The following is a 70,738-nucleotide window of genomic DNA, read 5'->3' on the forward strand; positions in this document are numbered from 1 at the left end:
GACGAAGAGGCAAACTGGGAAGCCATGCGCCTGGCATTAGACTCACTTCCTGAAAAGAGGGGCAATGCTGTCTTGCGCCATGAGATCTATCGCCTGAGAATGACTAGATCATACAACAAAAAAGTACACAGGCGTCCACTCAAAGTAGGGGACTTTGTACTTAGAAAAATGGAAGCAGTTGGTAGGGCTAATGAGTCTGGAAAACTAACTCCCAACTGGGAAGGACCCTACCGAATCTATGAGGAAGTCAGGGACGGTACCTACCGTCTGGAAACACCAGACGGACAACCGTTGCCTCAAACTTGGAATGTAGATAATCTTAAGAAATATTTCTTTTGAATGATGTAAAGTAAAGAGCTACTTAATAAAAGTTTGCACTTACTATTCAATTTTGTACTACGAGGGGCATGTCGTCTGTACCTTTACAGTCGGCTACTCTCCATTGAGTTTTTCACTCTATCTTCAGAGGGGCATGCCGTCTGTACCTTTACAGTCGGCTACTCTCCATTGAGTTTTTCACTCTATCTTCAGAGGGGCATGCCGTCTGTACCTTTACAGTCGGCTACTCTCCATTGAGTTTTTCACTCTATCTTCAGAGGGGCATGCCGTCTGTACCTTTACAGTCGGCTACTCTCCATTGAGTATTTCACTCACAATAGGGGCATGTCGTCTGGGCATATAGTCGGCTACTCTCCATAAGAAGATGGCCGACTGGTTCCAAACACATAGCCACCCCCCTAATACTTAGCTAAAAAGATTAGGGCCTGGCCGACCCTGTGCCTAACAGGCGGCTACCCTCCTTTTACTTAGCACCTACGTTCACCAAGAACTTACCAAGGCCACAGGCCGAATGATCAGACCAGGCGCCAAGCCAACTGATCAAATCTACAAAACTAATACGACCTGTCCCAACATCATAGCAGGCGTCCGACGGCATCCCTCCGGATGAAATTCGTCGCAGAGAGCAGCTCCCTTTTGGGTGGAACATTGTTCTATAAACTAATTACACGACACCTATACGACTGTCCCCAAGGGCAACCACATAGTCGTTTTTGAGACAAGGATAACTCTATCACTAACCAAACCAGTGGTAGCAGTTGACATCTGAGTCAGATGACTGCCTGTATTACTTGGGATAAATGCAGGGGGTACCTATTGAGTTAATAGCCAACAAACATTGGCGAATCAAGGGGTCTAGCCGGCCTACGCCGCCTGGTACCTCTACTTCTCAAGCAAAAGTGACGGCGACTGAGTAACTCCAACGTTAACTCATAGTCACTCCCTCAAATTTGGTATGGAACCTAAAAGGTTTGAGTAGACCACCTGTTTTTGGCTAACAGGGGCACTCAAACCCCTATTCCTACTAGGTAACCTTTTGAGTTAATAGCCAACAAACATTGGCAAATCAAGGGGATCAGCCGGCCTCCGCCGCCTGGTACCTCTACTACTCAATCTAGATTGTGACGAAGACTAAGTAACTCCTATGTTAACTTAATAGTCACTCAAACTTAGTATGGAGCCTAAAAGGTATGAGTCGTCCGCCTGTTTTTAACAAACAGGGGCTCTCAACCACTACTCCTGCTAGGTTAACAAATTATGAGTTAAAAGCCAACAAACATTGTCATTAAAGGGAAACAACCGGTACCCGCCGCTTGTTATCTCTACTACTCAGTTCCTTGGCGACTAGGTAATACTCTATTTACTTGGTCAGACCACTTTCCTACTTGGTTAAATTTACAAATGACAGGACCGCCTGCCTAAAAAGGATCCAGACAAAATAGTTCGAATACTGATTGGATAAATGGCCGACTGATCGTCTATCCTGGAAACAGACAACCAGTCGTCCAGGGGCATAGGCGACGTACTAACTATCCGTACCTGTCTGCAACGTTCGGCCATGTAAAACAGTCGGTCTAGTGAACAATTGGATATTAGATATGGAATACTTAGACAAATTTGAAGCAAAACAAAAATTCATTAAAAATAAGCCGGTCATTAAAGACCAGCAAAATATTCAAAGCCCCGGCCCCCTGGCCGGGTAAATACAAAGCAAACGGCACGCAGGCCGTGGAAAGAATACATAAAGCTTAAGAAGGGGGCAGTTCAGTATTAGCAGTTGCCGCCTGGTCAGCACTCTTCTTGCTGGACTCGGCTTCAGCTGCATCCTTTTTTGATGCCTTACCCCCAAGCGGCACAAGCGCCACTACCGGCTCCTCCTCCTCCTCCAACGCTTCCCCCAACGCCTCTTCTTCAGCAGCCGCCAGGATCTCTTGATTATATGTATCCGAACACTGGCGGTACGTTCTTTCCCAAGAGGCAAAGTCGGCACTGGGGAAGAGGCGGCCCCAGGTCATGCGCTGGATTTGAGCGGAGTCTTCCATCATCTCCCGGACCAGCTCTTTCTTCTCTTGCTCGGCCTTTTCCGAGAGCTCTTGGGTAAGACTCTTCTCCTGGGTCACCAGGCGTTCCTTTACGCTGGCCAAGGATTTCTCCATGGCTTCGTAAGAGTACATTTTCAGGCGATGAGGTTTCAGCTCGGCCTTGAGATTTGTGATGGTCGCCTCCAGCTCGTCATTCTTCTTCTGGGCCACCTCTAACTGAGCCCGAACAGCGGTGGTAGCCTGCGCCTGATAATAAAGAATATCAATGGTCAGTACTTCATTTTGGGCAATTTGAAACATTGCCTTATCACAGTCAGAGGCGGCCATAGCTTTTGCAGCCTTTACCTCTTTGTTCTTCCGATCAAGCGGCTTGCGAAGGCCGTTAACTCGGAGCAGGGCCTAAGTACAAAAAAACAGGCGTCAGTTTCCAAAAAAAAAAGAAAACAGGCGTCCAGAAATTCAAATACTCAAAAATATGCTAAGTATACCTCAGCAAGGACCCCTGCAATCCCGTCAAGGTCAAGGGTGCCGACACCCCTGACCGCCTCCCTTTCAGCTGGAGGAACTGCCCTGATCATAGACTTGGCCATCTCTACCAAGTCAGGCTCCTGGGGGCCGGCTGCATCAAGCATAAACAAACGGATTAGACTTAGTAACAAAGGGAGCAAGTCTAAAATTTACAAGGACAACTTCATACCTCTAGGCGGCCCAGTTGGAGTTTTAGAAGAAGTGGCCGGCTGTTTCTCAGCCGCCACCTGTTTCCTGGCAGAACCAGGAGAGCTCCCAACAGTCGTCTTCCGGGCCTTGGGGTCCGGCTGTTGGGAAGATGAAGCTCTTGGAGCACCCGTCTAAAAAAGAAGAAAAAAGTCAGTATATGCATAAACACTCCAAAAAGAGGGTGAAAGGTTCGGAGCTCACCAAGGGTGCCCCCTTCTTGGGGGAATCGGTTGAAGCTTGTTACATAATAGAGGCCCGCAACATGGCCGCCGCAGTCTTGGAGGCGGTGATTTTGCTCATGGCGTCAGCTGCAAAAACAAACAACAAAGTTAATAAAAGATAAACAACAAATGTATGGAACAACAGAGTATTCGACAGGCCGACTACCTCTTGAGCACCGACTGCTGAGGCCGCAGGCGGCCAAAAAGTACTCGTCATAGAGCCACTTGAAGCTCGGGACGCAGTGCAGGGGTACTTGCTCTCGTACCCCTGAAGTAGAGTCGACCCTCGACTCTACTTTAAAGAGTCCTTTATCAAGGATCTCTTTCTTAGCCTTGGGGGGAACAGGCGGCATGCTACGGCCGCCTGCAAGAAGGGGCGGATTCCTGTTCCACCTATTGAAGCGCTTGTTCTGCTCAATGTCTGAACTCTCAATGATGAGGAAGGTGCTCCGCCAGTCCTTCCACTTGTTTGCTTTACCTCTTGTCATGAGGTAGCCCCTGTGGCTTGTCAATTGATACCAGCCGGTACCGCCTGTCATAGGGGTCCGGCTGAGATAGTTCATATGGGCGAAAGCCTCGAAGCTCGGCTCCACCCCGTGCAGTTCGCACCCGGCCACATAGCCGAGTACGTTGACCCAGGAGTTTGGGGCTAACTGTCATAACCCCAACTCATACCCATCCAAAATTCGCTGAACAGCCGGATGTAATGGGAAGCGAAGCCCTGCCTTGATGGCCGCCTCGTAGCAGCCAAAGCAGGCGCTTTCATAACTGGAACCAGCCGGCCAGACGACTGTGTCTTCGGCACAAACACTAGAAAGTCGGGGCCCATGGTGTGGTTTGCAATAAAGCTCTCCACTTTCTCTTGCATGGCTGTGATTCGGCCCCGAGGTACCGTGCAGTAGTAGGGGGTATTTAGCTCTCGGTAAGAGGCGGATGGTTCCGCCCAATTGTCCCCCTTCTCAACTGCGTGAGAAAGTCTCGCCTCTTGCAGGCGGCTGTTTTTCTCTTCTGTACCCAAAGAAGCATGGCCAGAAGAGCTTGACTCGGAATCGTCCTCCGACGAGTCCGAAGAGGACGACTCCTCCCCTCTCCCGGAGGGGCCCGCCTCCTCTCTTTGAAGAGGAGCAGATTTGTTAACTGTTAAATGGGAAGGGGTCACTATGAATCCCCCCACAAAATTGCCGGCATCCAGGCCGCCTTGTTTCACTTCCACATCTGGCGCCTGGTCAAATGTTTCACTAAGCGGCACCCTGTGGGAGGAGCCGTCTGAATTTGAGATCCTAGCTGTCTTTTTCGTTCTGGCCATCCTGCTCTGCATAGACACAGATACAGTCGGACTTTGTATAAAGGGCAAAGATGGGTCCGGAAAAGGGCAGGCGGCACTCCTAGTCCTAGATTCAGCCGTCCCCGGTGACCGGCTGATCACTAACCTAGGTCGTGTCGTGTGCTTCCGTGGTGCCATTTCAGAAAATAAAAAGAAAATTAAGAGTAAGAGAACTGAGTTACCTGAACGAGTGACGGTTGATGAAGTTCTGGAAATCCGGTGCAGTCGGCTTGTCAGAACAGGCGGTAGGCAGAAAAGGCCCAAAATGTCAGAGCAAGTTCAGGGGTCCGAATGTTCTCAAAAAGTTCTCAAAGTGTGAAAATGACTCAAGACAACTCTCCCTTATATAGGCGAAGTGAGAAGGCGAAGGGTCACTTTCAGAATTCAAAATTTGGGCGGGAAAATCTCTCGTCCTTTCACCGACTGACACCTGTAGCAGGCCGTCGCCTGTTACAGTGCGACACCTGTCACAGGTAACACGTGACCAATCACGTGCCACCTGTGAGGGGCAAATGATTAGGGGATTTTGCTCCCACCAATCGGAATGCGCCACGTGGACCAATCAGGTCCTGCCAAGTGTCCCCCAGTTGGAACAGTCAGGGCTTCCCACGTGGCACGCGCTTATTCGTCCACCTTGGACCTGTTATGTCAAGACATGTGGCATACTCCATGCCTAATGGAGAAACCGGCCACCCAGGCCCAACTTCCGAGGGAAGCCCAATCGGCCCTAGGTTTACCTAAACCTAGGATGGGCACGTTTCCCAAGGTTATAAATACCTCCCTTAATCCTCATTAAGGGAATTACAAAAAGAGAACAGAAACGTTACGGAAAAAAACACATTAATTACACACAGTAATAACCGGCTGATCTCGCTAACAAAGCAGATTACCTACATTAAACACTCTCACCTAGAGAGACCAAATCACTTTAATTTCCGCATTAATTACTCCTTAATCAGGTACTAACTTGACCGTTGGAGGCGGAGCTCACAGGAGTCTCCGTTATTTTGCAGGTACAGGCGTCCGGTTCCAGTCTCGGAATTGTAACTCTCCCGCAGGACATCAGAAAACCCCGAAACAATCTTGATTTCTTGGTGCAAATTAAATTAACTTCTTGAGACTTGAGAGTGAGTCAAATGTGTATTTCTTCTTTCATCTTTGATTCTTTGAATGAATGATAAAGTACTCAAAGAGACCAAGATCCAAGAAACGTTAAATTCCCGCCCATTTGAATCCCAAATAAATTCAAATTCAAACCCATCACAACTGAATGAAACTCCAAACGTCTCAAAAAATCAAATTTCAGGAGCCTGTTCTCCATTTTCTCTCTCCTCCTCTACTCAACAATGGCTCCTTCCTTCATCTTCCCCCCAAATCTCCACTCCCTCGAAGAAGAAAACGAACACAATCATCTCTCCGTTCAAAACCCTACCAACATCGCTTCACTCCGTTCTTCCGATCTCGAAGAATTCGTCAAAGGTGATTTTCTCTCTCTAAAACCCCCAATTTCCAAACCCTAATTTCACATTTCACTCATGAAATTCCCCCTCAATCTTGCTGTTTCAGGTGTTTCGTTTGATCTATCAGATAAGGAGTTATTCTGTATTGAAGATCAAGATGTTTTTGATCGAGTTTATTCTTTGGTGAAGTGTTTTTCTTCTCTTACTCCGCCGTGTAAGCTCATTATCGTCGAAGATCTTCGGTCGAATTTCACTGTTCTTCTTCCGAACATCGATTCTCTCTCTAGAGTGTCGCATTCTCCTCAGAATGATGATGATGATGAAGATGGAGATGGCGAGGATGGTTCTGTGGTGCACGAGCGAATTGCTTCGCATCGAAATGCTTTCAAAATCTATACATTCTTCCTTGTTCAAATTATTCATGCCGAGGAATCGAGTAATGCTTCTTGTAATACCTCCAAAGTAAGTCTTTTATTCAGAATTTAGCTGTCTGTGTTTGCCTCCTTTTAGCTTGATGTGTGAATTTTGGTTAATTTAGGGAATGCTAAATTTAGTATGAATTTTGCGCTTTTTGGGTAGATAGTCCCTTTTACTCTTTTAGCTTGATGTATTAATTTTGCTTGATGCTAAATACTTTGAAATATAGTTTATTGAAGTAGTAATTTCCCCAATTTATACAAGTATTATCTGATTATTGTATTCCAAATTACGAAGTACCTAATTTTTAAAATTCTAAAGATCTAATGCACTATTGTATGTCAATATTAATACTAATGCAACAACTAACCCCTGTATAGAAAACTTGTGTATAATCTTAGGTTCCATTTGTTTTGATGGAAAACACTTTTCGTGGAAACTCATTTTCTAAAGAAAACAATATTCAATGGAAACATGATTGTGAAAACAGTGTTCCTTCGTTTGTTAGATTAAAGGTAAACTTATGGAAAAAGTAAAAGGGGGAGGACAAAGGAGAGAAAATATAAAAGTGAGGAGTAAGGAGGAAAGCGTGGTATACCTTCTTTGCAAAAGAAAGTGGTTTTCTTGCTTTCCACCTATGGAAATATTGGTTTCCACCCTTTAACAAAACAAACAAAGGAAAATGGAGAATTGGAGGAATATCATATTCCAAGAAAATGTTTTCCACCAAAACAAATGGAGCCTTAAAGATGGTTATTATGATATGATGGGATTACATTGTTGTTCTTGCTGACTTATCATGTATATTGAAGGAGGGAAAATTCTTAAAAAGAATAAGGTTAGTGAAATAGTGCAATAAATGCATAACAAGAATTAGTAACCGTGACACCAATTAATTCAAAACATCTGATATGCAAAATGTTTGGATAGGGTGCCAAACCTTACGTGAGAGATAAAGAGAAAAGGAAAACAAATGCAACAGAAAAGAAGAGCGATAGGAGGAACTTTACCGATAAATATTGGGAGCGCGAGCATAGTCTTCATTGTATGTACTTCATCGTCAGTAAATCGAGTTAGTAGAATTGTAGAACACTCATAACTATCATGGTGAGTAGTCCACAATGTGGAGGAGGTGGGCCAAAAGCAATTTGCAAGCCACAAGAATTAGCTTTCCTTTGTGTCTGTGATTGTTTGATTACTTATATTTTTCAAAATAAGTCGGACATATATGCTCCTCACCCGTTAAAGCAATATCGTTAATAGATTTCTTTCTAATCGGTTAGTCATTTCATGTTGATGATTTTCATTTTGTTTTGTGTGTGTGTGTGTGTGGTTTTAGACAGCAGCAAGCAGCCGGAAGAAATTGCCAATCAATGCATGGAAGTGGGAAGGACAACGAGGGCGGATACTAACTTTGATTGCCAATTCACTTGAGATTAACCTATCGATGCTCTTTGGATCCTCAGATCCTGATGAGAATTACCTTTCGTTCATTGCAAAGTAAGTTGCTGTTGAAACTTTTGTTGAACTTGGTATTATAATTTCTAATTAAACGATGACTTTGTTCAATTTTCTAGGAATGCATTTCTTTTGTTTGAGAACCCTCTATTGCTGAAGGATTCTGACGCTAAAGATGCTCTGTGTCGCATTATTGGGAGCTGTGCTACCAAGTACCACTACTTGGCACAAATATCTGCCTCTATTATTCATTTGCTACACAAGTATGATTTTGTTGTCACTGCAATGGCTGATGCTGTGGCAGGGGCTGAAAAGAAGTATGTTGATGGAAGCTTGGCTACCTCTATTATTAGAGAAATTGGTAGGACAAACCCAAAGAATTTTGCCAAGGATACTGCTGGTGCAGAAAATATTGGTCGCTATCTTGTTGAGCTCTCTGAGAGATTGCCAAAATTGGTGTCAACTAATATTGGCATTTTAGTCCCACATTTTGGTGGAGAATCTTATAAGATCAGGAATGCACTTGTAGGAGTGCTTGGAAAGTTGGTTTCTAAAGCTTTTAAAGACGACGAAGGTGAGGTTAGCTCAAAGTCAGTCCGGTTACGAACTAAGCAGGCTATGTTAGAAATTTTGCTAGAGCGATGTCGTGATGTTTCAGCCTATACTAGAAGCAGGGTGCTTCAAGTTTGGTCTGAACTGTGTGAAGAACATTCTGTTTCAATTGGTCTATGGAATGAGGTGGCCACAGTGGCTGCTGGCAGATTGGAAGACAAAAGTGCAATTGTAAGAAAATCTGCTTTAAATTTACTCATTGTAATGCTGCAGCATAATCCATTTGGGCCTCAACTTCGCATATCATCTTTTGAAGCAACTCTGGACAAATACAATAATAAATTAAGTGCTCTTCAGCCAGAGGCGAATGAAAAAACTGATATTGACGGAGCGCCGTCTGATAAAGATGACTGTAACGAGGATGGTGATATTGATAATGTTAACGCTGAACCCAGATCTGATGAGCTGCCTAGTAGTGTAACAGATAGCTATTTGTCCCAAGTTGAAGAACAGACTGTTCTGAAAGACAATTCTGTTCCTGATGTTGGAAATGTGGAGCAGACCAGGGCTCTGGTTGCTTCTCTTGAGGCTGGCCTGAGTTTTTCGAAGTGTCTATCTGCTACAATGCCAACCCTTGTTCAACTGATGGCTTCATCCTCTGCCACAGATGTGGAGAACACTATACTCTTGCTCATGAGGTGTAGACAATTTCAGATTGATGGATCAGAAGACTGCCTTCGCAAGATGTTGCCTCTGGTACTGATTTGTCTTTTCTCACCTCAACTGCTGCACTTTCTTAGTACGATTATGCTTAGCACTCACAAGGTTATCAATCTCATAATATACACTAAGTGTCTTTGCTCCTGCTTTTTTTTTATTTTTTTATTTTTTTTTTATCCTATAGGTTTTTTCTCAGGACAAAGCCATATGTGAGGCTGTTGAGAATGCTTTCATCACCATATATATTACAAAGAACTCACTGGAAACTGCTAAAAATCTTCTAAATCTTGCAATAGATTCAAATATTGGAGATCTTGCGGCTCTGGAGTTCATGATTAGTGCTTTAGTGTTTAAAGGGGATATATCTTCTGGAACGGTAAATAAGTTTTTTGTCTTCTAACTTATTTTTGTATACTAATGATTCCTTTTGAAGCTCTTTACTTGATGGTTATGTGATTACAATTATTGTTGTAGAGAAAATTTATTGAGGTCTATTTTGAGCTTATAATATGATGACTTAAAAGCTTGATGCTTCCTTTAATGTATGGCATGTAAATATGACAAGGTGATGGCAAGGTCCATCCTTGGTTCTGCAACAAATTACTTTACCTCTCTCACCCTATAATCTTTTGATTTAGTATTATTCTCCTGGTTTGCGACTATGTTTGGTGAAATCTCTGATCCCCTGTTTTCTGTTTCTAAATGGAATTCTACTTGAAAAACTGTTTTTCCAGATTTCTGCTTTGTGGGACTTCTTTTGCTTTAATTTACCAAGAACTACCGCAGAGCAGTGTCGTGGTGCCTTAACTGTTCTCTGTATGGCTGCAAAATCATCAAGCGAAATTCTAGGTTCTCACTTACAGGACATTGTTGATATTGGATTTGGCCAATGGGCAAAGGTGGATCCCTTGCTTGCAAGAACTGCTTGTAATACTCTTCAAAGGTTATCTGAAGAAGACAGGAAAAAGCTTCTGGCAAATAACGGGGGTCGTATCTTTGGTACACTAGAGAGTCTAGTAACTGGTTCTTGGCTTCCAGAAAACATCTGGTACAGCGCTGCAGATAAAGCAATAGGTGCAATATATGCACTTCATCCTGCTCCAGATATTATCGCTGCCAGGCTGGTGAAAAAATCTCAGACTTCTGTGTTCAATTTTGGTGATCCTGGTCCTTTGCAGCATGTTACAGAGAATGAGAATGGAACTGTTAATGGCCCCATCACTGTTCAGGCTGGAAAACTCAGTAGATTTTTGTTTGTTATAAGCCACATTGCCATGCATCAGTTAATGTTTATAGAATCTTGTGTTAGAAAGATTCAGAAACAGAAGGCAAAGAACGAGAGGCAGAATGTTGATGGTAGCGGTTTAACACCTGATGCTTCCAAGGTGACTTGGCTAGTTTTGGATCTAAACTAACACTTAAAACTCATTTCTTTATGTCAAGCTGATGACATTTTGAATTTTTTTGCAAATTATTGAATGTTCTGCTGGTAATTTACAGGAGAGTGGTATAAATGCTGAATTAGGTGTTGCAGCCTCTGATGATGCAATACTTGACTCGTTAGCTGACAAGGCAGAGAGAGAAATCATATCTGGTGGTTCAACTGAAAAGAACTTGCTTGGATACTGTGCACTTTTTCTGTCAAAGCTCTGCAGAAACTTGAGTTTGATGCAGAAGGCAAGTTCTTTAATTTTGTGGTCTGTTCTCAGAGCTAAAAATCTTCAAGTAAAAATAAAATAATACCCCAAATAGCAAACAATTCTGAACAATATTGTTTTGTTTAGATCTAGAAGATGTTGCTCTTTATTTTTTGTTCTTTGGCTCTTTTTGGAATTAAATACTGATGATTTGAAGTAGGAATACTAAGCTAAGCCTTTTATGATCTTCATAATCATATATGTTTTGGTTTTCTGTTCTTTCTAGAATCCGGAGCTGCAAGCAGCTGCTATGCTTGCTCTGTGTCGTTTTATGATCACCGATGCAGCTTTTTGGTGAGAATATTCCCTTCTCATCTCTCTTGGCGTAACTTATGACCGAGTTGACAGTTCTAAGTGAATTTTAATTTCAATGAAATCCAGTGAAGCAAATCTCCGGTTACTGTTCACAGTTGTGGATAGTACATCATCAGAAATTGTCCGATCAAATTGCACCATAGCTCTTGGTGATCTGGCTGTCCGTTTTCCTAATTTACTTGAACCTTGGACTGAGCTCATGTATGCCAGGTTGCGTGATAAGTCAGTTTCTGTCAGGAAAAATGCTGTTTTGGTGCTTTCACATCTTATCTTGAACGAAATGATGAAGGTATGGGCGAGCGACTACTTGTTTTACTTTCATGTATCAAATTGATTCTGATAATGGCCAGTGTGTAATTAGGTCAAGGGCTACATATATGAAATGGCTGTGAGATTGGAGGATGAAGATGAAAGAATTGCAAACCTGGCCAAACTCTTCTTTACTGAGTTAGCAAAGAAAGGTACATACAAGTGATTACATTTGCACTAAGGAAATACTAATGAAATTGCTCAAATGTAGGATAGTCTTTCTATATGATTTCTTGATCTGAAAGTAGCCTGAAAGAGTTGGTTTTTTTTTTTTTTTTTGTGTGGCAATTCCTCAGGATCAAATCCAATATATAATCTACTTCCTGATATACTTGGCAAGCTTTCCAAACAGAATCTAAAGACAGAATCATTCTGTAACATTATGCAATTCTTGATTGCTTCCATTAAAAAGGTAAAAGATACCTCTTATTGAATCTTACATATTGTTTATTTGTTTGAATCATGTTTTTATGTTCTTCCTCGAATTCTCTAGGATAAACAAATGGAAGGCTTAATCGAGAAGCTTTGCAACCGCTTTAATGGGGTTACAGGTATGGAGTGAATAATGTTGGCTCATTCTGGTACCTTTATTTTACATATATTCTTATAGCAATTTGCTGATTGCAGTGTTGCACTGTCATTTTGTCAGCTGTTAATAATTAGAGCTTTGAGAGAAAGTTGAAAAGTTCTGCTATAAATGTCATTGGTGAAGCTTTAATGTTGTAGTCCTATGTTTCTTACTTCATTGGAAAACTTCCTTGATTATTTACAAAATTTGAATAAGTGCTTTTCAGTTGAGCACTTTTCAAATAATCCCATTAGTGTTTGTTTCCTTTCAATTATTTTGCATCATTTTTATTTTTTTTTGGGCAGATGGTAGTCACTTGGAATGCCTTGCGTATTGCCTTTCTCAGTTGAACTTCACTGATAAGGGAATGAAAAAGCTTATAGAGTCCTTTAAGACATATGAACATGCATTATCTGAGGATTCTGTTATGGGCCATTTCAGAAGCATAATAAACAAGGTAACATCATTGTTGAACATTGTTGAACCTTTATTTGCTGTGTTTCTAAGTTTTACTAATGTCATGGTAACTTTTTATTGTATAATTCAGGGGAAGAAATTTGCAAAACCAGAATTGAAATCATCTATTGATGAGTTTGAAGAAAAGCTCAACAAGTTTCATTTAGAGAAGAAGGAGCAGGAGGTCACAGCACGAAATGCAAAAGCCCACAAAGATAGGATTGACAACTTTGAAAGCTTTACAGTTGCTAGTAAGGCCAAACAAGAAAATGAAGATGCTTCTGTAACTGAAGGTAGATGTTTTCATATGTACTCCATGCTTTTCTGTTTGTGCCTGTTCAAATCTGCTATAATCCTGCTCATTATGTTCAACAATTTGGCTATGTTAACGATGATATGAACATAAGCTTCCCTGTAGAATAAAATTGCCGTTGCCAACGATGTAAGAGTGATTGTGATGCAACATTGTGCTTATGTGATTATAACTTATAAGCAATGGTTTCATGCCTTACTTATGTTGTTCTGAACCATATGGCTCAGCAAATCTGTAACCACCTAAGGTGTATCTTTTGTTCCCATAATGTAAATTGGAATGCATGCTCAATTCTTTTCTGAGGAGCAAAGATCACAGGGATATTGGACTTGGTTTTGTTGTGTTATAACTGAAACCTCTTTATTTTTGTAATCTGCTTTGAACAATATATTTGGATGAGAGAAATTAGAAGGGGGGGATGACGATAGTGAAAGGAGGGTGATAAATCCATTAACCCGTATTTGGATACCAAATAAGGGTTAGAAGGAATGTGGATGGATAGGTTCCATTTTCTATCTCCTTCTAGTAAAACAATATCGTTCTAATGTTCAAAAGATTTGGAAAAATTGCAAGTTGATAGCTCCCTTTTTTTCTCCTCCTTTACCCTCCCATCTCCTTTCCTTTATGTTTTATAACCATTACAACTAAAAACTATGTAAAAGGACACTGTATAAATTGATGGCCAGTTATCTCTCTGTATCAATTATTATGTATGGTTGGATGTCAACAAGGGTGGGTGTTAGGTGGCCAAAGATGGATGCAACCTTACCCTTGACAAGTAGATTATCAGTTCATCATTTTAAATCACGTTTTTTGTTTTTTTTTTTTTTTTTTCATATATATATAGTCTGATGATGAAATGAAAATTTTGTTAAATTCTAAGGGCACGTTTGAGTTAAGCGTAATGAGTTAAAGGAATTTTGATAGTCTGTTGATGTTGGAAACTGCTAAACTTAAGGTTGGTCTTCTTGATGGTGGGAGTTTTTAGAGTCTGTTGATGTTTGTGATCTGTACATGCCTGACTTTATCCACAGTAGAAAATGACTAACTTGTCTGTTGAATTTATCAGCATCTTAATGAGTCACAGGGAAATGACTTTGATCTATGTTTGGTTTACAGTATCTTGCGTGCTTTTACTTCTTTATACTTGTCCCTAATTGGTGTTGCTCTCTAACATTTCTTTTTTCTAGTAGATGGAACGGACGATGAGATCATTGATCCTTCTACAGGGCCCTATTCTAATGATGTTACAACAAACACTGATGGACTAGAAGAAGTTTGTTCCACTGCTGCCAATGAAGCAACAGACACAAAGGCTTCTGCAGGATCATTTTTGAATGATATTGTAACATCAGATGCTAATGGACTAGAAGAAGATTGTTCTGCTATTACCAGTGAACCAACAGAGGCGAAGGATAGTGGTGAAGAAGTACTGTCTCCGATAGTTAATCAAAGAGGTATATCTCTATAGGAATATAGGATTGAATATTATATCCTTTCTGGCAGCAACAGTTTTCTCTAAACTGCCGGTCACACTGCGTGCTTCATACAATTGTAACAGTTTTGTTATGTTCAGGTGTGTCGAATTCTAGAGCTCGTAAATCAAAGTCAAAAGATCAGAAGGTTTTAAGCAACGCATCAGTTAGGACTAGGAGCACAAGATCAAAGCAAAGGTAACCTATTCATCTTAATACAGATGTATGTTTCTTTTGCCTTGCTCTTGGACAGTTGGATGCTGTTTAAGTAAAGTGATTGAGAAGAATTTCTGTTCCTCTTCTAGTATCTTCCGTTACTTTATAATTCTTTCTGTTATTTGTCTTTCATATTGTTAATCAAATTTATAAAATACCACTTAAGAGTTTATGACTTGAGAACCTGAAGAAACACATCCAATTGCCTGTTTCTAATCATAGAAATAAGTGATTGTGTCAAATTACATCTTACGCAAGGGATTTATGATGGGCATCTTAAAATGAAAGCTATGTTGCTGCAGGTGAGGAATCAGACGATTTACTGTCTTCCTAGTTGACTACTAATTGGAAACCTCTTTTAGCTAATAGAAGGAAGAGGACCTGCTTAGATATGTCCATCTGCTGCTGTTGGCTTACATTTTGTTGTAAATAGTTCATTTAGCAAGTAACTTGTAACAATTCTAGGATGCTTGAGGTTGGAGATCTCCTTCACTGGTCCATTATTCAATATAAGGGGTGGAATAGGGGACTAAAATGCAAAGGGGGGAAATAATTTTTTTATTTTTATTATGTATATGTACATTGAAATGTAATCCAAATATCAATACTACTAGGGAAAATTCTCATATATGGAACAGGTTCATGTGGGGTGTTTCGTGTCGCATAATCTTTTGTTGAAATTATAAATTAAGTACGATGCACGTGTATTATTTGAAATTTAAATTTATATAAATTCTTTTTTTTTTTTTTGAAAAAGGTGCACGGGTCTAATGATCCCCTTAACTCATGGATAGACCATAAGAAAGAAAGGAAAAAGAAAAAGAAAAGAAAAATACGTACATATAATAAAATCTCTCTTTTACTCCATATATAGACATAGTTTACCATGTGTTGATGTGTAATGAATATCTAGGGCCAAATTTCATCAAGATATATAAAGTACATGGATATAATGATCTCCTTATCTCATGAATAGACCATAAGATGACATGTAATGTTAATTAAAAATAATGATAGAATATACGATAGATATTCTGTTATAAAAGGATATATTTTGTGAACATTGTACAATTATCTTTTGAGATCTCCTAACGTGATTAGGACTCATATTTATAACCTTATATATATGATTCAATGAAAGCCACTTTAATCTAAAGAGTTTGATATCATCTAACATGGTATCACAGCTTTAGATCTATGATCTAAGCTTCCGCAATTTTTATTCTTGCCGGCACCCTCTTCACTGTATTCCAGTGCGCCTAACTTGTTTTGTTAGTGCGCCTATTTGTTCCCAGCTTCCAATTTCTTTTGCTAATCCTTTGTTAGTGCGCCTATTTTGTTTTGTTAATCACTATGGGTAAAGATGATGATTCATCTCCACCTAGTACTACCGAATTTCATCCGGCTCTCGGAGTGAATAACATTAAAAATGTTGTACCACTTATTCTTGATCGTGAAAAAGTCCAATATTCTAATTGGGTTAAACTTTTTGAATGTCATGCTCATGTCTTCGATGTTCTTATCATATTGACCCGAAAACTTCGAAACCTTAGGGTTTATCGGATGCTATATGGAAAAGACTTGATTTCGTCGTCAAGAATTGGATTTATGGTACGATTTCTACGGATCTGCTGGAAACAATCTTGTGCAAAGGGGATACGGCTCAACAAGTGTGGAACAAAATTAAAGAAATTTTTCAAGATAACAAGGCTACTAGGGTGGTTCATCTTGAAAATCAATTTAATCAATTACATTTATCTAAATTTTCTAACATCTCTTTGTATTGTCGTGAATTAAAGAACTTGAAGGATCAACTTGCCAACGTTGATCAACCTGTGTCAGAACAAAAATTGGTGATTCGGCTAATGTCCGGCCTCGTGAACATCGATTTTGGTATTGTAGCTGCTATGATTCAACAGACGGAGCTCTTAGTGTTGTTTGAAAATGCGAGATCACGACTCCTTGAAGAATCTCGCAGGGCTAATGATCAAAGTGAGTCGGCATCCTCATTTGTCGCACAAACCGGCTCAACATCACAACCTGGATCTGCCACACCTACTGCATAGTCACAGCAGCCACACCCTGCTGGCCGGGGCAGCCCTCCTGGTGGTCGTGGGCGAGGACGTGGCAAGGGTTGTGGAAAGGGTAGGGGCAGAGGCCCTGGGCCGCAACAAAAGCAGCAGTTAGGCGCCCCTCAGGGGGGGCAGCAAGCTTGGGCCACCAGCCAACCCTAACAGCAGGTAGGCCCAACCACAACAACAATGGGCTCAAGCTAACCTTGACCTGCTTTCATGCCTTCACAAGCTACTCGCCCACCAATGGCCAATTAAGTTGGGCCAAGTCAGTGGGCCAGCCTAAACCAGCAAGGGTATGTGACTCAATGCCAGGACCAAGGCTCACAACTCACACCAACGGAGCTTGGTAATGCTTTTGCAATGATGGGATTTCAAAACTATGACCCAGCTTGGTGTATGGATTCCAAGGCAACTTCATTCTCACATGACGAATAACGCTTGTAATCTCTTGCCTCTTTTTAATTTAAGCACTAATAATTATATTCAAGTGGGTAACGGTCACCGCATTCCAATTATGGGTTATGGTAATTCTAGCATTACTAATCAATCCCTCTCCCTTCGTGATGTTTATTTAGCTCCCCAAATCATCAAAACTTTAATCTCTGTTTGTAAATTCACCACTGATAATTCCGTGTCTATAGAATTTGATCCTAGTGGTTTTTCTGTGAAGGATCTTTGAATGGGGAAAATTCTAACCAAATGTAATAGCTCAAGAGACCTCTATCCAGTCACAAAGCCACCATCAACTTGCCTTGCTACTTCTCTCACGGCTTTGTCTCCTTCGACATGGCACAACCGACTAGGACATCCCGAAATTCCCACTTTAAGCTTTCTTAGGAAGAACAATATGATTGATTGTAATAAGGAGCAAGACTCCAATTTTTGCGTAGGTTGTCAATTAGAAAAACATGTTCGTTTGCCTTTCCATAATTCTAATAGTATCACTTTTTCTGCTTTTGACATTATTAATGCTGATTTGTGGACTTCTCCCATTCGTAGTGAAAAAGGTCATAAATACTATTTGGTTTTACTTGATGATTTTACTCATTATGTGTGGACTATTCCTCTTGTTTACAAGTCTCATGCCTATCAAACTTTTCTCCACTTTCGACAATATGTTCTCACTCAATTTGAACGTCCCGTCAAGTCATTTCAAAGTGACCATGGTCGGGAATTTGACAATGACCCATTCAAATTATTCTGTGTCAAAAATGGGATGGTTTTTCGCTTCTCTTGTCCACACACATCTTCATAGAATGGCAAAGCCGAATGCATGATCTGTACTCTTAACAATGTTAAGTGTACTCTCTTGTTTCATGCTTCTCTTCCCCCTTCTTTTTGGTACCATGCCTTAGAAACAGTAACCTACTTGTCTTATTTGTTACCCACAAAAACTCTCAATCATACCACTCTCGCACAAGCTCTATTTGGGGTCACTCCTTCCTACACTTATCTTCGGACTTTCAGATGTCTTTGTTTTCCCAATCCTTCCTCAACTGCCATCCACAAGCTAGCAACAAGATCGACACCATGTGACTTCTTAGGTTATCCGTCCGAAGATCGAGGGTTCTTAGGTTATCCGTCCGAAGATCGAGGATATAAGTGCTTAGATCTCTCTACCCGCAAAATCATAATTTCCCGACATGTCACCTTCGATGAGCACACTTTTCCCTTATCGAAATTTGACTCTTTTTCTATCAATGGACTATGATTTTGTAGGAAGTGATGACCCATCCCCTTTGGTTCAATACCAAAATTCATTGCACTGCCCTCAACCAAATCCCATGACCCCAAACTTAGCTAATTCTCCAAGGTAGCCCACTCCACAGGAGTCTTGCGGTCCATCCACTTCATCCGCAGCTGGGCCACGGTCCACACTAACCTCCACAGTCAGCCTAGCGAGCGCTGGTATAACTGCGGGCCAAGCAGAAGCAGGGCACCCACCTTCTCCTTCTGGGCCAGTGCCGCTCTCACCCCTGCGGCCCAACTCACCCCCCTTCCATTTTCTTCTGGGCTAGTTTATGATGACAACCCATCTCACCAATTGCACTCCCCATCTAACCCAAATACCTACACACCACGTCCTCTACGAGGCCACATTCCTATCACACCTACTAGACCTCCACCCTTATCACCCAAATGCAAACTCGTGCCAAACATGGAATTTTCAAACCAAATCCAAAGTTTGGTTTATCCGCCATAATTCGTTCCTCGCTTCCAAAAAATCACAAACAAGCCCTTTCCGACCCAAATTGGAATGCCGCAATGCATGATGAATATAGTGCTTTAATTGAAACAAGGACATGAGATTTGATACCTGGGCCTACGAGGGTGAATATTGTCAATTGTATGTGTTATATCGTCATAAAGACACAAAGCTCCTTTATTTTGTGATGGCAGGTCTGAGGTTGAAGTTGTAGATTGTGATGAAACATTTAGCCCGGTTGTTAAACCGATAACTATTTGAACGGTGTTGAGTTTGGCTATGGCTCGTAAGTGGTCTATTCATCAACTTGATGTGAAAAATGCTTTTTTGCATGGTGATTTGAATGAGTGTGTGTATATGCATCAACCCCCTGGGTTTGTTGACAAGAGATTTCTAGGTTATGTTTGCAGACTTCGCAAGGCTCTTTATGGCCTAAAACAAGCTCCACGAGCTTAGTATCAGCGATTTGCTAACTATCTTTTGCATATGGGGTTTATCATTGGTAAGAGTGACACTTCTGTATTCATTTTCCGACATGGGAATGATATGGCATATTTGCTACTATATGTTGACGATATTGTGTTGGTTACATCCTTAGATCACCTACGTGAAAGTATTATTTCTCACTTGCGAAAAGGCTTTCCGATGACTCACTTAGGTCCTTTGAATTTTTTTCTGGGTATTGCTGTTACTTGTACTCCATCTTACATGTTTTTATCTCAGCAAAAATATGCATAGGAAATTCTTGAGCGTGCAGGTATGTGCAGTTGTAAACCTGCGGCAACTCCAGTGGATACACAATCCAAGCTTAGTGCAGACTCTGGACCTAAGTTTCATGATCCAACACTTTATCGCAGTCTTGCAGGTGCATTACAGTACTTCACTTTTACTCGCCTTGATATAGCTTATGCAGTTCAGCAGGTCTGTTTATTCATGCATGATCCCAGAGAGGCTCATTATGATGCATTAAAACGCATCCTGCGAGATATTCAGGGTACCATTGATCACGGGTTACATTTATATCCTTCACCTCCTACAAACTTGATTACATATACAAATGTAGATTGTGGCGGGTGTCCGGACACTCGTTGCTCGACCTCGGGTTATTGTTGCTTTTTAGGGGACAATCTTATTTCCTGGTCTTCAAAGCGCCAGCTTACTCTTTCTAAATCAAGTGTAGAGGCGGAATACAGAGGCGTCGCAAACGTTGTTGCTGAGGCTTGTTGGCTTCGTAATCTTCTTCTGGAGTTACATTGTCCTCTTCGGTAGGCTACTGTTGTTTATTGTGATAATGTCAGTGCAATATATTTGTCTCATAATCCCGTACAACACCAACGCACCAAGCACGTCGAAATGGATATTCATTTCGTCCGAGAAAAGGTGGCGTTGCATGTATGGGTCCTTCATGTTCCATCTCGGTATCAGTTTGCAGACATCTTCACGAAAGGCCTACCTCGACAACTATTTTTGGAGTTTAGATCCAATCTTAGCTTACGTCCTCCTCCTGCTATGACTTGGAGGGGGGGGGTGTGATAGAATATACGATAGATATTCTGTTATTAGAAGGATATATTTTGTGAATATTGTACAATTATCTTTTGAGATCTCCTAACGTGATTAGGACTCATGTTTGTAACCCTATATATATGATTCAATGGAAGTCACTTCAATCTAAGGAGTTTGATATTATCTGACAAATAATTTTTATTTAATTGAGTAATTATAAACTATGTTTGCATTTGATACATCACTTAAGAGAATATTCACTACATGCCTATATAATTAATATATGTTCATGTTATAAGCCTATTACTCGTACATGGATATGAAGTAGGTATGTAAATGTGAAGACAAATATTCACTACACAATCTGATTATCCACTAAAATCATACTCACATACTACTATTTAAGAAAGATAAAACATTGAACTTATTAAAATGCCTTTCAGATACACTCTTGCTTTTTTTTTGAATAATAAAAAAAAAAAAATTAAATACTCTCCTGCTAGAACCATATTATCCAGTATCATAAATTTGTCATTACAAAAAGTACATTAATACGACGAGTACTAATTACGTGAGATGTAATTGTGATGAATGTTGTAATAAAATGTTGACAAGGATGAATATGAAAAATAAAAAAGTAAAATATCGCGTTGTTCGTTGATGTCATTAATCTCATTATGTAGTGTTAGTTGAATTCACCGAATTAGTTGATAACTAATGAATGACATAACACTATAACAGAGAGAAAGACAATGGAAGGTACATTGTGTTGTTTGGCTACAAGTGTCCCATTGAGTTGCTTGCTTCATCTATGATTGCATAAGCATAAGCGGTTGCTTGTTGAATTGTTATTAATTCAATGATAAGATTGGCCTTTCATTTCACCCAAATTCTTAAAAATGGACTATGAAGCATATTAATATTCTCCTTAGCTTCGTTTAAATAGTGGAATAATACTCCTTGATTAATTTTTTTTTTTTTTATAGCAATTTTGACATCTAGTTAGTTTTCTATAGTTTAATTTAAATAATATCAACTGTATAGACATACATAAAAGAGAAAGACTGCTACCGAACAAGCTTAATACTCCATCTATATTTTATTACTTGTTCCATTTTTCTTTTACGGTAGTATTTTATTACTTGCTTCATTTTCTTTTTTAGAAACTTTAAACAATTTCTTACTATTTTTCTCCTCACAGTGGTCCCCACAAATATTATTTTAATAATTATCATATTTTCTCTCCTTTTCACTTATACTCGTTTTTGCTTTTTTATTTTTTATTCAACCAACCTCACTTCATCATATTTTATTGCTTTTCACTATTCCTTCTAAAATTTCGCGCATAGAGAAATGAAACAAGTAATAAAATACGAAGGGAGTAATAAACAAGATAAGCGAAAAAAAAGAAAATGAAAATTACTAAAATATCCCTTATCTTAAAATTGCCTCCAAACTATTGGATAAATACCTAATTTAACCTACAAGGCTACAACAACTTAAAATTCAATCATCTTTCATACAATGTTCGTTTGTGATCTATATAAATTCTCTCAAACGAATATCAAAATCGAAGTTGTAAAATCAAACTTATATCATAAGAAAATGATAAATTCATGTCGGTCATGTAGTTGGTTTTGTCGTTTAAGTGGGTATGATATGCCCTATTGGCATTGCCCTTGCCTTACACGAGCTTGCTCATGTGCTTAAAGGGAAGAACCACTCACTAGAGTCACTACAAATTAGGAGGTCTATTTTCGTAATTTCACATTTTGTTTTGTTTTTCCACCTACTAAAAATGTGTTTTTATTAGAATTTATTGGAATTTGGATCTCACTATTTTTAGATATTTGGAAATTATTTTCTTCATTTTCAGACAACTTTTCCATATTTATAGTAGCAGCACACTGCTAGTGAGTGAGTCAAATCTTTTTAGTATAGCACCCAATTTGAACTAATTAAACCCAGATTTTACAAAAATTCTTGATTAAACCCAGATTTAGCAAATCAATTTTGACTTCAGTTTTGTTTACACTCAGATTTTGCAAAAATTCTTGATTTTTTTAAACTGTAGAATTAATTAAAAAAAAATCAGAAAAAATGCAGGGTGGTCAAATGATGCTTGAAGAGCCTGTTCGTCTCTCCTCTGTTCTTACTCCCACTAAATCGGTACTCCTTTTTATTTCATCTTTTAATACTCTTGAATTAATATCTAATGTAAATTTATAATTAATTAATTAATTAATTATGTGGTTAATTGGCTGCACTTGAGTTGGTGTTTTTGTTGAGATGGGTAATATCTGCAATCTGTATTATTCCCTCTATTTTCTTGATCTACCCACTTATTGTAGATTCTTGTTTTTAAAAACTTTGATAAAGTAGGTAAATATAATAAAAATATGATGAATTTATAAAAAATGTGAGAGAAAATGTGTAATTATTGTAAGATGAGATTTATGAGAAAAGAGAAAAGTTGTTGATAAGAGAAAAGTTGTAACTTTTAAGTGTTAGCTTCATTCATTTGCACCAAAAAAGAATAAAATAATTTTATTGTGAGCAAATAATTGGAATAATAACAATTTTGTAAAAAAAAAAAATAAATAAATAAAAAGTCATTGAAATTGTAGTTTGATGAGTGGATTAATTTTGGCAATTCAATCCTAATGTATTAGTGAAAGTGACTGTTTTCAGAAAATGTGATTATTTGGGTGAATGGCTGAGGCTTTAGGGCCTCATCTGTTCAGCTTAATTTCAGTTCCGTTCAACTCGACTCAGCTCCAATCAGTTCAGTTCTTAATTTTCTTCTCTCATAAACAATTCATTTCAGCTCTTTCAATTCAGCTAAGTTCAGCCCCAATCAATTCAGTTCAGTTGTTTTCAGTAAATCGGAACAGGCCCTTAATCCCTTCAAAAAAATCTATTTGATTAACCAAGCTTATTATTGCTGAAGTTAATTTAGACCTGTTATTTGTTATAAGTCTTACAACTAGCAATTTAGACCTGTAATTTATAATATTACTCCGTTTAGAATTGCATAGTTGTTTTTCTTTGGTGTTCTATTAAGAAAATATTGATTTTACATGCACTTCAAGTCTGATTTGCACTTTATTTTGACTTTAAGGTCCTTATCCTGTCAGTCTTGTTTGATTGATGTATTTTTTATGGAAAATGCTTAATTGGATTAATCATTAAGAATGGAGCAATGGTGCCTCTCCATTAAAAAAGGTTAGATTACAAATGTGTAGGAGAGTTCTTGGATGATAGTCTGGTTTTACTTGTTTATTGAACTTTAATTCTGACATAAGTTAGGAATAGTGCCTGCTCCATTTTTAACATAATGTGCCAAAACATAATTAACTGGTGGTCTCTATGAAAAATTTATTGAACTGATCGTAGTCAAAAGCTAACTTGTATAACTGTCTGGCTGATCATCTACAGACCCTATTCTCACAGGAAAAGAAGGGGCGGAGGGATTAGGGAGGCCTAAAAATTGTTAATGATGCTGATCAATGTATATGTATAGTTAAGTAAACTTAGGTGGATAAATGTAGTCGATATTACTTTTGTTTCTAATGTTTTTCTACTGTTAAGTTTCCGTCATTCTGTGAGATTGTTGATCACTTAACAGGAGGGTAAATCATTGGTGAATATGCTTCTAACAAGATTTTATGCAGTAGTTTATGCTCCATCAATCTGTTATTTTTCTTAATTCTTGTATGCTTGATGCTCTCTCAATTATTCTCATCTCAAGCAATGAATAGGAATGTATTATCTAATGATCTTCAATAAATTTGTGTGCAGGATTTTTCTCCATCGTTGACAAAAATTATGGTAACTTTAGGACCAAAGTCTCGTTCTGTCGAGACTATTGAGGCTTGTCTAACAGCAGGAATGTCAGGTAAAGTTTGATGTGGTAGTTCTGTATGCTTCAAACATGTTAGCAGAGCATTTTGTAAAGTTAGTTCTGTTTACCATCTTCTTTTCTATCCCTGCAGTTGCACGATTTGACTTCTCTTGCTTTGACTCTGATTACCATCAAGAGACCATTGACAATTTGAGGGCTGGTGCTAGAAAAGCTAAAAAGCTGTGTGCTGTAAGTTAATCTTCAATTGTAGTTCATGATACTGGATAGATATACTTGGCTAAGTGATTTTCGTACTGGAATGACACTAAAAAATGCCTTGTAGGTTATGCTAGATACCGTGGGTCCTGAAATCCTAGTTTCTAATAAAACTGGTAATCCTATTGAGCTGAAAGCTGATAATTTTGTGACGATCACTCCGGATACCACTAAAGAGCCATCATCAGAAGTTTTGCCAATCAACTATGTGGGATTTGCAAAGGTATGACATTTTTTATTTCCTTGGCTGTGCATATATTTCCACGAGGCAATTCCCTTTGCTGTAATTAACAATTTAACTAGCTACCAGGTTTTCCTGTATCCTATGTATTATGTAAGCTTTGCACTCTTTCATATATGCCTATGTTTTCAATATAGCTGTTCTCATTTTCTGTTTCTTTTGGATTATCTTTTCAAAAACAATTTTTCCCCTGAAAGGATGTTTATTTTTTTATTTTTACTATCAAAGATTAATTTAAGAAAATGATGGGGTTATTACAGTGCCTGCAAAAAATATTGTTGACTGGATGCCTTTTGTGTACTAAAAGGATCTGAACTAATATATAAAACCTATCACAATAGCTGCTGCTTCTGTTTCTAAACGATCCCTGAACAATTTTCTCTGATCGCAGGAAGTGAAGAAAGGTGATACTGTTTTTCTTGGGCAATATCTCTTCACGGGAAGTGAAACCTCATCCGTATGGCTAGAGGTGAACACTGCATCCAGGCATTCTTTTGACTCTTTCTCTAATGCACTCCTTGTAATTCTTCTGTATCTTTATTATTTATATTAGGTATCAGAGACAAAGGGTGCAGATATCATCTGTCAAATAAAAAATAGTGCAACATTGACAGGATTAAACTTCAATTTGCACATTTCGGGTGTTCAGGCCGATTCATCTACTCTAACTGATATTGATAAACAGGTAATCATCTCTTTTCATGAATGCTTACATTGAGCTCAATTTTATCCCAGTTGCGGAGCTATCAATATTAATGTGTGGGTTCGTATGTGGATTCATTTCCACCATTGTTGTCTTTGTTGAGGTAGGAACTACGGAAGCATATTTTTTTATTGAAGAAGGATTTACTCCTAATAACATCGTTGTATTCTGCCCCTATCTCATCCTCAAACTTATTTACACAACATATCCTCAAGGATCAATATTTAATGTGCATTTTATGTAAAGTTGAGTCAATTTTGCATACATTTACTGAAAAGTTGAAGGATCAAGCTTGATGCATATTTTTATTTTCATCAGAAACTAAATTGGCTGGAATATCACTCTCTGTGTTGCTTTCACTTCATGAGTTCTTGTGGACATTTTTTTAAAAAAATATGTTATTTCTATTGCTTTAATTCATTGGGACATTATTTTTTTAACAGATTATTTCCACTTGGGGCTCTCACAATAAGGTTGATATTATTTCCTTGCACTACACCCGCCATGCGGATGATGTCCGAGAGGTCAGTTTCTTTTTCAATTCTCTACTGCTGTGTTTTATTGATTACTCTTCCTGTGTCTCATATTGTCATCTTACATAGTGATGGTGAATTTTGAGATGCTGAAGATAAAGAAATTTACTTGAGCAGAAAACGCCTAATTGTTAGAAATCACTAATATAAGGCGTGTCTTAAAAACTGAAAAATAGTGATATATAGGAGATACAGTAAATATAAAAGCTGAGATATGCTCATACACTTTTTATATTTAAGATCCTATTTTGTAAGGCTCTAAGTGCTTTTAGTATTCCCCCCACCCTCCCCTTCATTGCTGATGTAATCAAGCTGCACCTTGTTAACAATATTATGGGTCCTCATCATATTTATATTCTTCTGCCTGTCTCTGTCAGGTCAGAGCATTCCTTGCAGCTCATAATCTCCAAGATACCCAAATATATGCTAAAGTTGAAACAGTGGAGGTGAGCTTCTATGAACTGTATGCAATGACCATTTAGAAGGATTGATATCAGAAGGATCGATAACGTATCAATCCTGTCTGTGATTAAATATATAAATTTAATCCTCCAGTAGTTTAGTCCTATTTATTTTTCTTATGTGCAATATATTACAGGGATTGAAGCATTTCGATGAGATCCTAAAAGAATCAGATGGTGTGATCCTTGCTCGGGGAAATTTAGGAGTTGACCTTCCTCCAGAGAAGGTCAGTTTATTTTTCTCTGTGCCATTGAAAAAATTCAATAAGTTCTGGTTTACTTGTGTACCTTTTCCCTGAAATTTGCTTATCTGAGCTAACTAGAACTTATCAATACTTATTATAACATGCTGTTGTGAATTGAATTTGAGTTAACCTTGTTTGGAACTTATCTGGACCATTTATGTTAGGGTGAGCAGAACATGACCTAGTGGTCAAATCTGCCACGAGAACTCTAATTTGTTTGCTTAGCTGGGATAGAGAAAAAGGTAAAATGAATAAATGATCTAAGCTAGTATAGAGAATCTTCATTTTTACATATTCTATTCAAAAGAATTGTAAGCTGCACAAATGAGTGCACAATTAGCTTGATTATGCATATATATGCATCAGAATGGCATGTATAAATTTTATCTTTAGCCTCACTCACTCTAACACAGAAGATTATAAGAAGATAAATATATCATTAAAAGAAATTGCTCATTAATTTGGGGAAATTGGCAAGATATAATTGTATTTGGCAACAATCAGGGTGAGAATCGCCAAAAAAACCCAAGCTAACTTTTGAGAGGCTGGCACTGTCTCAAGCTCCATTACTTACTACTTTTCTAAATAATCCTGTACTGATCAATTGTTTTCCTCTCATGACAACCTCCTGCCTTGCACAATACTCAAGGGCTAACTAACTACAAAAATGCCACTACTTTCCCGATAATCTTTCTCACCCCAACTATAATCTACTCTGCTTGGTGATTACATTCTTCCCTTAATCCTTTATTCTTGAACAATTTTAGCATTACAGCGGGTCTAGGATGGTTCTCTGCTAAAAAAAACTAATCTCTTGTTTATTTCAATATACTTCTGCCGTCCCCATCTACTTGTCCATTAGTCATTTGCACAAGATTTATACTATTATGCAAGTGAAGTAGAGAGAAAAATATGGTTAGAAAAGTGCGGGACCCAATTCAAGAGATAAAGTAGAGAAAGAAAGTTTCATGAAATGAAAATGGGGCAAATAAGTTGGAAGACCCCATAAAAGAAAATGAAACAAGCAAAAAGGGACTGATGGAGCATTGCTATTATGTTGTGTAAGAATTGCCATTCTTTGTTTTTTTTCCTCCTTGCTTGGAAATCAGCCACCTCAGGGGTCAAGCATTACTTTCCCCTTTGTTTCCCTCTCTCCTTTTCTTGGAAGCCAAATAAGTTGAATCTAAGTATATCCTGATGGTACATCTTAAGTATCCTAGTTGTGTCTGTCATTTTTGTACAACTGCATATTTCTTGGGGTGGTTTCATACGTTATAGAAAGGATTTGTTCCACAGTTTATTTTGATAAATACTGATTAATGCTTGGGTTTTTTTCTCTAGGTTTTCTTGTTTCAAAAATCTGCTGCATATAGGTGTAACATGGCTGGGAAGCCTCTTATTATCACCAGAGTAGTGGATAGTATGTTCGGAAATCTGAGACCAACTCGAGCAGAAGCAACAGATGTTGCCAATGCTGTGTTAGATGGTTTGTAAACTCTTCTTGTTTAAAGCTGTTTCCTGACATAGTTACTTCAGAAATTTCATTTTTTTTCATTTTCTGGGTGTTGTCTACAGGTGCTGATGGCATTTTGTTAGGTGGAGAGACTTTTGGTGGCTTATATCCCATTGAAGCTATAAAAACTGTTAGGAAAATTTGTTCTGAAGTGAGTCTTCTATCAACTAAAACTGTTAGGTTTCATTGTTTCTGTTTCATGAGTTTATGAAAAGCAGGAACTGAGCTACCCCTCTATGAAAAGTAAGCAAATAATGACTACTAAGTACAACATTTTACTTAAGTCTATTCTCTTCACTTTATTTAAATAATATTTAGTAAAAAGAATTTCAGTTCAGTAAAAATTAGTAACTTTCAGGAAGAAAAAAATAATAGAAAATCAGTAAAATTAATTTTTAATTAGTAAAAAATAATTTAAGCTAAGCGATAAATAATTTCTGTGTAGCAGAAAGAAGGTGAAGAGAACAGGGCTTTACTATTGTTTCAGTCCACTATAATAAAAAGCTGAAAAATTACTGACTATTGACTTGGGATGCTGCTTCGTGTAGGCTGAATATGTATACAACCAAGAATTAAATTTCAAGCGTATTGTCAACTACGCTGGAGAACCTCTGTCTCATGCTGAATCTGTTGCTTCATCAGCGGTACTATATCTGGCCACTCTATTTATTATAAGTCACTTGTGCTGTATGTTAGATGCATATGCAATATATATATATATATATATATATATATATATATATATATATATATATATATATATATATATATATATATATATATATATATATATATACTTAGTAGTTAGTAATGAAGTTTCAACCTTCTCTCCTTGATCAGTAATCTATTGGTCACTTAAGTTTTCTGAATATCTCATGGTAAAATAACATATTGAGGCTACCCATTATATAGGTACGGGTTGCTATCAAAGTACATGCAGCTATGATTGCTGTGTTCACCTCATCTGGGGCAGCAGCAAGGTGTATTTTCATTTATATGATATTGAAAGTTTTACAGTTGAATGCTTTTTTTATTACTATTTGTATATTTTGTTATAAATTTCTGTTGACAATACATTTTTAGCTCAATTTAATCTCATTTTTTTCTTTGAATAGGTTGATTTCTAAATATAGACCATCTATTCCTATCTTTGCAATTGTCACTCCTCTTGTGAAGTCAAATACTATAAAATGGAGTGTCACTGGTTCAATGCAGGTAGCATTTCTTCTCATAGATTATATACACAAGACTACTCCGTATCCTTTTTGGCCTTTTTATCAGGGTTATTATTTTTCAGTTTGCTTCCTGTCTTCCTGATTCCTAAATGTTTATTTTTATTGTTCAGGCACGACAGTTGCTTGGTGTACGTGGAGTTTTTCCTCTCCTAGCAAGCGCTGAAGCTGTAAGAAATTTTCAACTTATCTCTTTCCAAGTAATTGTATTAAATCATTTCCCAAAAATAAAAAATATAGTATATTTGTGAAAAGGATGTCATCAATACTCTATGTTGGACTCAGATAATCTGTGGAAATAAATTGGCAACTGAAGTTAGCTAGATAAGATCGAAGTTTGAAGTTTGATCTCATCACATTCTAATCTTCTTCTAGTTTTTCTGCATTAAACTCTGCAGCTTGCTACTTATTGCGCAGAAGCATATAAAATAGTTAAAAAAATAGGACTTGAATCCAAGGATTTTTTTCTGAATATTCTGATAATTTTGGTCTTTAATTTGTTCAAAAACTTAAATAGTTGCTCATATGTTGTTTCTCATAAGCTATTTGTTATGTATCTCTAAATTTCTTGACAGTATAACAATTTTGTTAGACTTCATTTTTTTTTCCGGTGAGTATTTTGTCCGACCAAAGTTGATTTATAGACAATTAGACATATTGACTCGTTTTTTTTCATTGATATATGCTTTGTATGTTATTTTCTCCAGGCCAACATAGGGGTTGTCAATGCAGAGTCAGTGATGAAGCTCGTTTTTCATCACGGCAAAACCATGGGACTACTGAGACCCAAGGACAAAGTGGTTGTCTTTCAGAAGATTGGGGATTCGTCAGTTGTTGAGATTGTCGAGTTTGATGACTAATAGCAACAACCTTATGCCGCGCTGTTCTTAGATTTCAGTTTTCATCTTGTGATTGCTTGGATTGTTCATTAGACACACTACAACCCAAGCATTTGAATTTAAATTTTAAGGTTGATAGCTTGTGCTTTGACATTCAAGTATAGGAATAATCAAGCTTAGATTGTTAGGAAAAGAACGTGTTTGTTTAAAATGTAAAGCTACCACATTGTTTAGCTTATATATATACGTGTTCTTTTCACAATCAATAAAAAGGAATTGGTATCTTTGACTCAATACACTTGAGATGGCTCTATGACTTCTGTTTACAAAATTTCATGCTTTTAAAATTAGAGAAATGGATCAAATCTGTTAGGATTTAAGCTGCTGTTTCCTATTTGTTTTGTTTTGTTTTGCTGTTTGTTCTAGTTGGTCTGTGTTGTTGGTGTAATATTTTTGCAGCTTATTTAATATTTTATTAAAATGAAATAATTTTTGCTATACTTAAATTATTTATACGGATTAAAACTTTGTTTCTACCTATTTCCTATTATATTGACGGATGAATTGTTTATTTTGTCATATTCTCAGCACTTCGTGTAAAAATATTGGTGTTGGCTAGGAAATTGGAACTTGTTCGTTTGTGAGATGTGAATGAAACAATTTTTAGCGTAGATGCATAATGAGACTTGTGTTGGCATTTTCAAATGTGCTAATCATAGGAGTGAATGTTTGCTTTTGTTAATTTTTGTGAAAGTTTGATCGGGCTTCTAGATTGAGCCGTACTTTTTATGCATTGTTAGAGAGAAGCAAATTGATGCATGGTTGCGTCATGAAGTCATTGAGAAAGCAATAAAGCAAAATCATAATTGTTTTCGTTTTTAAATACTCGCAACACTTGAGTTTGCAAGTGGTTTTAGTTGTGGCCTTGTGGGTAGTACATAAAAACAAATGAACAAATAAGTAAGAGAATTAAAGATGTACAAATACAAAGCACATTGTATTACGGAGTACTTTATTATATAAACAACAAGGTACAGTGATATCATTTAAAAAAAAGTTAATGCTGTAAAATTGTAGATGCAAACAAAAAAAAGTAAGTGTTGCAAATGCAAATATTTGAAAATGACTATTGTAATATGTTAGTGGCTAATTCAATCTACCATTAAATTATTTTAATGATACATAATTTTTTAATTCTTTTATCTGATTAAACAAATTTTATTTTATTTATTATTATTTTTTTTTACCTTAGAATGCGCATCATAATCTTGCGTGTAAAAATCTTTATAATGTTGATGACTTGATGTTGATACCCACTTTCAGATTCTGTAATAGTAACCAGATATTCTTATTAATCAGCGTTGTTCTTGAATCCGACTGCATTTCTCGCTTACATTCTTTCTCTCTCCTCGAAAAATCTAGCAGTTGAACTTTAACTGTAATTTTCTTCAAGATTTTACTTAATTTAGCTCATTAACCCTCTTATAAACCCTACATTTTTTTTTCCACACCTTCAAAAATGGCGGCTTCTCTTTCTATCCCACCTTCATCTCCTTCTATTTCCTCTGATTTTAACTCTCATGTATGACTTTTTTTCTTCCCCAATTTCCATTTTGTTTGCCCTAATTAGATTAATTTGTACTCTAATTGTATTGATTTCAGTGGATTTTTTATATGATTTTTTGATTTTTTTTTTCAGAAATACGCATTTGGGGTTTATCCGGTGAGAATCGGATTCAATTCGCCGATTTTCGGGGCGAAAAATCGCACATTTGAGCTCAATTGTATGAAAGATAAATCCATGGATGTTAAAACTGGAGCTTTGGTTGATGCAGAGTGTTTCAATGGTGAGTTACTTTTATACTTTATCCCCTCCATTCATTGAGCTATTTTTATACTCCCTCCGTTTCTAAATGTTGATCTGACTTTGACCGTCTCACGAATTAAGTTGTATTTTTGTATCAATGATTAGTATTTTAGTTGCAAATTGATATATGCACTCCTAAAGTAAGAAACATTAAGCATATTCCGAGTATTAATAATCGACGAGTGGTTTTTAGTATTGTTGATATAAATTAAGTAATCTATTCATTTTTATGATTGGGGTTTGAATATAAACTGTAGAAATGGAGGTTAAGGAGCCAAGTGTTGCGACAATGTTAATGAATTTCGACAGCAGTTTTGATCCTTATGGTTCGATGAGCACACCATTGTATCAGACAGCCACTTTTAAGCAGGCAAGCTATTAATTACTCACATTTATCCATTCTATTTGATGATTTAGGATGATGTATAGTGTAAGAAAGTATGTGATATTTAAAAATTAAAAAAAAAATGCTTAGAGACAATTATTTTGGTGACTGGGGGTTTATTCCGCAGATATAGATAAGCAATGTGATTGTTATTATAGATCATCTCCAATGGTGCGTCATTTCGAGTTTCATTACCTTTTTTTTTTTTTAGAGCTGTGAGTTTCATTACCTTATGTAACGCATAACTACTCGTATTTATTGATCTCCAATTTGGAGGTCTCTAATTTTATTTGATATTTAAAGACTTGTATATCCGTTGGTGAGACCCATCAAATGAGTCTCGAATATAAATACCTTCTATTTATTAGTGCATTGCGGGCTTTTTATTTATTTATTTTTTAAACTGAAATTTTTTCAAAAATGAGTTGCTGGAAGAAGTTTCAATTTTGCTAACCTGTCCAATGGGGATCCCTCTTTTATATCTCTTATTTTAGCCCCTCATTGGCTGTTGGAGATGCGCTTGCTCCAATTATAATGATCATTGTGTACTTATTATGGAGTATAAATTTGAAAATGCATGGATTAGAATCTAAGCATTAATGGTTGGAGTATGTAATTGTGGGCATGTATAGATCTCTATATATTTCTACTGTATTAAGCGGAGTTTAAACATATATGTAACTTTTATTTGTTTTGATATACTGTGCCTTGCTACATGAAATTAACTATCTCAGCTATCCTATCAGTTCTGACTTGGATGACTTCCATTGTCATTATCAGTTTCTGCTACATTAATCTGATATTATTGCATGCTTAATCTTCTCATATCTAGCCATCAGCAACAGATAATGGTCCTTACGATTATACAAGGAGTGGGAATCCTACACGTGATGTCCTAGAAAGGTAATATTTCACTAGTCCAACATTTCATTTAACATTGGCTCGTATCTTTTGTTTTCACGTACAAACCATAATCTTTGTGAAAATTTACATTAATTTCCCCCCTTTTTACTATCTGTATGTTGCAGACTCCTGGCACAGCTGGATAAGGCTGATCGAGCGTTCTGCTTTACTAGTGGAATGGCTGCTCTTGCTGCTGTCACTCGTCTTATTGGAACTGGTATTGCTATCTTTTGTCTCTTCAGATTCATATTCTTCTTGTCAGGAATGAAATCTTTGTACAGTATGCACTGTTACTTATGAACAATTCGTGGTCAGGATTTACTAGCCAAACTGTTATGACCTCTAATTTTTTTTATTTGTACAATATAATAATGTTTTTGTATGATTACATGTGCTGCTGGTAGCTTGTTCATTACTCTGCCCCTGGTGATAGGTTGATTCTACTTGTGTTAATGCTTCCACACTCTTATTTTCTATTCTGATCTAGGCCAGGAAATTGTTGCCGGAGATGATATATATGGTGGATCTGATCGATTACTATCACAAGTTCTTCCAAAAACAGGAATTGTGGTGAAGTTAGTGATTCTTCCTGTTCTTGTCATGTTTAGTGTATTAATGTTATGTGACATTCTGATGATCTAAAGATTTGCAGACGAGTGAACACATCTGATTTAGAGGAAGTAGCATCAGCAATTGGACCTTGGACAAAGCTTGTCTGGCTTGAGAGTCCAACCAATCCTCGACAACAAATATGTGATATTCGTGTAAGTTACATGGCTTTAAAAGTGTCTCTTTCCTTTTGTAAGAAATCATGGAAATGTTTGGGGATGAGATATGCTTGTCTTAAAGATGGGTTTATATATTAGTGTGATAATAGAATTGTGATGAGCATATTTCAGATTTTGTTGAGAAACATTTGAATGTTTTTCTTCTTTACTCCAATTTAGAAAATTTCAGAGTTAGCTCATGCACATGGTGCTCTTGTACTGGTTGATAACAGCATCATGTCTCCGGTTTTATCCCAGCCATTGGAACTTGGTGCAGGTACTCTCTAAAGTGATGATAGTTGACTTTTCCTATAATGTCTGTAAGGTAGAATTTTTAGAGCTATTTCTTTTCTACCTTTTTTTATATACTTTTGCTTGGTGATGGCAGATATTGTGATGCATTCAGCTACTAAATTTATAGCTGGGCACAGTGATATTATGGCTGGCGTTCTTGCTGTGAAAAGGGAAAGGTAATGTAACCTGTGAGCCTATACACCATCCCTGTTGTCTGAATCCGAAAGATGCTTCTCTTTCTGGTTTTGCAATTAATGTGCCCCGTGTCCCACTCAGTGTCACTATAAAAGTTCTGTAAGATTTTAGTTGGGAGATGATGAAAAATGATTTGAGCATTTTACATATTTGATCTTATTACTTCCTCCATTTTTTATTATTTGCATCACTTTGACTAGCACATTTGCCGAGATGTAATTTTGACCATTAATATCTTTTATTGTCTATTAGTAAATATTGTAAAAAAAAATAAAAAAATTATGAAAATAGACATTGTTACTAATCTAATGATATATTACATAATAACATTTATTCATTTTAAAATAGTAAAAAAATTAAGTCAAAGAGAGTATGTGATTAGTGCTTAAGTCAAAATGATGCAAATAATAAAAAACCAAGGGAGTATTATTGAAGATGCTTGGATGTAGTCATGTAGAAGTAAATTTGTCCTTAACATATTTTTGATGCATCTCTTATCAAGGGGCTACATGCTGGGTTATTAGTAAAAAATGAAGTTGAGTAATGGTGCCTTTTTACAGTTTGTAACAATACTTCTAACTATGTATTTATGTCTCATATTCTTGATTTCTGACACATACATTGTAAAACCATGTAGCTTCATTATGCTTATTTATTTATGGATAATTAGCTGTCTATAATAAGTTATTCAGTAATCAGTATTTAAATACTTAAGCTAAATGTCATATTTTTTTTCCTGGAGCAGTCTGGCAAAAGAAGTGTATTTCCTACAAAATTCTGAAGGCTCTGGATTGGCTCCATTTGACTGTTGGGTTTGTTTGCGAGGCATCAAGACCATGGCCCTCCGTGTTGAAAAGCAACAGGTGCTTCAATATATTTATATTATCGCCTGAAAAGTTACATGTGCAATTAACTCTTAATTTTTTTTTAAATTCTTCAAGCTATATCTTTTTTTTTAAAATGAATATGCAGTTGACAGCATTGTGTATTTGTGAGCATTGCTGTTCTGTTATCATGATAGATGCTCCTAGGTCGAAACTTGAGGTGGATGTGCACAAATGATGTGGACTTGATGGCTGAACCATTACACATATCTAATTTCTTATTACCTGATTAATAGAGATATAGTATCCTGGTTTTCTTGCCGTGAAATTGGCTTGATATGAATTTAGTATATGTTCTACTTCTCTATCATCATGGATTTTGTTAAAGTAATGTTCATTAATTTTTAACTATGTTGGATATGGGCAATGTGTCACAGTTGGATTTTAACACAAAGTCATCTATCCCAATCCTTGGTGAGTCTTGGTGAGTCTGCAGACTCTGCACATATAGGTCACGTCAATGCTGTTTGATAGAAAAAAACATAAGAAAAACTTCCGCACTTGATTTCAGCTGATGGAATGAAAAATGCTGCTAACTTGCTAAGCACACAAGATTGCTTTACCTTCTAATTGCTTGGTACTCAATAGTAATTATGTAGTTAGATAAGATCCATTTTCTTATTATGTTTTCCAATCATCTTTTATGTGGAACCACCGTTACCTAAATCTCCTATTTTTGTAGTTGGAGAAGATTTATCAACGTGTTCTTCTTGTAATCATCTTTCATTCAGAATAGCATATATCTTTGCTTGCTTGTGGATCTCTTACAGCTTGTGTATGGACTGAAAGATGGACAACCTACCTATGCAAGTGTTTGCTTGTGACAATCTATTCTTGGATTAAAACTGTTTACTTTCAACTCACGCTCTTGTGGATCAGCATATTTGTTGAATTGTTGGTTTGAAGAAATTATTTTTCCTCGTTACACTCATATGCGCTACTTCATACTTGCGACAGGATAATGCACAGAGGATTGCTGAATTTCTCTCTTCTCATCCAAGAGTTAAGAAGGTCAACTATGCTGGACTTCCTGATCATCCTGGACGGTCTTTGCATTATTCTCAGGTGATTTTTACTTATTACTCCTTAAATTATATTATGTGCATATCTTTTGAATATTTCCTTCTGGCAACACAATACTTGCCGGCAATTTATATTTCTGCCTCCAAATAAAAAGATTGCGTACTTGTTGCAGGCCAAAGGTGCAGGATCTGTGCTTAGTTTCCTTACTGGTTCTGTTGCTCTCTCAAAACATATTGTGGAGACAACCAAGTATTTTAGCATTACTGTCAGTTTTGGTAAATATTCTCACTCTTACAATCACCAAGTATTCTAAAAGTGCTTTAACCTTCTTGAATCCCTCTGTGTATTTAAGCATCTTTGGGTTGAGATGTTCGTAAATGAGGACTATATATGCACAATAGATTTCAGCTCATCTATCATTTGTTTGTTTGCCCACACTACACTTGCATTTTATTTATTTTTTTTCCTTTTTCTATTTGTTTTTATAATCCAGTTGCATGTGTAAAAAAGATTTATGTTTTCTATTAATGGGAGTTATATGCCATGGTTTGTACCTAGTAGAGAATAAATAATGCTTGAGGAGATGGAAATGATTAAGCTAATTTATGTTGGTTCCTGAACTTTGAATGTTTTTTGGTTTTCCAGGGAGTGTGAAATCACTTATAAGTTTGCCGTGCTTCATGTCACATGCCTCCATACCAGCTGAAGTTCGTGAAGCCAGAGGTTTAACTGAAGATCTTGTCCGCATTTCAGTGGGCATCGAGGATGTGAATGATCTAATTGCTGATCTGGATCATGCCTTTAAAACAGGACCTGTTTAGCAAAACAATTTTTTTTTATTAAAAAAAAAATCTTAATTGTGAATATTTAAATTTAATTATAAACTTCTCCATTGATTATGAAGTTAATACGAAGTAAGATTTTAATTTTTCAGTCCCAGTTTGTTGGAGTTTAAAACTGGCCTGGCAGTGAAAATCCATTGGGCCATTTCTGCCTCCCTAGATTATTGCTTATACTAGGAAAACAGTGACTTCCTCCTATTAGCTCAAATGGACAGAGATGGGATGCAGGAGCCTGGAGCCGGCTGGGTGGTCTTTGAACATGGGAGCAAGGTCTTGCAGGGAAGCGAGCCTATCTTTGCTGTATCTCCTCTCCAGGCAGAAGCAACAGCTGAACTTTTGGCTCTCAAAAGTTAAAACCTCAAGGGGAAAAATGTTGCCATCTTCCCTGATTCAACTAATTTAATCCACACCTCCATAAGAGTGGGTGAAGTAGAGCGGGAGATCAAGAAGATTATTACAGACATCAAACTATTCTTTTATTTTTTTTGATAGTTTACAGACATCAACTTTAGAGCTGATAATATAATAGAAATGTAATATTTGCCCACATCCTGGCCACCAAACTCCAACATAAAGATAACTAGCATCAATATGTTTTAATAAAAATATCAATAACAAGCTATAAAAAGTTCGATATAAAAGGTTACTCCGTAAACCTTTTTGTGATTGTATATGGTCGATATAAAAAGTTACTCCGTAAACCTTTTTGTGATTGTTACATTTTTCCCAAAAAAAGGAGGCCTTTTATCCAAATGACATGGTTCATGCATCATTTGGGAAAAAAAAAAAAAAAAACATTTGTTCGTAGCTTTATGAATCTTCAAACAACAAAATATACATAGAGAATCCAAGTTTGCATCAATATAAACTGATTCTAGGAGTTGAGCACTGTAGAAATTAAGGGGTTATAAACTGCATTAATTTACTTTCTCAGGTGAGGAAAAAAATCTTTTTTTGGATAGGGAAAATGTACGTTTTATGAGTTAAAAAAAACTAGGTGCAATAAATCGAAAATAAATCATTACCAAGAAATTGCAAAAGGATTTCGGTTTGAAGGTGATACCACGATCACTGGGCTTTTGAGCACATTGCATTTTCACATGTCCCGTTCAGTAAGCTCATCTTAATAATTCTTAAGTTTCTGTATATACCTAATTACCTATGTAGCTGAGAAAAGGATTCTTAAGATTTCAGGCAAAGAATTAATAGGAAAAAAGCCATCTCAGAAGAAGTTAAGCCTAAGCTTACAAATAGAGGTAAACTGTAGCAAAATTCTGGTAGTTGCAGAACATCATAAACCACATACAGAGTAACAACCTAATTCTGTATACCGCCTCCTCTCCCCCCAAATCATAAAACATTATAGCATGAAGGGAACTGTAGCCTAAAATCACGACCTACATCATGAATAAAGTTCCAGTTTTCAATCAAACACAAAAAAAAGAAAAGGCTATGTTTATCAATTTCATCTTACAAAATCCTGATTAGAAGTCACAATAAGACGTTCATTACTCGCCCATTCAGCTTTTCCTAAAATTATACTTTGTATGACTAACCAAACACTAAACCAAAAGTCATTACACATCTCCACAACACTTTGTCTTCTAGACTTGAACTGCCACCCTTCTCATCATGGAAGCATTAACAAATGTTGCAGTACGCACACCAATTTATGTACCTCTGCGAAAAAGTATTTAACTCTACAAAGACTCAGTCTGTCCCTAAAATCATATGTACATATAAATGTTGCCTTGAGTGACAAACTAACCTGCCCACAGAAGAAAAAAGAAGTTAAATACATAGCAGAATTAGCAGTACATACCCTATTCACAGAAGAATCTTTAACACTTAAATCAACTAAACTACTTGGTATGCTAAAATCCTTTCTCCCAGCTCTCCCCCACCCCCACCCCCAACAAAAACAAAAACACACAAAAAAAAAAAAAGTTTTGCTCTTGCACATTGTTTCGACTTTCAACTAGTAACATTTTCTTTTTCATCCGTTTTTAAATTGCAATTCTTCTATATTTAGTAACAGCTCACTATTATTTATTATTCCTCTCTCCCTCTAACCCCACTTACACTACTTTTATAGTTTTATACTATTTCTCTCCCTACCGACTAAATATATTCAAACCAGCTATACTTCACATTATAAAATCCTCACTTTGGTCTCCAGTCCCCACCCTATATTTTTTTTCTTAAACTATGTGCCAAACCTAGTGTAGCGATCAATGTGAAACAAAGGGAGGACTCACAAGAAATTTTTTACATCTTAACTAGTTGTACAACACCCAATGTAATGTCTTCATTACAACAAAGTATCTTTTGTAACCGGCAACATGCTCACTTCTCATTAATCGCTATTATCACAATCCTCCCATTTTACACACCAAGTATTAATGCATCCCAGTATTGATGATTCCCCCCACCCCCCAACAAAGAGCGCACATCTCATGCATATCATCTGACTATCAATTGCTTCCCGACTCCCTACATATCCCATTGCTACTTGTTAAAATATGCCTTGAATCGGGTTTAGGAAGCATTTGGAGTTGCGATGGATTGGAGCTATAGCTCCTAGGCGAGTGAGCTATAGCTCTAGAGATCTCGAGCAAGAGCTTGGTCGCACGCAACAAGCGTGCACAAGCCTGGAAGTTGCGTGCGAGGGCGCGTGGTTTGAGGCGGTTAGCGTGTTTATTTTGGATAGCTATATATAAGTCTAGTTAGGGTTTATTCATATCAACACACGATTGGTGAACCACTTAAATTTGTGTGTCAATTATTGTTTTGCATTCGTTAATTTGTTCTTTCTCACATCCGTTATAACACTACTCATGCAAACCAATTAGCGACCCTTGGCACTCTTAACACCAAAGTGCAGCACAACCTCTGAATCTTGCCATCGACTTGAGTGATTTCTCAGCCACTATCCCCAACAATAGACCTTACAGTGCCAATTGTAAGCATGTCCCCCCCCCCCCCTAAAAAAAAAAAAAAACAAAAGAAAAGACAAAAAAACAGAGAAATGCAAATCCTATAAAGATTAACAAAATGGTAATGTTGAGATTGTTGGCAGTCATTTTTTATATAAGATCAGCTTAATCCATTAAGGTTGCAGCATTCCCAAGCCATCTGTCAATAGTGAATCACAAGGGCAATACACAACAAACCAACCCTACCCTTCACAGAAGCTAAGTTGTCATACAACTGACCCTGCTTGACCTGTATTTCACTTAGCTCTTCTTTTGTAAAATCAGGAAGAATAAAAAAAGCAGCCAAAAAACTAAGCTCTTCCCAGAAATTGAAAATAGAACCCTATGAACATACAAATGACAGTTAAATCACTGATCACCTAAATCAATCAATCAAAGCCTTAATCCCATAAGTGGGGTCGGCTACATGAACCAAATTTGATTATTCCGTGTGGTCATCTACAAAAATCTTCCTCTTCCAACCCTTACGATCCAAAACCCCATCCTCATGCTAGTCTATATACTTCATATCCTTCCTAACTCCTTCCAACCAAGTCATTTTCGGTCTCCCTCTCCCTCGTTTAACCCCTCCATGTTCCCACTCTTCGTACCGGTGCACCCTTGGGTCTCCGTCTTACATGCCCAAACCAACGCAAGCGATTTTCCCTTAGTTTGTCTGCAATGTCTGCCACACTACTTTCGGTAGGGCAGTGATAACCAGTGTAAAACTTTGTCACATCCCATGACATGAGACAAACTAAAATCACTAATCACCTAAGCCATTAAAAATTAAGGAGAAAATCTCATGACAACACTAAGCGAATCACTCATTTTTGGCTATCTCATTAGTTCATGCCTTCTTCTTTGTGAACCTCAAAGTAACACGAAAAAGTTCTAAAGGTCAAATCTTATTCCATCATACATAATGTAGTAGCATCAAAATGGTGAAGTTCAGTTGGGAAGCCGATCTTGACATACACTCATCCACTATGTAGGGTGAGCCAAGAATTTAACCAAAATTGGGAACAAAGACCAGCCAGCAAATATATAGGGCTCTCAAGCCTACCAACATGAATCCTTGGTTTTAGGTTCACTATACTTGAGTTGCAGTATCATGATTAAATAATAATGTAAGCAACCGTTCGACTGATGGGGAACTTCTAACGTTATTTAAAAAAAAAAAAAAAAAAAAAATAAATAAATAAATAAAAAAAAAAAAAAAAAAAAAAAAAAAAACTCACTGCCATTTTGGGCCCCAATAATCACAAAGGTCTTGCCTCCTTAGTTTAATTCATGGACATCACCCTGTATGTTAGTCCAAGTACAGCCCCAAAAAGTCCTTAGTAATGTATATGAAGATTACTAAATTAACAAAAAATCAACAACCCCCCTCCCCCTCAAGTAAACCATAAAGCCGGTTCCCTCATTAGATACTCACTGACCACCATGTTCAGGCTTTGTTCTTCAGGAAAACAATAAAAAGTGATAGGTGAAGAAAGTTCAAAACAATAAAACGCTATCTCAGTTTTAACTAGCGTTCAAAATAAGTAAACTTCAAGCCTAAAAAAGTTCAAAATAAGTAAACTCAATAACAGCCTAACGGGCTACCCTCATCATCCAAACATATGATATCATAGATCTAAAATATCCATAAAGTGCATGGATTTATTAGTCTTCTCACACTTCTCACATCCAAACAATATATCCCAGGAACAATGCACAATCAGGATATTGGTGTAAGAATACGACATATAACATATGTCATATGACATGCAGCAGCAACAACATTAAGGTTCATAACCATTGAATTACAGTTAATCAAACCTGGCTGACAGTATATAACTATATACAGCCAAAGTAAGTTCTGGACAATGATATCTTCCATTAAGTAGATATCTAGACGCCAACTTACATGTGCTTTAGAGCGTAAAAACCAATTTAATAAACACTTTTATCCAATTACTACATGTCTTATAAAAAAAGTGTTTAAGACTACCTGATAACTATTAAAGCATAAGTTGCTACCTGGATTTGGTCCCTTAACCTAAAAAACCCCTACCTAATCATATCTCAAGACTGACACGACATTACTTACACTTTCCAATCCACTAAATTCTGTCTTACTTCCTCTCTAACTGATATCATTTACTTCTTCACTCAACTTTATTGCTCATTTTTCATCAAATTTACTTCTATACTCAAATTCCTCTTCAAACCCCTCCATTTCCTCCTCTTTTTACAACTTCATTCATTCACTCCCTGCCAACTTCATCATTCTCGCTTCCCTTTCACACCATGTCCCACTCTTTCTCCGGCTTATCAATTTCATGGAGCAATCCCAACCATTGAGAGAAGAGAGGTCATGAGACTACAGCAAAGCCTAGAACTTAAGCCTTTGAAAATACACAAGGGTAATTAAGGTGTATGTCATTATATCTAAATTTGTAGTACTACCTCGGCCCAAAAAAGCGTTTCAATTGCTTTTTATCATACAGTTTTAGGTAGGTGATTTTTTTTTTAAAACAAAATAAATAAATAGGGTTTGAATGATTTAAAGTGAATATGCAAAATAGGATGGTGAGATTTGGTTGATAAATGAGTAGAAAATAGATAAAGGTGAATGGGACTTTTATTTAAAAACAAGTTTTCTAGGTGAAATGGGGTTTTTATTTGGAGATAAAGTGATAATATATTGGCGAAAAATTACAGAAATTGCAAAACGAATAGCCAATATAAATGATACTCCCTCCGTCCCAAAAAATTCGATACAGTCAAACATGACACACATGCCAATGTACTATTTTGACCTTATATATATATATATATATATATATATATATATATATATATATATATATATATATATATATATATATATATATATATATATATATAATCATAAGTAAAAAATATAGAAAAGTAGATATTCTGAAACTTTATATTAATGCCTATCTATATTGAATTGTAGTAATGTGTAGTTAATTTGAAAAACTTTTCATTGTATAACTTTAATCCTCTATAATAATATTTAATTTACTTGAAAAACTCTTCATATGTATAACCTCCATATTTAAATTTGACAAATTAATATAGATTATTAAATTTTTCAATCACTTATTAATATTGTTTAACATTAACCCCTTTTATTATTTTTTATTAAATTTATAAATTTATGATGTACCGGAATCGCTCGGGCCAATAGCTAGTTTAACAAAATATATCATGATAATCAAACCCACTTCTCTCTTTCGTCGAAAAAAGGCAAGAAACAAATGATTGATAACCCCTAATCCATCAAACAACAAACTCCTATTTGTTCTTCGTTCCTTCCCTTCGAGAAAGAAAACACACGCTCACACTCAAACATATAGACCCTAAATTTCAACAAAATTCACTAAATTGTCTCAGTCTCTCACTAGGGGGTGTTAACAAGCCAAGCCTGCTCATAAGTAACAAGCTCGAAATAAATTTTTTCTTATTAAAATTTTATTATAAGCTAACTTGTTGCCAAAAATAAATTTTCTATTAAAAACTAAGCTTTGGGGGTTATTGTTTTATTTGGACATTTCCTAAATTGGCCTTTATTCTTTAATCCCTTACCGATAGCATTTACAAAGTTACAACAAAACACAACTACAAAAACCTAGCCTTTTTCCTATTTCATATCCCTTCAAAGCCTTTCACTCTCCTACCGTGAAAGGAAACCAATCGACGGGCCTTGTATCTCCTAGAACCGACCACCGCTCAATGTCTTCTAGGAAATAGCATGTTTTTCTTTTTTCTTTTTTTTTTTGGCAAAGATTAAATTATAATTCATGTTAATTAATCAATGAATTGATATGATACAAGGTCTGCAAGGCTGCAAGCAGCCTAACATCCAAATTTTGATAGAATTGTTATGATTGTGGGTGTACTAAAAAGTTGTATGTTAAAATTCTAAAGGCCAATTATTAGTTTATGCAGGTTGGAAAAAGAGAGGACTTGATTAAAATAAAAAATTTGAGACTAGAAATAACATATGAGGAACGAGCCTTGGGTCGAACTCACGTCTAGAAATCTTGAACTCGTCCTAAGCTCACAGATTCGAGCTCGAATCGGTGTAGGCTAACTCCTTAACAGCCCTAACTCTCACACAGAAATTTAAACAACAAATGCATTTATTTATTTATTTTACTTACATTACAATACAATTTCCAATATCAAGCAAATTCATGAGTTAAACCGCCATAATCGTTGCTTGTTGTCCAAGAGCAACTCCAAGGTTCATAGCCATCTCATGTCTAGCAGCTTTCTATCTATATTAAGCTGGTGTTTTAGAAAAATGGAGTTCAAATATAGAAAGAATGGGGTTGGTTTCAACAAGGCTGGGATGATTTTCAAAAAAAATTAAATTAATAAATTAACCATGGTAATTGATTATTTTACATATTTATCATTAAAATCATTAATGTAATGCCTAATTTATAAGGAAAAATTGCCATCATTAATCCCAACTTCGCTCCATGCGCCCGAATTCATCCTAACTTTTGATTATTTTTCATTAATCCCAACTTTATACCCCTTTAATTTTGAGCACTCCTAAGTGACTTGCAGGCCGGCTATTAGGGGGAGCTCATTGAGCGATCGGGCCCACATATTTTTTTTCATATCTTATTTTTTTTTTAAAACAGACCTGATCTTTGATAAATTTATGTATTGTAGTACTAATCATAAGTGTAACTGCTTCTTCTTAATCTTAAGATGCATCAAAAGATTAATTTAGTTAGCTTAAGTGATTTTTTTTGGGTTCAAATAGAGGAAATGAAGAAGCACTAAAGCAGGGGTTTGGTTTATTTGCTTAATTTTCCTTTTGTTTTGTATTTTTAGATTTTCATTTTTTCTTTTATGTGAGCTTTCATTTTCCTTTTTTCTTTTCTACTTTTTCTTTTAGTTTATTTGTTTGCTTTAATTACCTAATTTCTATTATGTTAACTTTAATTACTTAATTTCTCTTCTTTATTATTATTTTATTGGGTTTAAATTCTTAACTTTTTTTAAATAAAAAATGAGGTATTGGATAATATAGCTTGTGAGGGTTTGATTGATGAATTTGCTCTAAAAAAATGCTCGGAGGACTAACTGTAATCAATAATTTTGGCGAACTTTTTAATATAAAAATTTATGAAATACATTCTCATAATTAAGGGGCCTTTTTTAAGATTTCGCTCCGGGCCCTCAAAATGTCCAAAACGACACCGGTGACTTGGAACCGGCGGAAGTGGTAAACCTTGTTAAATGGGGATTTTTTTTGCCACATGTCGCAACATGATTGACTAAAAAAAAATAAAAATAAAAAAAACCCCTAGCCCCACTCTCGGAACCACCGGGGGTGGTCGGGATTTGACGGAGAAGCAGCAAGGGGGTGGATATTTGACGGAGAAGGCAGCAAGGTGGTCGATTTTTAACGGGGAGGTGGAATCCGATGTGGAAGTGAATGAAAGGGGGCGAAAACGGTGGGAGAAGTGACGGGGAATGGTTAGAATTCGCGGAGAAGGGAAGGGATGGCGAAACACGATGGGGAAGGGAGCAAAATCCGGTGGGGAATAGATGGCAAAATACAGCCACCTGTTAGGGTTTTTATTTTTTTAATTTTATTTTATTTATTTATTTTTTAAAAAATTAGACCAATCACATGCTGACACGTGTTAGTAACTTGCTACATCAAGTTGGATGACCGGTTGGGTACAATGGGAGCAGATTGGGTATAAAGTTCGGGTTAATAAAAAATAAACAAAAATTGGGATTAATTTTGGCGAATGGAGCAAAGTTCGGATTAATCCCAGCAATTTTTCAAATTTATAATTGAAAATAAAGGGCTATTTGTGAAGTTTTAAGATTTTTATAGCTGACCAAAGATAATTAATAATAATTAAGTGTTACCAACTTACCGTTAAGAATTTCCCTTAGAAATTTTGATATACTCCCTCCGTTTTTTAAATTTTTTTTATTAAAATTTACCCCTTTTGCGAAAACTAAGAATTACAATTAATTTAGGAGACGGAAAAAAGTAAAATGTTAATGTGACAATTAAAAATATTATTTGTGAGAGGAAAAGTGGTGTGTCCCATTTTCAAAGATAAAAAGTTATAAGTGTGTAATTTAAAAAGAAACATCCAAAAAAGGAAGTCAAAAGTGAGTAACCTAAAAGAAAAGGGGGGGAGTATAATTTAGGCACAAATTTCTTATTTAATAGTGATATGTTGCGGAAACAAAGGCTTTGCTCACTTGTCTTCCTTCAAAATATGTTGGCAAATAATCTATGAAGTTTACTTTTAACAACCATATCAAGGACCCACCCTTTGATAAAAGATGGATTGATTCAATTCGTGGGGTTTTATAGGGCAAAGGAAAAGTAGACAAGAAGCTATTGTGGGCCCATGGAAAAATGCAGTGAATTTGATTGCCTGAAGCACTAAACTTTTAAGAGAATTGCTGCCTCTTGTGATAGATTATAGAAATAAAGTGATATTGTTGATTGTATCTTTAAAAGCCAAGGCTTGGGGTTTTTAAAAACTATTCTATAATTCTATTGGGCATATACAATGGAAATGGGTTAATGTGTAAATAAATATGTAATTCTATGTGAAAACTAGTCCTCCATCAGTACTTAGAGGCCGTTTGGTTCGCTGTAATGAGGAAAGGGAATGGGAATGATTACCTTTGTTGGTGTTTGTTTTCCCTCTTTTGTCATTCCCATTCCCCCTTCTTATTTTTGGGATTACCCAAAATCCTCCTAATCCCATTCCCCACCCCCCTACCTTTCCCATTCCTTTCCCCAACCACCACCATACCCCTTAACCCTAAACCAACTCGCCGGAACTCGCTGCACCTCGCCGGAACTCGCTGCACCTCGCCGGATGCTCGCCGGCCTTCCCTCGACCCTTGCCGGCCTTCGCCGCCCCTCCTCCCACCCGAAAACCCTTCCCCCACCCACGTATAACCCTTAAAAAACCCTCCCCTCCACCGGAACCAAAGGTCGCACCTCACCAAACGTGGGTTTGGATTTCGGTCATGTTTGTGGGGTTGCGTGGTTGGGTATCGGTCGTGGTTCGTGGGGTTGCTTGGCTGGGTTTCGGTCTTGGTGGTTCTTGGTGGTGGCGTGGGTTTGGATTTGGGTTCGTGGAGGTCTCGGTTAGGTGCGGCCGGTGGGGTGGCCGGAGAAGGTGGAAAAAAATGAAGGACGGGTGTTGTGGTGGTGATGTGGTGATGCAATGGTGGTGTGAATCCCTTGCTTTTTTTTTGTAAACAAACAATATGCTTAATTTTGAGGGTTTCATTCCATTCTCCTCCATTCCCTTTCTGCATTCCATTCCGATTCCCCTATGCGAACCAAACGGCTCCGTAATTTATGTATTCATAAAATTCCTCCCTTATCAAAATAATACTTCGTATGCTCTTATTTGATCACATAATCATAAAATAGATCTATCGACATAAACCATCAAAAACCAACATAGAAGCCAGGTTGACCTGTGCTTAGCCTACTATACACACTCACTTTCCATTTTGCAAATATACAATACTGAGTAAATTATATGAAAATGCAAACATATCGTTCTACAAAAAAATACAAATGACTGCTGCCATTTAAGTCAATAATCAAGGAAACATCTTACCAATATAATTAAATCACTCACTTTCAAAATCTTCATAATTATGATAGTTCTCTGTCAATGGCACCTTGTTTCCTTCTGTTAGCCCACAGCATATATTAGAGACCCACAGAAGTATCAACAAACTAACAAAGTATGAAAATTAGCAAAAGCATCTCACCTGCTAATTCACCCCTGTCTCGGGCAGCAAGGATGTTCTCCGTCTCTGTAGACATAAGAGCTGAATTTGTGTAATTCTCTAATCCATCTGTCCAAGACAACATCGTCAAACTTTAGACAGGAACTATGAAATCCTAGATCTTCATTTCAAACAATTTAACTTTTTAACTTCATCCTAGTTGTACAATAAAGACAATAAGGTGATCAAATGAAGCACAATTGGCAAATATTATGACCAATTACAGAATGACAAGGAAGTCAAAAGTATCTTGAAGTAATCAATATGAGGGGCAAAGTAAAAACATACTAGGATAAACAAGACCAAAGAATTTGGATCCCAGCTGCTCAAAAGAACCGTTGATGCCCAACATTGTCTCATTTAACGGTTGTGAGCTTGCTTCCAAACCACCAAAAGCTGCAATAGATGGATCCTCCATGGAGCCATGCACTTCACCAAGATGTGGATCAGCTTCATAAAAAATTGAGGAATTGGAAGGATAGCTACTTTCTGATTTAACAATCCCTCCATTCAAACCTTGCATCAATCTCAAGGAATTAGAGTTCTGAATATGAAGTGAGTTAGGATTAATATCAATTGTTCTGGACGGAAAAGGTGAAGGTATTTGCAAGGATGATACACCATTAGTGAAGGAATTGGGTAAACTTGGAGCAATAGAAGGTTGTAAGCTCTCTGGTGTTAAAGATGGTCCAGTCTGATCAATAGTACCATAGCAGCCAGCATTTTGTTGGACTGTTAAGGGATGCACAAACGTATTAATATAATGCTCAGTGGGGCTACAAATAAAAAAGAGGCATAAGAAACACATTAAGTAATTACACATTGAGAAAACTTAAGTGATAGAACTCAAACTTCGCAATCATAGAAGACTTATAACAGAAATTGCAGTGTACTTTGTATAATCAATTTAAGCATAACATATAACAATTAGGAACTGATATAAATACTTGTAAATAACAGTAAAGCTCTGATCTGTTCACCTTAAACATATTCTTGTTTAATTTAGGTAAGACTACACCAAAAAGATTCATACCAGACCAGATCTTATTTTTTAAAACTGGTAAAACACAAAGCATATTTTTTTTCCAGATAAAAAATGCCCCTAGTATCACTTACATTGTGCCATGTGCGCACCATTAGTAGTTGGCATGGGAGCAACTCCAGTAGGTTTGATCTTGCCCATCAGCAGCCCCTGCTGCTTCAACAGTTCATTAAACTGCTGTATTTGTTCCTTCAATGCCAATCGAATATGATAAGCCTCAAAAAATTCTTGATTCTCTGCTTCAAGTCGGTTCCATACTACAAAAAGATATAGCTAGTAAAGTTAACAAACATAAAAAGAAAACAGCTGATCTTTAGTGGGAATAGGGAATCCAGATTGCAATTTGGAATCTCTATATTTTGACAAAGAGTTAGTGTCCGTTTATTATTTCATAACATTAACAATTAAAATATAATGGGCCTCAATTCAATTATTTACGTTACCCAGGTCAAAGTGCCAGAGCGTAGAAAATCAGGAAGAAAAAAAAAAATCTTAAAAAAGACCATGCCACCCATGGTTTTAGTCCTTGGGTACAGTCACAAACTGTGAAATAATGTGGATTGTTTCTGGCTATTGAGACCTAATATTTGGTCGTGGTAATATGAACAAAATAAATAAGAGAGAGACATGTGAAGGTATTATTCAATTATTCCTTTATTCTTCAATTTAATTTATTCCTTTATGAGTTAATGAAGTGTCTAATTCCTTATACAATAAATGTAGCTCTGTGATGGTAATATTAAATTGCCACAGTAACTTTCTAAGTTTTGCTACTCTAATAAGTGGGTGTTTTAACGATCTTAATTGTGCAGGAGTATTAGGTGTAAAGCAAAATGCTGTCAATGGTGTGGACCGGTGGCTTGGGTGCAAAGTGATGATACTCTACAAAAAGAGTGTTGTTATGCCTGGGAGCTCTAATTAATTTATGTGATTGAAAATTTGTATTAATTTTTTGGGGCTTCCTTTATGTAAGGTTTGAATAAATTGTTGTAATAATTAATCATGTTTATGTCAAAAGACCATCCTTTTCCGTAAGTAGGCTAGCAATAAACTACGAATACTGTTAAACTTAATTTTGTTATATATTTGTATGTCATGTGGATTTATTCCCCTTTTTAAATTTAAAGTACTTATTTAAAGAATATGTTAGCAGTTGCACCGTATAGGAGCTCACCTAGTGAACGAATAAATGAGGGAGGTAAATTTCATTATTCTGGATTTTTTAATCATCTTCTATTTTTATTTTTGTAGATTTTTTTAAAAAAAAAAAAATCTTCTAGAGCACAACCTTGTTTGTGTTCCCCTAGTTCCGGATTGATTATCACATATAGCTAGAAACATCACATGTGTAATAAAGGATACTTAAACCAAAACAAACGAAATAACAATTTTCAAGTTATTCTCACTTCCTTACCACACACCAAACAAGGGAGTGCAAACTATTAAACGTATTCCCAATCTCTAATTTCTACTCCCCAATTTCCACAATTTTATACCCGCTTTTTGAAGTCACTGACAAAAACTACACTGCCAGCACCACAAGTTACCTACCATTAACAAGTTTGCTTCAAGCAGCTTAAAGATAGAACTGAGAGACACTATCTTGACCTAGGCTAAGAAATAATTATTGATACACTTTAAATTTACATTTGCAAAGCAAAAGAGCCCTGGTTCCAAACTTTAAGTCCTACATGAAATGATATGTGAAAAAGGAAGCAACATTAAAAGTAGGATCCCCATCCCCTTAAAAAGCCTATATAGCTGTAACAACCTATTTTCGAATGCTCCAACAAATTCCAAGCTTGTGTTTTCCTTTAACTGACTATAATTCTTAGTAAAGGCCAAAGATTACTCTGCAAAAATGACAAAGATCACACTACTGTTCACTAGTGATGTTTATAGTTTACATTTGAGTGTACAGCACCCAGCAACAGGTGATAAATAGGGGTAGAAGAGAGCCTAAAATCTCCCATTTTCTGGAGTATTACCTTCCGGATATAGCAAATGACAAGGTGCGCTCATTACATCTCTAGAATATGAGAGAAAGTAGCATCGTGTGCAATTGGATGGCAAGGTGATGACTAATGAGAGTTTCACCAACATTATTAAAACTTTGCTAAATAAAGCATATTTATATACTCTTTGCATCCCCTTTGAAGTATTATTCAGATTTATGGGGGCTCAAATTAAGTAGTGTTTCATATTTAAAACATATAATTCCAACATTCTCCTCTAGTAGAGTAATAGCTACTATTATTAAACACACTTATATCTTCCTGCAATGTTGATCTTTCCAACTCCCATTCATCAGTCAAAAACTACTCAATTAGGGGTACTTTGGTCACTTTTTTTATCCTCCTTTCTCATGCATACATGTTACTTGTACCATATTACAGAAAAGGGCTGAAAGGGGTATGTAGTATAATTACATAAACTTACAAATTTCGATAACAGTAGGCATCACACTTGCTTCACGTGTGATCGTGTCCACAGCTTCTTTCTTACTCATGTGCAGTAGAATGCATCGCTCTATAAGATTTTTCACCTGCCATTGTGAAATTGGGTCAACCCTAGATATTGCAATCACTATAGTATTCAATAAGGAGATTGTAATCAACATAACATCCTAGGGGGGTGTTGGAGAGTGAAAAAGAGAAACTCAATGAGTAATTCCAGAACTACCCAGCCTGGAAGTTTAAACCCCACTCCCAAAAAAAGTTATAATTATAAAGAATTCGAGATGAATGGTAAAAAAAAAAAAAAAAAAAAAAAAAAAAAAAAAAAAAAAAAGCACAAAAAAAAAAATACTAACTCGTTTTCCTAAAACAGGTTAATTCAAAACTATTAGATGATAAAGCAATAGAAAAAAGAAAAGTCTAATGACTCTTAAAGACATCTTGTCAAAGATCTTGCCTTTATTTGAAAACAATATCCCTCAAAGTCCAACATTATAACAAAAAAATCATGAAGCAAAAACTTCAATATAATGCATCCATTCATACCCATTGTAATTGTTGACCAGAGGGGCCTCTGACGTCCCCACCTGACATGATTAGAGGACTTAAGAATTCCAGACAGAAGACACTCGCATAACAGTTGTAGCTCCTGTCAACAAGCAGGTACAACAAACTCAAATCTGTAGAAATTCCCTGAATATCATTACAAAAAGAAAAACAAAAGGAATCAGACATTACTGAAGAGAAAAACTTTATCTCAAGCAACAATTTCATCTGAGGAAATCGACAGTAAAATTTCTAGACTTGTGCCAACAAGCTTATGCAAAATAGCTTCACACGCCCTAGGAGCATTTCACAATAGAAAGCACCGGCATGCTTGAGAAACAAATCAATGGAACCGGCTTTAAACAAGCAGGTTATTAGTCGTAAAGAGCATAAATCACTTTCAGACAGCAAACAATCATTAGGGATCTTTTGCTCATAAAGCTGAATTTCAGCATAATTTAGCACAAAATTTTCCCTAATTCAATTCAATCTTAAGCTTTTATTCAAAAATTTACCTCAAAAATATTCTTCATATAAGTATATCATAAACAAACTAAAATTTAGTTTCGAATACGTCGAGTGTGGATTGAATTGAAGAAGTAAATACGGAAAAATTCTAAATCTTGGTGATTAAATGCATAATCAAACTTTTTCGCGTAAAAAAAATATTAATAATTACTATTCCGTACAAGTTCATTAATTAATTTCATTCTCGTATAACAAACAAAATTGTCCAAATCATAATCATAACTCGAAAACGACAACCCGTGGCAATTGTTCTGACACAAAAACACCATGATCACCCTTCAATTATCACTCTTAAACCCTCAAAAATCACACAAATTAACAAATTAAACTCTACTCTAGGGTTTCATATCCAAATCATCAAGAATCCATCGTCATCATCATCAATTTCATCATATCATCAACAAAACACAAAATTGACATAAATTCGTGTAAATTTCAGAAGCTTCTCAAAAATTCCAGATCAATTACACAAATGCAAAAAACATCAATAATCACGAAAAAAACGGCGGAATTTAAAAAGGAAGAATTTAACAAAAATCCAAAAAAAAAAAGAGGAGAGAGAAAGAGGGGAAAACCTGAGAGAAGGTAGCGTTGAGTGGCGAGGAAAGAGACGAAGATGATAAGAACTTGAGGAGAGAGAAAGTAGGGAGAGAAAGGGAGATTCTGCTGATTATGCTAAGATGATGGATGATGATGGGTGAAGAGAGAGAAAGAAGAGAGGAGAGAGAGTTTGCCTTTTTGTTGTTGATGGTTTTGGCTGCGCTAACGTGTGGAAGGCCTTATTTTATTGTGCGTGGTTTTGTGGGGCCCACATATGTCTGTAGTGTGGGACCCAAGCCCTTAATTTTTGGGGTTGGGGTAAGATAGCATAACACTTGGGAGTCTAGTCTTTGCTTTGTTTTTGCTTGGAGTTGGGTAGAAGAGAGTCAAATTCAATAGAATGAATGAATTATGATGATGTGAAAGGGGATTTTTTTTGGTTGGTTTTGGTTTTTTTCTTGGGATCTTCAATGAGTTGCATTCAAGTTTTGTGGCTAGGTTTTTTGTGGCTTGTAATTACCCTCGTTGGATTCTATCTGTCTTGATCTTGAATCATTGGTGTTTTCATATACACGTATACAGTGGCGGACTCACGTGTAGTCATAGTGGGTCCGCGGACAACCTATTATTTTCTATAAAAAAAAAAAAAACTAAGTATCAAGAGTTTTAGCTTGTAATCTGGTGGTTTGTTCCCCATCCTACCACATACGAGATACGGGTTCGACTCCCATTACTCTCAAACATTTTTTTTTTTTTGGGCTTTACAACCTCATTTTCACAATTTCACGATTTAAAATATCCCCAAATTCCCAATTCCCCCAAATTGAAACCCTAAGTCTCAAAGTCACCCAATTACCCAAGCCCCGTCGCCGTTCACCGTATCGCCGCCTCGCCGGCAGCCCCGTCGCCGTGCATTAATTAGTAGAGAATTGAAGAGTGAGAAGATGGAAAAACCATCTGTTAGCTATGGATATGCTGAGAAAGCTAAGAAAGGGGAGGATTTTTACTTGGTTAAAACTGATTGTCAGAGAGTTCCTGGCAATTCTGCTTCAACATTTTCAGTTTTTGTTGTATGTGATCTAACTTTATTTTGATTTACATTTTTGTTTTGGATTTGAGTATAATTGTATAAACAATTTTTTTTTTTAGCAATTGGGTCCTTTGTTTTTTTAATTTTTTGCTGTTTTTGGGTTTTTGTTGATATACAATTGTAATTTATTGTTGTTTTTGCTTCATTTTAATTGTTCAATCTTCATGTATTAATGCTAGTGTTATGGCTGTTATTATTTTTAATTTATTGTTTTGATTCTTTTTGTTTATGGTTATATAATTCTCCGAATAATAATTGCTAATAATAGAGTGATGTAACCAAAAAAGATAATAATAAAAATAAATAAAATAGAATGATTCTGGATGGGCCTTTTTAGATAGATGCTTAATTTGTTGGGGATTTTGATGTGTGTTGATCTAGTCTCAAGATTATATGTAATAGGGATTTGTAACAATCTGACTGATTCCAGATCTATATGTTCACTAGTTCCATTCTGAATTTAACTAGTTAGGAATAATTTTTCAATTTTGGCTGCATTTTTTTTAATCACAATCTGAATTTATGCTAGTATAGGGCATGTTCAGTCATTTTCTAAGAATTGTCAAATTTTTAATCTCTTTTTGCTCTTGGCTGATATACATATTTTTTATGGGCATCATGGAAATGTTGCTGCTATATACGCTAGGGATAACTTACTGAATCATGTGTTAGCTGCGATGCCTCGAGAGCTTGGTCGTGATGAATGGCTTCATGCCTTACCTAGAGCACTAGGAGGGCAATGTTTACTTTAGCCCTGTACGATTACCTGAGACAAAATATCTTAATGTTTATTTTCTGGTTTAATTTAAGATGAACGCTCTAGAAATTTGAAGATATTAAGAAATAGAGCATTGACAATGTAGTGCCCGCTGAGTTCCTAATTTTGAGAAACTCACTAGCATTGACTCATTTCTAGAGCATCCTTTATTACTTAGATTGGATTATTTTTCTGAGTTTTTGATTGTAAGTTGACATGAACTATAGCTTGCTGAATTGAGCTTCCTAATTAAATTATGACCAGTCCTAGCATAAGATGTGTGTAAAGGGGTTATTTTTATAGCTTAATGGGTAGTTGATCAAGGATTGGTGACTGTTGATGATTGAATAGGGCCAATAGGGGTGAACTTTGTCTTGGTAGCATTGTTCAATGACTTATGCACAATTCTCCTGTGACTGTATGGGAGTGTCTTATAGAGTTCATTTAAATTACTTTAGTTCAAATGGTAATGCTTGCCATCCATTAGAAAATGATGTTTATAGATATGAATGCTTCTGACTTTCTGAGCTTTGAGGTAGAATATATGCTGGTAACTTGTGTTTCGGGGTTTTTTGATGTGTCCTGCGGGAGAGTTACAATTCCAAGAATGCCCTTCGACGCCTGTGCCTGCAAAATCACGAAGACTCCTGGGGGTAAGAGCTCCGCCTCCGACGATCAAGTTAGTAAAGATACGGGAGGTAGAATGCACGTAATGTGGAAGTTACTTCTCGCGTAATGGGAGAATTCTGCAATTAATATTGCTCGGGGTAAGTATTTTTCTTTTTGAGGAGTATTCAATGTGAACAACAAATGTTCCAGCCCCCCATTAATGAGGGTCCTTCCACTATTTATAGTGGGGAAGGGATGGTTTCCCTTTTAGGGTTTAGAGGACACGTGTCAGCAGAGGATTGGAGCACTGCTGACCAACGGCTGGATGCCACGTGTCACTACGCCATTGGGCCACGTGTTTAGGGTATTTTTACCCCAAACATTTGCCCCTCACTGGTGCTGACGTGGCAGGGTGCCACGTGGCGCCGGTGAAAGGTTTTTTTTTTTTTTTTTTGAAGGATGGAAAAGCAGAAGGCGAAGAGTCACGACTTTTCACCTTCTGGGACAAATTCTATAAATAGGAGAAGATGTCCCCCGAGCTCTCATTTACAAACTTTGCCAAATTTCTGAAAATTTGAGAGCAGTCGGCAATTTGAGAGTTGAGAGCATTCGGAGTTGAGATTCGTTGGGAGCAACCGGTCTACAGACCGTCTGGGTCGTTGCAAGCTAGCCAGAGGTTTTCGAGAGGGTAATCAGAGAAACCCAGCCGGATTTTGAACCGCCTGCGTCTTCGCAAGCATCCCAAAGAATTTCCAGATTTTCTTCTAGGTACCGTCTCTATTCTTTCTAGCTTTTTCATGTATTTCCGTTTGAGTCTTTTACTCGCATTTTTGTTCATTGGTCCCATAAGTAGATGGACCCCTTATACCCATACCCGGAACCTAGCTGTGAACTCAGCCGGTTTATTAGTACGGCTGAGTCTAGAACTGGGTCTGCCGCCTCTGTTCTTTGGGACAACCCTTTTTCAACACCCATATCGACCGATTCTGTGTCTGTGCAGGACACAATGGCCAGAATCCGGTCTACTGCCAGAGATCCTAACTACAGAAGTGGGAGCTCAGATGAGCAGCCGCCTGAGGTCCCAGCTTCAGGCGGTGAAGTAGAGCAAGGAGAGGTAGAGCAGAGAGGCTCACCCGGGGGCGCTCCTAGCACCCCGGGTGATAGCATTTTAACGAAGAGAGTGCTCCCCTCCAGGAGACCAGAGAGAAGGTAGGCTCTGATGAGGAGGTCTCCAACTCCCCAGCCGGCTCTGATGCCGGTCACGTTCAAAGTAGCAGTAGCAGCTACTTAACCGAATCTGAGGATAGCGAGGAGGCGGAGAGGCCTTCTTGGGACAATAGGAACGATCCTCTCATGATCGCCGTCTCCTCTAAGGACCGCGAGCTCATGCGGGCTGCGCTGCCAGATTTTATCAAACGGCGGCCGCTGGGGGGTGACTATTCAATAAAAATCCCGGCTGCTCTGGGAACAATATGGTGGGAGGATGGACAACCGAACGCGAACGCTTGGTTCGGGTGCTACGAGGCGGCCTTCGTGGTCGGAGTCCGCTTCCCTCTCCACGACACAATAAAAGCCATACTTAGGGGGTATGGCCTAGGTCTCTGGCAATTAACCCCCAACTCATGGGTAAATATTTTAGGGTATATCGCCGCCTGCGAGATGCAGGGCCTCAACCCCGGCTGGGAGGCGTTTGCCCACATGCATTACTTGAGTAGGAGCCCAGGCGGCTGGAGAGCCTGGTATACCTTGACCACCCAGCCCAAATACCTTATGACCTTGGACAAGCCATCCAAATGGTCGGACTGGAAGCACCGGTTCTACTTGGTTAAGGCCCCAACTATGGCAGAGAACAGAGAATTCCGGATCTACAACCGGAAACCAGAACTCTTGGGGACCAAGTGCTGCCTGCCCCCTGTCCCGGAGGATGATAGAGAGACCATCCTTGACTCCGGGTTTTTTGAGTTAGTTCCTGACACCCTCTCATCCGGAGAGATAGTAAGGGTACCTAGAAACTGGGTGCCCAAACATGAATTTTTTAGGGACGAATGCTTCTTGTCCGCTTGTGGTCTAAGCAGCATGTTTAAAAAACGTATGTATTCGGAACTCAGCCGGTTTCTTTCGAACCGGATGCTTTTATTTCCTTGCTTATTTATTATTCTAACCGTGTGCCTTCCTCTGCAGAAGAAGCCAAGAAAATGCTGCCCACCGAGAAAACACCGGCTAGGTCGGCTGCCGACATCCGGAAAGCCAATCTCGAGAAAAAACTTGCTACCCAGGCGGCGAAGAAGGTATAACCGTCTGATCCTTCTCGTTTATTTCAATCCTTTTATCCCATAACTTATATTTTTCTCGTTTACAGGACGGGAAGCAGATGCCCCGGTCCCTTCAAAAACAGGTCAGGCCTCCGCCGACCCAACAAGAGTCTGCATCCAAGGTGCAGAAGACAGCCGACCGGCAAACTACCGGCGGCAAATCAATAAAGGTCCCAGGCGGGCCTGGATCTGCGGATGTGCTTTCTGCCATCCCATTGAGGACCGCAACCGGTCCCTCTGAAGGCCGTTCGGGCCGCCAAGGTAACTTCGACCTTACACTGCTTGATCTGCCCATGCGGGTCAAGTCTTATTCACAGTCTCGATTGCAGCCTCCAATCAGCCGGCAATCTATAGGCAGAGCATATGCGAGTTTCTCACCGTCTGTTTCTGGTGCATATAATTCTCCCCGCTGGCCGGACGGGGCACAATATGCCCGGGCCATGCTGAAAGCTGTCCCCAGGGACGAGAAGGAGGCGATCCCTGGGATCAACTCCTTTAATGCCGACCGGGTGCTGGTCGACCTGGCCGACGTATGCTCCAACAACCATGCGGTAATTTTCTTGACGTGCATTTTTAAATATGCAATATTAACCGGCTGTATTTTTGCAGGCTATGCTGCGCGTAGAGGGGCTCAAACGAGCTTATACCCGCAAGTCTGAGGAGGTAAGGAGAAGCAAACGGGCTGTTGATGACGCCCATAATGTTGCTGACTACTCTTTGTACATGCATGGCTTAGAATCTAAATCTATACGCATGGAACAGGCGGAGAAGACCAAGGCCCTCCAACAGCAGATTGATCAGCTGAAAAACCAAGTTGACCAACTGCAGGCGTCCCTGGATGATGCCAATAAAAAGTTGGAGGAACAGACAGAGCCCCTCCAACGGCTGAGCAAGGCGGAGACTGAAAATGGCCGCCTTGCCAAAGAGAATGAGCGCCTGCGCAAAGAGGCGGCTGCTGCCAATGAGAACTTCAAGGCCACCTTGGAGTCGGAGCAGGAGAGGCTCATTGAAGAGAATGAGCATGACTGTGCAAACCGGATGCAACGGGCGTTTTCCCTCATCCACCCGGAGGCGGACTTCACCGTCTGGGAACTCGCCTTCAAATATTCTGATCTTGCCATTCTGGCCGAGGAGGCGAATGAGCCGGGGCCCGGACCCTATGACGCTTGGGTTAGGGAGGAGATTGCGCGACGGCAGGCGGAGGCTGCTGAAGAGGAGGAAGTCGTTCCTGAAGCCGACGCAGCCGCTCACCCTGATCCAACCCAGAACCAACCGGAATAGGACCGGTTCACTGTTCGCCTGGAGTAGCAACTACTTCCCGGCCTGCGCGCCTTGTATTATCTTGTAATAGCACCGGATGAGATGGGCTAAGCTGTAATAATTTTTATTTTGAATATTAACATTTTCACCGGCTGAGCCGGCTTTTGAATGCTTTTTATGTTTCTGCACTTCAATACTAGAATTCTTGTTATTTTTTGTTGTACATATTTCTGCGAGGATAACCAAAAGAACCCCGCCGGTAACACTACCGCTTGGGTCTTCGCCAACTAGGCGAAGAAATTTACTAGGGTTGCCAAGAAGACCCCACCGGTAACACTGCCGTCTGGGTCTTCGCAAACTAGGCGAAGAAATTTGCAAGGGTTGCCAAGAAGACCCCACCGGTAACACTGCCGTCTGGGTCTTTGCAAACTAGGCGAAGAAATTTGCAAGGGTTGCCAAGAAGACCCCACCGGTAACACTGCCGTCTGGGTCTTCGCAAACTAGGCGAAGAAATTTGCAAGGGTTGCCAAGAAGACCCCACCGGTAACACTGCCGTCTGGGTCTTCGCAAACTAGGCGAAGAAATTTGCAAGGGTTTCCAAGAAGACCCCACCGGTAACACTGCCGTCTGGGTCTTCGCAAACTAGGCGAAGAAATTTGCAAGGGTTGCCAAGAAGACCCCACCGGTAACACTGCCGTCTGGGTCTTCGCAAACTAGGCGAAGAAATTTGCAAGGGTTGCCAAGAAGACCCCACCGGTAACACTGCCGTCTGGGTCTTCGCAAACTAGGCAAAGAAATTTGCAAGGGTTGCCAAGAAGACCCCACCGGTAACACTGCCGTCTGGGTCTTCGCAAACTAGGCGAAGAAATTTGCAAGGGTTGCCAAGAAGACCCCACCGGTAACACTGCCGTCTGGGTCTTCGCAAACTAGGCGAAGAAATTTGCAAGGGTTGCCAAGAAGACCCCACCGGTAACACTGCCGTCTGGGTCTTCGCAAACTAGGCGAAGAAATTTGCAAGGGTTGCCAAGAAGACCCCACCGGTAACACTGCCGTCTGGGTCTTCGCAAACTAGGCGAAGAAATTTGCAAGGGTTGCCAAGAAGACCCCACCGGTAACACTGCCGTCTGGGTCTTCGCAAACTAGGCGAAGAAATTTGCAAGGGTTGCCAAGAAGACCCCACCGGTAACACTGCCGTCTGGGTCTTCGCAAACTAGGCGAAGAAATTTGCAAGGGTTGCCAAGAAGACCCCACCGGTAACACTGCCGTCTGGGTCTTCGCAAACTAGGCAAAGAAATTTGCAAGGGTTGCCAAGAAGACCCCACCGGTAACACTGCCGTCTGGGTCTTCGCAAACTAGGCGAAGAAATTTGCAAGGGTTGCCAAGAAGACCCCACCGGTAACACTGCCGTCTGGGTCTTCGCAAACTAGGCGAAGAAATTTGCAAGGGTTGCCAAGAAGACCCCACCGGTAACACTGCCGTCTGGGTCTTCGCAAACTAGGCGAAGAAATTTGCAAGGGTTGCCAAGAAGACCCCACCGGTAACACTGCCGTCTGGGTCTTCGCAAACTAGGCGAAGAAATTTCGACCCAAAACCAAACCGGATGGCGTCTGGGTAATTGCCCCTGGATAGCGGTCTGGGTCTTTGCAAGCCAGGCGACTATCCATATGATATAGCTCGAATATACACTAAGTGCCAACATTAGATTCGGGAGCCAGTCGGTTTATACTGAATTACCGGTCGGGACTTCGCAAAAGAATCACGCCAGATTAGGATGTCCATTCACCGGTTGGGCTTTTGCAAGCATACCCCTGAATGAATTATGGCCTAGACCAAATGTTTAGGCCTGCTCTTAGAGAGTCAGGCGAAGGTACTGAGTACCGGCTGTCCTTCCAAAAAGTGAGCCGGCTGCAAGTTTGGGGTTGCTAGCCTGCCCCTTTTTTTGGTGCGAAGGATCGTCAGGCGGATTTGTCCGCCTGTGTGATCGCTTAGAACAATTTACCACCCAAATGGGAGATGTTATCTTCGATGAATTCACCCGTATGGGTGTCACCGGATGAAAAAAAAAAATTTTAGGCCTGCTCTTAGAGAGTCAGGCGGCGGTATTGAGTACCGGTTGTCCTTCCAAAAAGTGAGCCGGCTGCAAGTTTGGGGTTGCTAGCCTGGCCTTTTTTTGGTGCGAAGGATCGTCAGGCGGATTTGTCCGCCTGTGTGATCGCTTAGAACAATTTACCACCCAAATGGGAGATGTTCTCTTCGATGAATTCACCCGTATGGGTGTCACCGGATGAAAAAATTAGTTACTGGTGCCGCTTGTGGTAGGCACAAGACATGGCGGCTGTATACAAAATTGAATGTAATTCTCATTAATCATTTGAAAATTTTCAAAAGATGTACAATACTTAAAAGTAGTATTTTTTGAGGTTATCTACATTCCAAGTTCTAGGCAACTTTCTTCCGTCTGGAGTTTCCAGGCGGTAAGTGCCGTCTCGTACTTCTTCAAAGATCCGGTAGGGTCCCTCCCAATTTGGGGTTAATTTGCCTTCTTCATTGGCCCTACCGGTTGCCTCCATTTTGCGAAGCACAAAATCTCCTTCTTTCAAAGGTCTTTTACGAACCCGCTTGTTGTAGGCTCTAGTCATACGCAGACGGTAGATCTCATGACGCAAGGCAGCATTCCCCCTTCGCTCTGGAAGAGCGTCTAATGCCAACCGCATGGCTTCCCAGTTAGCCTCCTCATCATATAACATAATGCGTAGAGTAGGCTCATAATGTTGAATGGGAAGAACTGCTTCAGTGCCGTATGTCATGAGAAATGGGGTCTCACCGGTTGCCCCCTTTTCGGTTGTCCGGATAGCCCAAAGGACATGAGGTAATTCCTCTGCCCATAGTCCACCGGCTCTTTCTACTTTCTTCTTTATCCCGTCTGAGATCAACTTGTTAAAAGCCTCAACTTGACCGTTTGCCTGAGGACGGCCAACGGATGCAAAACAATGGGAAATTCCTTGGTCTCCCAACCAGGTCTTCAGGACAGGCGTTTCGAACTGCGGTCCGTTGTCGAAAACCATGGACATTGGAACCCCGAACCGGTTGATGACGTTTCTCCAGATGAAAGAAATCACGTCTTTCGTTTTAATCCCTTTTACCGCCTCTGCCTCAACCCATTTGGTGAAGTAGTATACTGCTACAAGAATGTAGCGGCGGCCGCCTGACGCAGGCGTATAAGGTCCCAAAATGTCCATGCCCCATTTAGCAAACGGAACCGGACTATGGATTGCCGTGAGTTCTGTTGCCGGTTGATGTATCAACTTAGCGAATTTTTGGCACTTGTCGCATCTCTTTACTAGATCCATGGCATCCGCTTCAAGAGTGGGCCAGAAGTACCCTTGCCGTCTGGTTCTTCTGGCCAGGGACCTGCCGCCAATATGCGAGGCACAAAACCCCGCGTGCAGATCTTCCAAAACTTCTCTCCCCCTATCCGGGGTTACACATTTCAAAAACGGCTGCAGGTATCCCTTCCGAAGGAGTTCCCCTTGATGCATAACAAAACTTGAAGCACGCTTCTTGAGCACTGATGCTTCTAAAGGGTCATCCGGTAAGGTACCATCCGTCAAAAAGGACCGGATGGGATCCATCCAGGTAGCAGTTCTGTCCAAGACTCCAATGGGATCATTCTGAATACTTCGTTTTTCAATGACTTCCCAAAAGACCGTCCTAGGAGCATCACCGGAGGCTGATGATGCCAACTTTGAGAGGGCATCCGCCTGATTGTTTTCAGACCGGGGCACCTGTCGCAGATGAAATTCATCGAAGGACCCAGCCTCCTCTTTGACCGCCTGCAAATATTTGATCATAGCCGGATGGGTGGCTTCGTAGTCACCAAGGTATTGGCTAACGATCAGCTGTGAATCTGAGCAGGCGTCGACCTTTCTTGCACCGGCTGCCTTACACATGCGCAATCCGGCTAGCAGGGCTTCATACTCTGCCTCATTGTTGGAGGCTTGGAACTTAAACCGTAGTGCATATTCAAACTTATCCCCTTCCGGGGAATGACAGATAACACCTGCACCACAGCCGTTCACCGTAGAGCTGCCGTCTACAAATAACTTCCAGACCTGATCAGGGTTTTCCGGGTGCACCGGCCTAGTCATCTCGACAATAAAGTCGGCAAACGCCTGACCTTTCACTGCCCGCCTGGGTTCAAAAGTTATCTCAAGGCCTTGTATTTCAACAACCCACTTGATCATTCTACCGGATGACTCTATAGCAGTCATCGTACGCTTGAGCGGCTGATCTGTGTATACCACAACCGGATGTGCCAAAAAATAAGGCTTCAACCGCTTGACTGCTACGAATAAGGCCAACCCAAATTTTTCGATCATGGGGTACCGGAGCTCAGCATTTTTTAAGACATGGCTGATGAAGTACACCGGCAGCTGAATGCCGTCTCTCTCAGCGAGGAGAACGACACTAAGGGCGTGATCAGAGACGGCTAGGTACATGTACAGAACCTCCCGGGGTAGGGGGCTCACTAGCCTTGGCAAAGAATGCAAGTGCTGCTTAAGCCTCTGGAATGCCGCCTCTGCTTCTTCACCCCATTCAAACCTTGACCTCTTCCTGATTGCCTGAAAGAAATAGAGGCACTTGTCACCTGACCGGCTGAGGAACCTCCCCAATGCCGCCAGACAACCGGTCAACTTCTGGACTTCTTTTACAGTGCGGGGAGACTTCATGTCAATTACCGCCTGTATTTTTTCCGGATTAGCTTCGATGCCTCTTTGGTCAATCAAGAATCCGAGAAACTTCCCAGACTCAACACCAAATACGCATTTCTTTGGGTTAAGCATGACCCGGTGCCGCCTGAGTGTGGTGAAGGTTTCTCGCAGGTCTGCTAGGTGATCCGTCTGTAGCTTGGATTTGACTATCATGTCATCGATATACGCCTCTACATTCCTGCCAATCTGGTTGATAAAAACGGTGTTTATCATGCGCTGGAATGTAGCCGGTGCATTCTTCAACCCAAACGGCATCACCGTATAGCAGAATAACCCCTGATCAGTGACAAAAGCCGTCTTCTCCTGATCTTTCTTCCAGAGAGGTATTTGATGGAAGCCGGAATAAGCATCCATAAAGCTCATTAACGCATGGCCGGCTGTTGAGTCGACTAGGCTGTCAATCTTTGGAAGCGGGTAGCTATCTTTTGGGCATGCTTTGTTCAGATCTGTGTAATCCACACACATCCGCCAAGTACCGTTCGGCTTCTTTACTAGAACGACATTTGCCACCCAATCCGGGTAGTAGCATTGCCTAATGAATCCAGCATCCAACAGCTTTTTGACCTCAGCCGCTGCCGCTTGAGATCTTTCTCCACCATGATCCCTCTTTTTCTGCCTAACCGGCTGCTTTTTGGGATCTACGGCTAGCTTGTGGACAGCAAGATCCGGGCTGACGCATGGCATCTCTTCCACTTCAAAGGCAAAGATGTCTTTGAATTCCTTCAGCAGCTGGAGCAAACCTTCTCCCAACCGTTCGAAGGCTATCGTCCCGACCTTGACTGTTCTTTCAGGACGGCTGTCATCTAGGATGACATCAAGGCAGTCATAAGCCGGCTGAGGTCGTTGGTCATCTGACCTTTCCCCGGCTAGTGATTGCTATTTCTCCTTTTTGACGGGTGCCAGTTGGTCCGCCTTTCTTTTCACACCGGCTGCCCTTGGAGCCGGGACTGCTGGGTCGCAGTTATCAATATCTATGGGCTCGCCCTGGCCGGCTGCACCCATAGTTGTCTTGACGTCAGAGAGATAGCACTCTCTTGCCGTCTTCTGGTCCCCGCTTAGGGCACCGACTGTACCATCATCCTTTTGAAATTTGACCAACATGAGGGACGGGATGATGACAGCCTTAGATGCGTTGAGGGTAGGACGGCCAAATATCATGTTGTAGGCGGACAGCTCCTCCACAACTAAAAACTTGACTATCATGTGGCGTCCTTGCCCCTTTTCACCCAGCCGGATCGGAAGATCTATGCTTCCGACCGGATGCACTACTCCACCCCCAAAACCGACTAGTGGGTGAGGAGCCTGGTGCATGTTACCGGATGTGTACTTGAGCTTGGTCAAGCACTGATAACTGATTAGGTCAGACGAGCTCCCGGTGTCTATTAGGATCCGGCCAACCTTCTGGTTGGCAACCTTGCATTCGATGACGATGGGGTCATCATGAGGCCGCCTGACCTTGCCCCGGTCCTTTTTAGAAATAAGGACCTCAGGGAAGATGTCTTTCGACGCCTGGCCCTCATCCACTGAGTTGACCAGCTTCCTGATGTTGTCTTTGGTGCCCCGGATGGTGGGACCCCCTCCGGCAAAACCGCCTGCTATGGTGAAGATGGTCTCTTCATCCGTCTCGGAGTTTACTGGGCCGGTTTTTGCCGCCTGCCCTTTCTTGGCCTGGGTATTACCCTTAGCCTTGGGTAGATAGGATTTTAGGGCCCCCTCATCTGCCAGACGGTCCAATAGCCGCCTGAGGCTATAGCAGCCATTGGTGTCGTGGCCAACATCCTCGTGGTATTGGCAATACTTGCTCTTGTCCCGTTTATTCACGGGGCTTTTCATTTCAGCCGGTTTGTCGAGAGACATCCGGTCTTTGATTTCCAGGAGGATGGTGGAGCAATCTTTTGTGAACTCGTATTTGGGGACATATGGTTCTGACTTCCGCCTGATCTTCTGGGCCGGCTGTCCTGATCGGTCAGCTGCCCAGACCCCTTTTCTCTTTTCTTCCTTTCTTGCCGGCTGATGCTGTTGTCGGCTCTCTTTTTTGTCAGACTTTTTATAATCTGACGGCTGCTTGACAGCACAAAGCTCCGTCGCCTGTATATAGGCTTCAGCTTCAATTAACGCCTCTTGGAGGGTAGCAACCCTCTTCCGGACGAGGTCAAACTTAAAGGTCGACCCATCCTTCAGACCTCGAAAGAAGTCTGTATAGGCCACTTCGTTTGATAGTCCTGGAATCTGAATTCTCATCAGATTGAACCGTCTGACGTACGACCGGAGGCCCTCCCGGTCGCCCTGCTGTATTGCCCCTAGGTCGAGGCTAGTCTTTTTGGCAGGAATATTCATTGAGAAATTTGACGTAAACAAGTACGCCAAAGTTCGAAAGCTGTTGATGCAACCAGCTGGTAGGTTACCAAACCACCGCTGGGCTATGCCCTTGAGGGTAGCCGGGAAGCATCGACACCAGACGGCATCATCTAACCCCTGGAGGTACATGAGGTTAGAGTAGGCCATTAGATGGTCTTCTGGGTTGGTGGTGCCATCATAGGCCCCCACCAAAACATTCTTGATCTTAGGCGGCTGTGCCGCCTGGGTTATCTCTGGTGAGAACGCCGTTGGCTGTTCCCCCAAATTTAGCAGGCGCAGCTGCCAGTCCGTGGGTTGGAACGGCTGCTGCGCTTGCCCACCGAAAAGACCCGGTGACATGAAAGGGGATCCACCCAACCCATTCGGTGTGCCGAATAGGCCAGGCTGGATCACTTTGGGTCCAGACCGGGCAGAAGCTTCGCCCGTCTGGCTCCTAAGGTTCGTTCCCGTACGCCTGTGTGAGATGTCATGGAAACTGTCCGGGAAGGTCGACGTTGAGGCCGACGCAAACGCCTGACCTCGCTTCTCTTGGAGAAATGTGGGGGCGTCTGAGAATGTTTTCTTGGAGCCATCCGGCTGTACGTGCCGGATGGCCTTTCGCACCTCCCCTTGAGGAAAACGGAGTCTGCTTGGATCAAACCTTAAGCCCTCCCCCTCCTTTGGCTTGGGATGAGGGGTAGGAACTCGTTCTTTGACCGCCTTCTTTCCAGAAGGCTTCTTGGCCGGCTGACCCTTCTTTGGAGTAGCTGACCGGACGAGGCTCTTGATCTCACCCTTGAAACTATTCATGAAAGACATGAGTTCGTTTCTTGTAACGGGGGCTGAGCCCTCCACCGTTTGGGCAATTCCAGCCGGTTGCCCGGCTGGGTTGTTGGGAGCAGCTTGGCTGATTTCCCGTTCTCTTCTATCTTTAGCACGAGGGTGCTTCGTTCTGAAAGACCCATCCGGGGCCACATATGTTTCAATTTCGTCGCCACTTTCATGGTCCGTCTGGACCTCAGGCTCGACCACAGGCCGTTTGCCCTGATTCGGTGACACAGTATCAGAAGTCATCTTAGAAGTACTCTCCCCACAGACGGCGCCAAATGTTTCGGGGTTTTTTGATGTGTCCTGCGGGAGAGTTACAATTCCAAGAATGCCCTTCGACGCTTGTGCCTGCAAAATCACGAAGACTCCTGGGGGTAGGAGCTCCGCCTCCGACGATCAAGTTAGTAAAGATACGGGAGGTAGAATGCACGTAATGTGGAAGTTACTTCTCGCGTAATGGGAGAATTCTGCAATTAATATTGCTCGGGGTAAGTGTTTTTCTTTTTGAGGAGTATTCAATGTGAACAACAAATGTTCCAGCCCCCCATTAATGAGGGTCCTTCCACTATTTATAGTGGGGAAGGGATGGTTTCCCTTTTAGGGTTTAGAGGACACGTGTCAGCAGAGGATTGGAGCACTGCTGACCAACGGCTGGATGCCACGTGTCACTAGGCCATTGGGCCACGTGTTTAGGGTATTTTTACCCCAAACAACTTGGAGTTTTAAAGCACGAGATTTGTTTGAACAAACATTGACTAATTGTCATGAGACCATGTATACCGTACAAGGGAAGTAGATTTGCATTGACATAGACCCCGAAAAAGGTGTATTCAAGTTTGTGTTGATTGTTGAACACCTAGGTTGAGATCTTTCAGGGATTTGGTTTAGAGTTCAGGTTTTGTATAGTACAAGGTCGATGGACGATGATACAAGCTTTGACTATTTTTTGATATTATATGCGGTCGATGGACGATGATGGGACAACCTATTAATCAAATCCTGGATCCGCCACTGCACGTATACCGTAGTAAATTGTTGAAGGTAATGAAAATATCGTGGAATTTACTCAATATGAATTCATAGTTATTTGAAATATTTTGTATCTAGCTCGTTTGACGTATAGTGTATGACCCAGATCACGTGGCCCAATCAAAAGGAGACACATGTCACCCTACGAGAGATTCAAAATAAACCAATCCCCCAACTGACATGTGGCCCAATTTCCAAAAAAGCCGCAAAACGGCACAGCCCACTGATCTAGGTCAGAATGACCTAAGGGTACAAATCTCAATGACCCTATAAATAGGGAGATTTATCCCAATTTGGGGACACGTTCATTTATTACACACAATCAATTCTCTCGAAAACAGATAAATCACCAAATCTCGAAATTCGAGAAGATCCATTTTTACTTTCTGCACTTTTACACCACTCCGAACACCTTCTAACTTGATCGTCAGAGGCGGAACTCCGAACACCTGGAGCTTCTGTTGTTTTGCAGGTACAACCGGCGAGAAATTAGTCTTGGTGATGTAACTCTCCCGAGGGACACAAAAAAACCCCGAAACATTTGGCGCCTTCTGTGGGGAGAGTGCCTCTAAGATGGTTTCTCAAGAGATTGTACCTCCTGAGGATAAGCAGCCTATGACTGAGGTCTATTCAGACCATGATACGGATCCAGAGGTCAAAACATATACCGTTGCAGATGGATCCCTCATTACCAGGCACATCCATTCCAAAGACAACAAGGAACGGAGCAATGCTCAGGCGGGTCCGAGTAAGACCTCCAGCCAGCCCCAAGCGATAGGACAGTCTGCTCACATCACCCGAGACGAGTTCGTGAAATTCATGACAAGTTTCAAGGGAGAGATGAAGGACCTGATCTCCAAGAAGACGGCTGGTTCCAGCAAGGGTCAGTCGGCCAAGAAGCCCTCCCGCTCTGAAAAGGCTAAATCGATCAAGGATAGGGAGCCCACTCCACACCCTAAAACAAAAGAGGGGACCCGACCTTTGATTGATTGGACCAAGCTCCACTTCCCTGAGCCAGGGAAGAAGAAGGCCATCCGACAAACACAGCTGGATGGTAGCAATGATGGTACCACCAACCTAAAAGACCACTTGTTGGCATACACCCATCTCATGTACTTGCAGGGGTTGAATGACGATGTATGGTGCAGGTGTTTCCCAGCCACGCTGAAGGGCATTGCCCAGCAGTGGTTCGGCAATTTGCCGGCTGGGTGCATTAACAATTTCAGGACGCTTGCGTTCTTATTCACCTCAAACTTCTCCATGAACATACCCGCCATAAAGACAAGGCTTGACTTGGGCGCGGTACAATAGGGAGACAAGGAGAGGCTCTGCTCATACGTTAGGCGGTTCAATCTGATGAGAATCCAGATCCAAGGACTGTCTGACGATGTTGCTTACACAGACTTCTTTAAGGGTATGAAAGACGGGTCGGCTTTCAAGTTCGACCTCGTCCGGAAGAGAAACTCTACTCTTCAAGAAGCACTGATGGAGGCGGAAGCCTATATACAGGCGACCGAGCTCTGCTCCACCAGCAAGCAGTCGGACTCAAAGAAGTCTGACAAACAAAAAGGAAGTCGACAAGAACAGCCGACTCACAAAGCTGAAAAGAGCAAGAAGAGAAACGAAATCTGGGCGGTTAAGGATTCTGATCAGCCGTCCCAGAAGAAAAAGAAAGAGTTTAAACCGTACGTCCCAAAGTACGAGTTTAACAGAGACTTCTACTCCATCTTCATGGAGATAAAAGACCGGGTGACTATTGAGAAGCCTGCAGCAATGAAAGGTCCGGCCAAAAATCGGAATAAAGACAAGTACTGCCACTTCCATGAGGATATTAGCCGTGACACCAAAGACTACTATAGCCTCAAGCGGTTGTTGGATAGATTGGCTGATAAGGGGGTGTTGAAATCTTACATCCTCAAGTCTAAGGTGACCTTGAAGACGGACCCTAGACAGCTGTAAAAAAAAAAAAAAAAGCCAGCAAAGCTTACTAGTAGTTCGGACACCGACAAGGAGCCGATCTACACCATAGCAGGCGGCTTTGTCGGTGGGGGTCCAACCATCAGAGGCACCAAGGACCATGTCCGGCAGTTGGATGTCAGCTCGGTTGATGAGGGCTAGGCGTCTACCAACACATTCCCTGAGGTGATCATTTCTGAGAGGGATCGGAGCAAAGTCCGCCGGCCACATAATGACCCAACTGTGGATTATTATGGAATAATTCGAACTTTTGGGGTTGTTTTCTTTCTTAAATCTCAAACTTATATATAATGTGTGGATTGTTTTTTTTTTTTAGGCAACGGTATAGTGGATAGTTGGATACCCCATTACCTTTACTTTCTCTTACAAAAATATTACTCTCTCCGTGTTTAAATAAATGAAACGTTTTTCTTGTGC

The 70,738-nt window shown here is 39.4% G+C and overlaps 5 protein-coding genes across 6 annotated transcripts; 4 read left to right on the forward strand and 1 right to left on the reverse strand.

Annotated features, from left to right (window-relative positions):
- The first annotated feature begins 5,829 nt into the window (after window positions 1–5,829).
- Window positions 5,830–15,266, forward strand: LOC110712829 (condensin complex subunit 1). Of its 2 annotated transcripts, none has more exons than XM_021891280.1 (17): window positions 5,830–6,122; window positions 6,210–6,565; window positions 7,860–8,020; window positions 8,098–9,286; window positions 9,435–9,626; window positions 9,985–10,635; window positions 10,751–10,927; window positions 11,174–11,241; window positions 11,329–11,551; window positions 11,624–11,723; window positions 11,868–11,983; window positions 12,065–12,122; window positions 12,445–12,596; window positions 12,687–12,888; window positions 14,099–14,365; window positions 14,485–14,581; window positions 14,902–15,266. In XM_021891280.1, exons 1-17 carry the CDS (start codon window positions 5,990–5,992, stop codon window positions 14,903–14,905), a joined length of 4,146 nt encoding a protein of 1,381 aa, XP_021746972.1. In that variant the 5' UTR covers window positions 5,830–5,989; the 3' UTR covers window positions 14,906–15,266. The 2 variants fall into 2 exon arrangements, with proteins under 2 accessions (XP_021746972.1, XP_021746973.1); XM_021891281.1 differs by having other exon boundaries at window positions 14,102–14,365.
- A 4,100-nt stretch (window positions 15,267–19,366) lies between these two features.
- LOC110712817 (uncharacterized mitochondrial protein AtMg00810-like) lies at window positions 19,367–20,149 on the forward strand. Its single transcript, XM_021891270.1, has 2 exons — window positions 19,367–19,493; window positions 19,638–20,149. The coding sequence occupies exons 1-2, from the start codon at window positions 19,367–19,369 to the stop codon at window positions 20,147–20,149; spliced, it is 639 nt and encodes a 212-aa protein (XP_021746962.1).
- A 1,820-nt stretch (window positions 20,150–21,969) lies between these two features.
- Window positions 21,970–30,571, forward strand: LOC110712823 (pyruvate kinase 1, cytosolic-like). Its single transcript, XM_021891275.1, has 16 exons — window positions 21,970–22,555; window positions 24,188–24,284; window positions 24,382–24,479; window positions 24,574–24,729; window positions 25,139–25,216; window positions 25,301–25,432; window positions 25,894–25,974; window positions 26,361–26,429; window positions 26,582–26,671; window positions 28,031–28,175; window positions 28,265–28,353; window positions 28,751–28,846; window positions 29,115–29,182; window positions 29,318–29,417; window positions 29,548–29,604; window positions 30,142–30,571. The coding sequence occupies exons 1-16, from the start codon at window positions 22,487–22,489 to the stop codon at window positions 30,292–30,294; spliced, it is 1,578 nt and encodes a 525-aa protein (XP_021746967.1). The 5' UTR covers window positions 21,970–22,486; the 3' UTR covers window positions 30,295–30,571.
- A 1,031-nt stretch (window positions 30,572–31,602) lies between these two features.
- Window positions 31,603–37,566, forward strand: LOC110712814 (cystathionine beta-lyase, chloroplastic-like). The gene is made up of 13 exons (XM_021891267.1): window positions 31,603–31,855; window positions 31,973–32,120; window positions 32,398–32,510; window positions 33,358–33,428; window positions 33,554–33,645; window positions 33,916–34,003; window positions 34,081–34,192; window positions 34,376–34,472; window positions 34,584–34,665; window positions 35,430–35,547; window positions 36,526–36,633; window positions 36,764–36,866; window positions 37,237–37,566. Exons 1-13 carry the CDS (start codon window positions 31,793–31,795, stop codon window positions 37,410–37,412), a joined length of 1,371 nt encoding a protein of 456 aa, XP_021746959.1. The 5' UTR covers window positions 31,603–31,792; the 3' UTR covers window positions 37,413–37,566.
- Window positions 37,567–38,655: 1,089 nt separating this feature from the next.
- On the reverse strand, window positions 38,656–53,553 carry LOC110712815. Its single transcript, XM_021891268.1, has 8 exons — window positions 53,386–53,553; window positions 52,283–52,429; window positions 51,720–51,825; window positions 49,355–49,537; window positions 48,527–48,970; window positions 48,221–48,307; window positions 48,085–48,138; window positions 38,656–39,201 (listed from the first exon to the last, which is right to left on the reverse strand). The coding sequence occupies exons 2-8, from the start codon at window positions 52,328–52,330 to the stop codon at window positions 39,197–39,199; spliced, it is 927 nt and encodes a 308-aa protein (XP_021746960.1). The 5' UTR covers window positions 52,331–52,429; window positions 53,386–53,553; the 3' UTR covers window positions 38,656–39,196.
- Between the last annotated feature and the right edge of the window lie 17,185 nt (window positions 53,554–70,738).

The sequence above is a fragment of the Chenopodium quinoa genome, unplaced genomic scaffold (assembly GCF_001683475.1).
Source record: "Chenopodium quinoa cultivar QQ74 unplaced genomic scaffold, ASM168347v1, whole genome shotgun sequence".
In the NCBI taxonomy this organism is placed as follows: Eukaryota; Viridiplantae; Streptophyta; class Magnoliopsida; order Caryophyllales; family Amaranthaceae; genus Chenopodium; species Chenopodium quinoa.

Coding starts and splice junctions, on each gene's coding strand:
- LOC110712817 (XM_021891270.1), top strand. CDS start 19,367: ATGGGGTTTATCATTGGTAAGAGTGACACTTCTGTATTCATTTTCCGA. Junction 19,494..19,637: donor CTTAGATCACCTACGTGAAA/GTATTATTTCTC, acceptor TTGAGCGTGCAG/GTATGTGCAGTTGTAAACCT.
- LOC110712829 (XM_021891280.1), top strand. CDS start 5,990: ATGGCTCCTTCCTTCATCTTCCCCCCAAATCTCCACTCCCTCGAAGAA. Junction 6,123..6,209: donor TCTCGAAGAATTCGTCAAAG/GTGATTTTCTCT, acceptor TTGCTGTTTCAG/GTGTTTCGTTTGATCTATCA. Junction 11,984..12,064: donor TGATTGCTTCCATTAAAAAG/GTAAAAGATACC, acceptor CGAATTCTCTAG/GATAAACAAATGGAAGGCTT.
- LOC110712814 (XM_021891267.1), top strand. CDS start 31,793: ATGGCGGCTTCTCTTTCTATCCCACCTTCATCTCCTTCTATTTCCTCT. Junction 32,121..32,397: donor TGATGCAGAGTGTTTCAATG/GTGAGTTACTTT, acceptor TATAAACTGTAG/AAATGGAGGTTAAGGAGCCA. Junction 36,867..37,236: donor TAGCATTACTGTCAGTTTTG/GTAAATATTCTC, acceptor TTGGTTTTCCAG/GGAGTGTGAAATCACTTATA.
- LOC110712823 (XM_021891275.1), top strand. CDS start 22,487: ATGCAGGGTGGTCAAATGATGCTTGAAGAGCCTGTTCGTCTCTCCTCT. Junction 25,217..25,300: donor CCTCATCCGTATGGCTAGAG/GTGAACACTGCA, acceptor TATTTATATTAG/GTATCAGAGACAAAGGGTGC. Junction 28,354..28,750: donor TTAGGAAAATTTGTTCTGAA/GTGAGTCTTCTA, acceptor TGCTTCGTGTAG/GCTGAATATGTATACAACCA.
- LOC110712815 (XM_021891268.1), bottom strand. CDS start 52,330: ATGTCAGGTGGGGACGTCAGAGGCCCCTCTGGTCAACAATTACAATGG. Junction 51,826..52,282: donor CTGGTCAACAATTACAATGG/GTATGAATGGAT, acceptor TCACAATGGCAG/GTGAAAAATCTTATAGAGCG. Junction 49,538..51,719: donor GCCTACTGTTATCGAAATTT/GTAAGTTTATGT, acceptor ATCTTTTTGTAG/TATGGAACCGACTTGAAGCA.